Source organism: Leiobunum rupestre, chromosome 5 (assembly GCF_980474605.1).
Source record: "Leiobunum rupestre chromosome 5, qqLeiRupe1.1.hap1, whole genome shotgun sequence".
Taxonomy (NCBI): domain Eukaryota; kingdom Metazoa; phylum Arthropoda; class Arachnida; order Opiliones; family Sclerosomatidae; genus Leiobunum; species Leiobunum rupestre.
In genome coordinates, this window is record NC_143388.1 from 3651994 (window position 1) to 3724082 (window position 72089).

Here is a 72089-nt window from a genome sequence, read left to right on the forward strand (position 1 = left end):
CTCCCTTCATCTTCTTCCAGTGGAAGTGGCAGATGAATTACAGGAAACAGATAGCGGCATTGTCGTAGACGCAATTTTCTGAACTTGAACATGTGGTACCCGAACAGTTGTGGCTATAGTTGAGTCCACATCTCGCGTAGTTCTTACATTGGAATACGTTTACAGACATTCTTAACTACTTACATGAAACTATTCCACCTAATGAGGTTTTCTTCCTGATGGGAGACTTCAACCTGCATGTTGACTGAGCGAATCCGTCTTCTAACCCTGCAATGGTATATTTTTTTCGTTACTGTGATCGGATTGTGGCATTTCCAACTCGTAAAAGAAGTACATTAGACTTGGTTTTTATCAACTACCATTGTTTCCTCAAAGAGATTGACAGTAAATCCAACCTACCTAGCGATCATTTCGTTATTTCTGGCACCCTTGGTACTATACTCAACTACAAGGATCTGTCTGAGGGAGATATTGTTGAGACTGTGTCCTATGCTCCGTGGGATATAGTTTTTTCTTCAAGTAATGTCGATGAGACTTGGGAATTTTGGCTACTGAAGTGTATAGTTAAAAATGTTAGTTACACTCACTACCACTATAGGGCGCGTCAGGGGATTTAGAAATACTGAAAGTGCAAAAGGGCGTTTTTGGTTCAGTCCCTGACCGGGCAAGTAATGGAATTTACATTGTTAAAAAAAATCGTTCAAGGGCCCTTAAATTTAGAACAGTCTGTTCAAAAATTAACGATAGCGATCTAAAGGTATGTAACAGAGAACGGTGTGTTCAAGATATTTTACTTCGTTCAAATAAGAACGAATGCTCTTTTGCCCTCTGTAGGAAGGCTTGTAAACTACACAATAGAAAAGATTCGTTCCAATAGCTAGGAGATCGTTCCCCTTAGAACAGGTTTTACACACAATCCTATATGGATTTCTTTGTATGGGTTTCACGTACATGTACTAACATATAAGCGTATGACCAAAAGTAACAAATAGGTGTGACACTATTATGCGGAAAACTTCGTATGACCAAAAGTAACAAACAAGTATAACATCCATAAAGTTAGGCGTTAAGTTATGGCGTTAGGTCTGTAACGCTGTTCCTCAGAAACTACGCCACCCATTTAAAAGAAACTTCACACAAATAACGATATAAATAACCTCCGTGTGATAAAGAAATGGAAAACGAAAAGAGGTTGTGAAAGGTCCGAATTTATATGACACGCACCGTGTTATTTAAGGTATATTTTTATTTGATTGGCAAGGTAGACGAAATTCGTTCGGAAATGTAATTGCCCAAGTTTCAGAATTAAAATTTACAGAAAATATTTCGTAATATACTGCAATTTGGTTTGACGTTTTCAGCATAGAAATAAATTCTAAAATCGTTTGTTACCAGTTACCGGCCCTTCGGCTGAGAATAGAAAGTAATTACTTGTGCGCTATGAAAAGGTTTTATTATGTTACGCATATCACTTTCATTGTAGATATTTTAAGCGTAATAAGATGGTTGTAGTTGAGGTTGGAACTAAATTCAAATAATCTAGTATTAGGCCTGGTTTTCCTTTTTGGTGGGCAATGGGTTAGGTTAGGTTACTTTTATTAATTTAGCATGATGAACCGCTGGCAGGAGACATGAGCTATAATTTTTAAAGCAACAACTTTATGTACTCTTTGTATTCAATAACGATAAAGCATTCCAAGTCGAACGAGAAAATGATCCACGGTGAACGACAAAGCGTTTTAATTTGAACAAAGAAGGTTTGTTCAATATAGAACATGTAAGTTCAATATTGAACCATCAACCATCGTTCTTTATCGAACGAATATTTTTTGTTCATATTAGAACAAAATGGCGTTCTGTTACAGGGACAACCTTCTGAACGGCAATTTGTTCAAATTAGAACAATTTTTTTAACAGTGTAGTACCTAAATTTTAACCTTTTAATACTTAGAATAATAAAGTGTATTTTAATGATTCGTCGTACTATACTCAACTACAAGGATCTCTGTGAGGGATATGTTGTTGAGACTGTGTCCTATGCTCCGTGGGATACGGTTTTTACTTCAAGTAATGTCGATGAGACTTGGGAATTTTGGCTGGACAAAGCGTTCCTCCTGGATTATTGGTGACCATATCCGCTCAAAATCCAAGATACTACCGGCTTCGTCATTTGAAGTACAGAATTGTCAATTGTCATGTCCTTTGGCGATTTCTTTTACCGTAGTTTTACAAGTTGGAGCCTGACTTAACTCTGCCTTTCCTTAGATCTTCAGAGAATGGTTTCTCGTTTTCCTCAGTTGACGCAACAGGTGTACCTTTGGCCTAACAGCGATTAAAGAACGGCTCAGCCTGCGGACTCGATGGTATAACTCCTGGACTTCTCAAGATGATGACTTAAGCTATTATTGACCCCTTGTGAAGCTTTTTAACTTGTCGCTCTCGTCGTCTTCGTTTTCTCGAGTTGGAAGCTTACTAATATCATTCCAGTCTCTAAAGGGTCTGGAAAGCGTATTGATATTTCGACGTCTATCATTGGCAAGTTACCGGAATCCATAGTTTCCAAGAAGCTTTTAATACGTTCCTAGTTGTAATTCCGTTATACCGGCCTCGGAATTAGGATTCCGTCAGGGACGTTCTTGTACCCACCAGCTTCTACAATCCTTCCATGACACAAAAGTGGTTCTGCTGACTAATTGAAAAAGTAGGAGGACATGGGATATCAGCCTTATACCCTTGCGAATTCGAAATTTCGACGTTAACGTACCATTTAGCTTGCAATAATGAAAACCTGTATGGTATGCAACAACGGTTTCTTTTTAAACGGGTAGCTTTTTTGAGATCAAAAACACGACGTTCTGTTTCGTTTATTTCAAAAAGCACAAAAACAAAACAGTAACTGGCAGTTCGTGGCGATTTCCTTTACGATGTTTTATAGAATGGAATATTATTTACAATTCATTTGAATTGGAAGGTTCGGTAAGAAAATTTCCTGAAAAATGTGAAACAGTGTCATACTAATAGTTTTTAGGTTACTTATGATAAAACGTATTTCCAGAAATGCTTAGCGTATTTAATTTTCTGTGGTCAGTGTAATGAGTGCGCTTGGTATAAATTTAACTGTCTTTGGCATTGTCATTTTATACCTATTTAATTATTGAATTTAAAATCACTAAACTATTTCAAGTACTCTAAAAATAAGAATAAAGCGAAGATTGGAATTTCCCGACTCATTAAAGATATATTAAAATATTGAAATTCAAAATTCCTGCCCTTTAAAGATTGGAAAAATATTGAAATTTGAATTTCGCGCCTTTTTTAGCGCGCCAGAAGAACAATAAGAGTGGAATTTTGCAGAGTTCCGAGAGTGCCACTCTTTCGAAAGAGGGGAAAAAATCCCCTCTTCGCAGAGAGTGGTATATGCGAGAGGGAGAGGGAAAGAGGGAGGCATTCGTTTACTCTTTACACTTTCCCTGTACTGAGTACAAAATTTTCAATATGTATTTTCACTCTACCTTTATTAATTTTCATTATTAGATAATCATTGTTATTATTCTAGATTTCGAACTTAAAACTGCTTTTTCTCAAATAGGGGTTTTTAGACTTGCTTGACTCTTGCTCTAAGGTAGCGTAATTAAAAGTATAATTAAAGTTACGTAGTTTTTGCTTTCAGGCGACGAAATATTAAACCCACTTTCAAGTGTTGCCAGATAAAACTATAATACCGTAGAAATCAAAATTTCTAATCGGCGCGCGGGAAAATTTCCAAAATCGTTCAATTTAGTTATTCCGATTTCCATGATCGATACTGACTACATCCACTCCCCATAAATGAACGGCACACGAGAACAGTTTTCCGCATGTTTTGCAAGAAACACTTTAAATTATAAGTAATTAATACTAGTTTATATTGGTACCATAATTTCTTTTGTTGTGTTATAATTCTTTATCCTTCGTACAATAATTTGGTCAGAGAAATCTGGCAACGCCGACGCGCTCACGTGGTGCGTGCAGGGGGTCGTGACTCTCGTGACTCGATTGAGGCAAATACTGAAATGCCAACTAGCTAAGTTGGCCAACTTGGCCCACTAAATAGCTTAGGTATGTGGGAACTTGGCCAACTTTGGAAACTTTGTTTATACATGATTTTCACGCGACATTTAAATGTTTTTTTATTATAAATGAAATTTTATTATAATTTCATTTAAATTATCCGTATTTCAATAAGTTTTTATCGTTTGAAAAACGTTTTTTGTACCTTTTGAGGAAAAGACTACCTTCCAGTTGGCCTTTTAGTAGAGAAATGGCCCACCCGATGTTTACGTCCCTTTCGGACGTCCTAGGAAAAAGCCAACTGCGCAATACCGAGTAAATATCGCGAAATTAAGGTAAATAATTTATTACTAATTATATTTTATGCGGGTCGAATACGTTTTTAGTCCTTTTTCGACAATTGAAGAAATGGCCAACGCGGTGTTTACGAGTCTTTGAGGTGGGCAAACATTTTGAGCGTTCATTTTTGAAAATCCTCTCGAAACGAGTGAGCACTTTTTTTGTTATTTGCAAATTGTGGCATCAGGTCTCAGGTGACCCATAGATGCCAGTATTCTAGTTATTACATATATATAATTTTGTTTCCCAGAAAGATAAGGGTGCACGAGATATTCGAGTGTCCGTTCAACCGCATATTATTTTAAATTTAACAGGGTTTGCTATATGCAGCATTATAGTTTCCATACTTATGCTATAGACTTTTATATATATTTTCCTTTTTTTCTTTTAACAAAATTTAGTTACTTTTCTAAAAAACAAAAACAGAGTCCTATAGCTGGTGTAAAAATGACAAAATAAGGTATCTGTTCTATATTTTCTTATAAAGAAATAAACTCATAAATAGTTCAAAAATATCATATAATATTATATTCCAGAAGAGCCAAAGCCCATAGCACCACGACTGGTAGAATCGAGATCTGTTGACATGTACAGTTCGTAATGTTCGGGTAGTCGAGAAATTATTAGTTGGGCAATAGCATCCGATGTGTTGATGATAACCGGGTTATCCGATAAATTAAAAAGGAGCACTCCTATGTTCCCCCGAAAGTCCGCGTCCATGAAACCAGCTGCAACATAAATTCCTTTCACTAAAAGAGTAAAAGTGACTGCTTTCCCGATAAACGTCCATAGTGATTGGAAGATATTGCCAGTGCAATATCTAGGAGAAACAACTCCTTAGATTTTGATGGGATAGTTTCGGTACGAGGGCTGTATACATCAAAGCCGGCAGCAACCGGAGAACGTCTGCGAGGTAGCCTTGCGCTGTGAGATAGCAATTTGCATTGCATGATGGAGGTATGTCTCAAGAAGTCTACAAGAACTTTAAGTATACGTAAGTTAGCAGTTCAGGCTTTATCCTAAAAGGCCCCTATGCCGAATAAAGTCCCAACAATTAGTATAAGGTTAGTTATATACTGTCACACAGACGTCTAAGAAGGTGATAAGAGGTCGCGCAGACTGGGCCTATAAAGCAGAATAGCAAGCACGCGCAGGAGCGGCCTCTGAAGCCGCCTAGGGAGGCCGTTGTATGCTAAAACATGAGTCAAGGAGCGGTTCTCGATCAATAGGCGTCGCTGTAAGGATCCCCGAATGGAACCATAATTGGGACAGTGGAAAACGTAGTGTTCAAGGTCGCTAGTGACTCCACAATTCCGAGAAAGAGGGGAAGGAGACCGTTTGAAGCGGTGCAATACTGCCGGAGTGGGAAATCGATCAATTAATGCCAGAAACAAAGGGCGTTCCATGGGGTGGCGGAGGTGGAGGTGCCAAACAGCGGGATAGCAGGGCGATGGATGGACTGCATGGAGCCACCGACCTACCGGGAGCTAGTCCCAGTGTAGTTGCCAGGAATCGACCAGAGCTTTGAGTAGGACCCTCCGACACTGAGGGGCATCTACCGGGGAAAACACATACAAAGCAGTGCGCGATGTTATAGCCGCACGAGCAGCTTGGTCCGCCAATTCATTCCCGGGTACCCCTAAATGCGCAGGAACCCAGAGAAAAGAATAGTTTACAAAGGGGAAATTCCGTAGGCGATACCAAACTGCTAAAAGTAATGGGTCAGTTTGGTCAGGGCGACAGAGTCACGCTAAGGCAGAGCGAGAATCGCAACATATCACTGCCTCGTAGACTCGATGATCAATGAGCCATAACAAAGCTTGGACAATGGCGGTGAGTTCAACACGACATATCGAAAGCTCCGAAGAGGTGCGAAAGGATTGGGTAACTCCCAAACTGGGAATAGGAACTGCCAAACCAGCACAGTTGGCTAGATCGTCACGAGACCCATCGCCTCGCACTTGCATGTGAGTTCAACCTAAGCGTAAAGTCAGAGGCTAATTCAATGTTAGTACTATCCGCTTTAGCGGCACGACACCACTCAGAGTCGACCACAAACGGAACAGAGGACCACGGGGCCGGAGACTGTCGCAGCAGTGATAAGTACAAGTCATCCACCTTGTGGACGATACGCAAATGAGCCAAGGTGCCACGCTAGGAGGCAGACGTAACATTGGTAGGAGCCATCCACTCCGCGAGAAAATGGGTAACCGGACAAGTAAGACAGTGCACGCCATAACGCAGCAGATGAAAATCTCGATGTACGGATAAGGGAGGCACATACGTTATCAACTCCAGCACCCCTATTGCCGAAGATCGAGGTGCCCCAGCAATAGCGCGAAAACAGGCATTCTGTAGTGTATCCAGTAGAGAAAGAGTTGTAGCTGAAGCGGAGCGATAAACCACAGCTACGTTGCCAATCCGACAGCGAATTAAACCTAGATACAACATCCTGAGGTACTTGCTAGATAGACCCCATCTGGAGCTGACCATAGAACGCAGCAGGCTTAGGATACGTTGGCAACGTGTGCGCAACACAACAACAGAGGGCCGCCAAGTAAGACGGCTATCGAAAAGCACGCCCAGATAACGAGCCATGCGGGCTAGCGGTAGATCGTGGCCTTCCATACTGAGAGTAAAGTATGCTGGCGGATTATGTTTGCGGGTAAAACACAGCGCTACGCATTTGGCCGGAGACAGAGGGGGCCTCGGCGCCGGAGGTAGGCTGACGTCACCTGAATAGCCTCTTGCATATGGATATTTAGCAAACCCAAGGAGTGCCCAGTGAGAAATAATTCTATTTCATCCGCATTCATCGCCACTTGAATACCAGGAGGCAGGACCGCAGGTAAATCGTCGAGTAGCAGACTGAACAGCAACAGGCTGAGAACAGCGCCTTGGGGGACCCCCCGGAGAAGAGAGAAGGATGTGGACAGTGACGTGCGGACCCTAACACACGCTGTGCGACCCGCCAGATAGGACCGAAAGAAACGAATTACCCCAGCATCAAAACCCAACGTTGTCAATTGGCGGAGAAGAAAATCATGATTGACATTGCCGAACGCATCTTTAATGTCAAGAAAGACTTAGACAGCTATACACGAATTTTTGGTTATTAACGCATGTTGGGCAACACCATTCAGCAGAACCCGTTGTCGATACTCCGACGAGCTCGACGAAACCCACACTGGTAGGGGGAGCGCTTCCCTGACGATTCGAGCCACCAATCAAGGCGGCGAAATATTAAACGCTCAAACAGCTTGCCAAGCACTGACAATAGTGTGATTGGACGATACGAGGTAGGTGAATTTGGGTTTTTGCCTGGTTTTAGAAAGGCACAAATAATGCCGGATTTCCAGGACGACGGCATAAAGCCAGTGGTCCAACAATCATTATAAAGACTGAGCAGAATCGTAAGGGCTTTATGGGGGAGATTCTTTATAAGCAGTGTGGAAATACGATCAGCACCGTGCGCAGTATTTTTGGACCGGGAAATGCCATGGTGCAGCTCGTCCGTCAAGAATGGCCCCGAAAGAGCTGATGGGGAAGTAACAGGCTTAGGTGCTGTGAAGTTCGTTCCTGCTGTAGCAGCCGCCGAGAAATCGGAAGCAAGAACATAGTTGGAACCGTTTCGAACCAACGAACCTTACGCCAGAGGGAAGTAATCAGAGTAGACCCCGACAAGGTAGAACTGAAGCGTTGCCAGGAAGCTTTTCGGTTACGTTGAACAAGAGGTTTAGCACGGGCTGTTAGCCGGCGGGCAGAGAGAGCATCATCTGGTCGACGAGTGTGAGAGGCTCGACGCCGCGCGGCGGCTGCTGCCTTCAGAGCAATGGAACACGATGTAGCCCACCACGGTTGGGGAGATAGACGACCACCCACTGGACCCGTACCCCGAATAGGAATGGATGAATGAGCGGCCGTTATTAACATTTCAGAAAAGAGATCCACCATGTCATCAAGTGAATCACCTGAAACTCAGTGGTTGAAGGATCGATCGAAAAGAGCACGGTAGAGGGCCCAGTTTGCCTTAGCATAATCCCATTGCGGGGGCGAATCAACTGCTGTGTGAACCACAAGATTACAATGAATTCTTATAGGAAGGTGATCGCTACCATGATCGAAAAGTGTAGTCCAATGGCATACCGGGGCTAGATTCGTACTGAAAAAAGTTATATAAATAGCGGAGTCGATCTAAACCCTATTACCCTTCCGGGTAGGAGAGCCATCATTAAGTCCGTAACTGACTTAAATCGTCCACTGACCTTTCAAGAATACCCTAACACAAGGTTGATATTGGATTGTTCGGAGTTTAGGGTAGAACGGCCTTCTTCAATATCTGCTCATTGGGCCACTTTTTCTTCCTACAAGAACTACAATACTTTTAAAGTCCTTATTGGAATATCACCGGGAGGAATGGTAACCTATGTATCTAACTTATATGGTGGGGCCACTTCAGACAAATACATTGTAGAGGATTCCAAAGTTTTAGATTTATTGGAAAAAGGAGATGATGTAATGACAGATAAAGGTTTAGATATAACTGGTCTTCTGCCGGAAGGGGTGACACTCAACATACCTCCACAATACCGTCCCAGCAAAGCCCCCCAAATGCCCACGACTGATGTTTTGAAGACAAAAAGTATAGCGAAAGTGCGAGTGCAGGTTGAAAGAGCAATAAGGCGTATTAAAACATATCACATATTTGATGCACCCATTCCACTGTCCATGAGTGATGAAGCTGAAAACATTGTTACTGTGTGTGCGCTGTTTACCAACTTTTTTCCAGCTCTCATAAGAGAATATTCAGATTTAACAGTTCTCGATGATTTAAAAAAAAAATGTTTCATACTGTTTACATTTGTAAAAAGGAATTAAAATTATAGTTTATTGAAAAGGACCAATAAAAGTTTGGTATTGTTAAAACTTGTTTATAACTTCGTTGAGATAACGTTTTAACCTCGGAAAGTGTTATTCAGATGTCTAAAGACCTTGTGGGGTTGAAATGTTAAATCATGGCCATTTATAAATAAAGGTTTTATGTGCTAGTATTTCAATAGTCAACTTCATATCCCTTTACTGAAACTAGGTTGGTTGCATGGCAAGTGAGTCATCTAACCTACCTACATACAGTAAAGACAGTGAATAACTAAGTAGTCGGCTTTTAAACCATTCAATCTTTATCTTGCGAGTGTTAATATTTCAAACTAGAAATATATACTCAATCATAAATTTAAAAAAAATCATCTACTACATTTGGGTTTACTTGCTTAAATGGTTTATATTTACTGAACCATATAATTTTTCATTTTTCTTTACTTTTTTTAACATTTTTTCGGGAACAAAGGCATATAAGTTGTCCCTTTTTCGATCCCATGAACACAAAAAAATCACACCAAGAACGCTCTGTGATAAAAAGTTTTCCTTGTACCTTATTAATGAAAAATGAATTTTTTATAACTCATACTTTTACACATAAGTAACATAAATACTGTAAAGTATGACACTTTCGGAGGTGTTAATGCCAATTCTCTGACATAACCTTTTTTTGACACTGACACTCTCGCGTTGCTTTGACTTAGACATGTAAAAGACCTAAGTAGTATATTATCATCCTTGGTAGTAGTATATTTTGGCTTTGGCATGTTTTAGGTACCAGGTGTCTCTGTGCTGAACTAAACTTGGATTATGGAATAACTATAAAAATTAGAGGTGTGTAAAATCAACGGCGCACCCGGGATACTGGGAGGGGCCCGATGAGGTACAAATATTTTCGGCAACTTTAGTTGTAATGATAAGCAACAAACGTTTTAAGAGAGCTTCGGTCCTGCTTATTTTTCTTCTTTCTGGAGGGGGCCCGGGCCGCTTGGGCCCACCCCTGGGTGCTCCACTGTGCAAAATATTTGGTACTACCAAATTATTTGAACCAAATACCAAATCAAATAACCGATTACCAAATCAAATAGGGCTTAAAACTATTTATCTTGACCAAATAATTTGATATTTGAAAATAGCTATGAAACGTATTTGGTAATACGAAATAGTTTGGTATTTGGTCAAATAGTTCCAAAATCAAATAATTTGGTGTCTTCAAATATTTTATTAAATGGTCAAATAATCAGTCAACCGCTAGATGTTGTCTGGGTTTTTCTGCCAAAAATTTTAAAGCTTTGCGCTCTTTGGCTATATTCGAGAACCAAATAGTCAAATTATTTGATATTTGATCAAGTATTTGGTATTTGAATACTATTTGGTATTTGATCAAATAATTTTAACCAAATTATTTGACTTTACAAATATTTGATTCGGTATTTTATTATCTTAGAGAAATATTTGATATTTGAATTGGTCCCCAAAAAAATGGTATTTGCACACCTTTAATAAAAATCAGTGTTAATTTTGCTAATTGTCATACTTATTGTTATTATGTTACTTATGCTTCACACTGAATAAAATTAAAAGTAATGAGACTTTAGAATCACTTGGCCATTTTCAAGTTTCAAATAAAAAAGTTTACTTTTCAGTGCTTCCGTAATGGTCATGTTTTTTTTGGATGAAGGACTCTTGATTGCGAGTAATCCCAGGCTATTAGATTTATATTCCAGAACTAGTCCATCGGGAGATGCTCCCAGGAAATAAAATCTTTTATGAATGACTAATCCACTTTTTGTAACCCGAACTGGGTTTCCTCTGTCACTCTGGTAGTTTACAAAATGTAGAAGAGCGATACCTTCCATATTTTATTGCTGAGTAGAGGGAAAGTGATGACGAGACATCGATCCCGGGTTCGGGTTTGGGTTCGGGATCGGGTTCCGGGATTTAATGGGTGAAATAGGGTAAAATCGTCGAAAAGTTAATGTATTTATGATATTTCTCGCGACGATTTGTTTTCTCGTATATCAACATATTATGTCCAGGCCAACTTGTTCATTTATCTACGCTTATCTCGAAAGATACTTGAACGTATATCTTATCAAGCTTTATCGTACTGAATAAGTTGAAATGATGTAAAAATTGATAACCTAGGCGGCGCGTGCGCAGATTACCCCGGGGGACGCGGTTAATTTGAATTGAAGTGTTTTGACGTCATGGAATATTCGTTGTTAAAGTAGAATGGAAATATTTTTAAACTTCATTTTAATATCATTGTAGTACGCTTGACACTTGAACCAATCTCACGAGTATTTCTTAAAACGAATATCTCGATCGCGTTTTATCGTACGAAATAAGTGGAAATTATGTAAGTTGTATGATTGATAACCTAGGCAGGAAGATAGCGCGCGTGCGCGGATTACCTGGGAGGCGCGGATTGCCCGGGCGCGCGGTTAATTTGAATTTAAAACATGGACTCCCTCTCCGAAATAATTCATGTACCCAAAATTGGACCGCAAGTTTTTTTTCTTTTTAGGGGAATCTCTATGGGAGTTTAACATTACAATAAAGCTAATAGGTCCAGTTTGGGGTACTTTTGGTCCGAAATGGGGTACATAGGGCCGAAAATGGTGACTTTGGTCGTTTTTAAGGTACTTTTAGTCTAATTTGGTCCATTTTTGGGTACATCAGAAAAGCAGTTGGAAAAACGAAGAGCCTTTTTTTTCTTCCACCCATTTCCAAACCCCAAAAATTTATTGCTTTAATTTATTTATCGCTTCCGTAGGTATAAAATAAGATAAAAACCACTTACCTATATTTTAATTACGGTAAATTAAAAATACTTAATTAGTGTACTAAGTTACGTTTAAAAGAACCTTTTGTAACAATTCCAATATGTAAATATAGGTATGAGACAAGGCTACCATCTATAGAAGCGTTTTACAGTTCATTTAAAAATCTATTTTTTTTAAAATCATCATCTCGTTCGTAATTGCCTTTCTATCTCTTCAATTTTAAAAGTATCCTAATTAATTCTATATTTCTAACATTAACAAGTCTCCAAATTATACCAACTTTTAACCAATTTTCCCCAATTATACTAATTTTTAACAGAATTTCCTAAATTATTCTAATTTTACCATAAGCCAACTTAATTTCAAAACTATTGTCTATTTATGAAAATTGAGTTTTGTACGTATTTTGAATCGTTTCATTTTTATCCCTAAAATGGGTGATTTGTAGGAAATTTATATTATTTTTATTGGCTTTACGATATTTCAAGTTAATTTATAAAATTTATAAATGAGTTTAATTAAATTAATAATTAAGTTTCGTTCGTATATTGAATCGGTATTTATTTATTAATTTTTTTACCTAGATTAATTTTTTATCCCCCACACTCTCGATCTAGCTCCCTACTATACGTGACCATTTATAATATCAAAATTGAACCGTCATGAATAATCCATATAAACGTAAAAGACGCGGACGTCTTGAAGTCCAAGTTTCGTTTCCACTGAAATAGAAACAACAAGAGGAAAGGGTCTTTCTGGTGACCTAACATTTAACATTGCTGGACGTTTTATATTTATTGTGTTCTGTTACTTATAGTCATATGGATTTCCATTCATTCGAGGAAGTAAGTGAAATAGAGGAAGAGTATAATAGGACGTGGTTAGATATGCAAGAAATAAAAGAACATTTGGACGATATGGAAAAGCATTTAAAAAAGTGGGAATTGAAGTTAGAAGAAGCTTGTCAAAGGGAAATTGTACTGAGAAATAAAGTTAAAGATATAAAAACAAATACAATTGGATTGAAAATATTGCAAGATAGTTGGAAGGGAGCAGAGAAGTAAAGGGATAATATTGTATGTCATTGATTGGCTTAAGAACTGTTAAATAAAATATAAAATAAAATATGAAATAAAATAAAATATAAAATAAAATATGAAATAAAATAAAATGTAAGTAGGAATACTCGGTGATAATTCTTAACGAAAAATCAAAAAATTACTTACTTCAACCTTTCTCCCAGTTATTAGTTTCGTTTTAAACTTGGTTTACGTTTTAGTTTTACTTTGCTATTCTAGAAAATTCCAAAATTCCTTTAGAGTTTATCAGTAAAACCACTTACTTTAAGTATTTTTTTAATTAGTTCGGTCTAATAGTAGATTACGCACCTATAATCCATGATGTTTTCATTTAAATTCAAATTATAACGAATTGAAAGTTTGAAGAAAATATTAATTTAGTTTGTAAATGAAATCCTTTTATAGTACTCTGAAGGGCTCTTAATACGTTTTGAACTTCCAAAATAAATTAATGTACTAAGTTACGTTTAAAAGAACCTTTTGTAACAATTCCAATATATATATATATATATAAAAACCGTGATAAATAGTAAAACCCACTTATTTTTCAATTAATACATTTCAGATACACAAATTAATTAAATAAATAAAAGTATTTAAATAAGAATTGCTTCACTAAATTATGCATTTGCACTTTAAATAATACCTGATTTTGAAATTATATTAGAATAATTATATTGTTAAACTTCTTTCATTTTTAAAAATGTAGTACAAAATGAAAGATATTTTAATTAAAACATTTCTTAATTTCTTTATTACCTAAAAATATTTACAATATTTACAAATTTTTATATTGTTTAACTTCTTTCATTTTTAAAAATGTAATTGCTTGACTTAAATAAAGCGTGAAAATTATTAGTTTCAAATGATATTTACAAATCTTATCAACTCTAAAGTCCATTTTTCAGGTATTAGTAAGTATTTCATACAAACTAACTTCTAAAATATGGATTTAGTTCGTAAACAAAATTCTTTTAAATTACTTTGAAGGACTCTTTATACGTTTTGAACTTGAATAATATTAAAAACAATAATCTAAGATACCCTTTAAAGTTAAATTCCTTTAGTTTATCAGTAAAACCACTTACTTTAAGTATTTTTTTAATCCGTTCGGTCTAATAGTAGATTACGCACCTATAATCCATGATGTTTTCATTTACCTTTTATAGTACTCTGAAGGGCTCTTAATACGTTTTGAACTTCCAAAATAAATTAATGTACTAAGTTACGTTTAAAAGAACCTTTTGTAACAATTCCAATATATATATATATATATATATATATATATAAATATAAATAGTAAAACCCACTTATTTTTCAATAAATACATTTCAGATACACAAATTAATTAAATAAATACTTAATTAGTGTACTAAGTTACGTTTAAAAGAACCTTTTGTAACAATTCCAATATGTAAATATAGGTATAAGGATTGAAAAAATACTTAAAGTGGTTTTACTGATAAACTCTAAAGGAATTTAACTTTAAAGGGTATCTTAGATTATTGTTTTTAATTTTATTCAAGTTGAAAACATATTAAGAGTCCTTCAAAGTACTATAAAAGGATTTTATTTACGAACTTAATTCATATTTTCTTCAAACTTTCAATTCGCTTTTATTACTTTTTTAATACGGTAAAATATAATTCTTATACACAAATATAGTCAGAAAGATACTATAAAACACTAAAATTAAAATTAAATTAAATTTGTGTGGATAAGATTTGTAAATATCATTTTGAAACTAATAACTTTCACGCTTTATTTAAGTCAAGCCAATAAAAACAATTACCTATATTTTAAATACGGTAAAATATAAATACATTTCCGACATGTAAATAGGTAGAATAACACTATGAAAAGTTCCTTTTTCTTCTTTTAATACGACAACACACAACTCTGATACGCAAATATATAAAGAAAATATAAAAAAAAATTTACTCTACGTTCGATACGTTAAAATACATTTCCGATACACAAATATAGATAAAGAAATACTATAAAATGTAAAAAGGTAGAAAAATACTACACATTAACCATTATGAATTTAAGCTTACAACATCCTTCACGTATAGAGCATAACATATATGTTCAGAGTTAACTTGTTTCCTCGTTATCTTTATCGCATGTGTTTTAAATAGCGTATGGAATAAGTTAAGAATGTACTGAAATGGTGTATGTTTAAACCTCGTAGAATAAAGAGTAAAACATATGTTCAGAGTCGGCTTGATTACTAAAGCGAATAACACAGAGACGTTTCCGGTGTAGTCACGTAGGAAGAAAAATACTACAACACTCTCTATACTCTACATTCAACACGTTAAAATATACTTCCGAAATGCCAATATAGGTAGTAAAATACTACAAAATCTCTATACTTTACCTTCAATACGTTAAATTACATTCCAATATGTAAATATAGGAGGAAAAATACTACAAAAGCCTCTTTTCTTGGCGTTCTGAAATGCAAATGTAGGTAGTAAATACTACAAAATCTCTATACTCTACCTTCAATACGTTAAATTACATTCCAATATGTAAATATAGGTAGTAAATACTACAAAAGCCTCTTTTCTTGGCGCTCAATATGTTAAAATAGATTTCTGAAATGCAAATATAGGTAGTAAATACTACAAAAGCCTCTTTTCTTGGCGTTCAATATGTTAAAATAGATTTCTGAAATGCAAATATAGGTAGTAATTACTACAAAAGCCTCTTACTCTACGTTCAATACGTTAAATTAATGATATGCCTCCGATCGAATCGTTCATTTTTTCCTATTTAAATATACGCATTTAAATTAGAATTGCTTCTAGTGTTCGGCAGTTGATTAATTTTTATCCACAAATTTTCCGATTTATTTAAAAAACGTTGGTAAAAAAGAATATCATTTTAACTTATTTAATTGTGTTTTTTACCAAACCAAGCATTTATTTGAATAAAACAAACAGACTTAAGAGTTGATAAGATTTGAAAATATCATTTGAAACTAATAATTTTCACGCTTTATTTAAGTCAAGCAATTACATTTTTAAAAATGAAAGAAGTTAAACAATATAAAAATTTGTAAATATTGTAAATATTTTTAGGTAATAAAGAAATTAAGAAATGTTTTAATTAAAATATCTTTCATTTTCTACAACATTTTTATAAATGAAAGAAGTTTAACAATATAATTATTCTAATATAATTTCAAAATCAGGTATTATTTAAAGTACAAATGCATAATTTAGTGAAGCAATTCTTATTTAAATACTTTTATTTAATTAATTTGTGTATCTGAAGTGTATTTATTGAAAAATAAGTGGGTTTTACTATATATAAAACCGTGATAAATAGTAAAACCCACTTATTTTTCAATAAATACATTTCAGATACACAAATTAATTAAATAAAAGTATTTAAATAAGAATTGCTTCACTAAATTATGCATTTGTACTTTAAATACCTGATTTTGAAATTATATTAGAATAATTATATTGTTAAACTTCTTTCATTTTTAAAAATGTAGTAGAAAATGAAAGATATTTTAATTAAAACATTTCTTAATTTCTTTATTACCTAAAAATATTTACAATATTTACAAATTTTTATATTGTTTAACTTCTTTCATTTTTAAAAATGTAATTGCTTGACTTAAATAAAGCGTGAAAATTATTAGTTTCAAATGATATTTTCAAATCTTATCAACTCTAAAGTCTGTTTGTTTTATTTAAAAAAATAGGCTTGTTCACTTTCGATTATTTAAACATTTAACAATTTTTATTTAACTATTGGTTATTTAAATAAATACCACTTTTATTCAAATAAATGCTTGGTTGGGTAAAAAACACAATTAAATAAGTTAAAATGATATTCTTTTTTACCAACGTTTTTTAAATAAATCGGAAAATTTGTGGATAAAAATTAATCGACTGCCGAACACTAGAAGCAATTCTAATTTAAATGCGTATATTTAAATAGGAAAAAATGAACGATTCGATCGGAGGCATATCATTAATTTAACGTATTGAACGTAGAGTAAGAGGCTTTTGTAGTAATTACTACCTATATTTGCATTTCAGAAATCTATTTTAACATATTGAACGCCAAGAAAAGAGGCTTTTGTAGTATTTACTACCTATATTTGCATTTCAGAAATCTATTTTAACATATTGAACGCCAAGAAAAGAGGCTTTTGTAGTATTTACTACCTATATTCACATATTGGAATGTAATTTAACGTATTGAAGGTAGAGTATAGAGATTTTGTAGTATTTACTACCTACATTTGCATTTCAGAAATCTTTTTTAACATATTGAACGCCAAGAAAAGAGGCTTTTGTAGTATTTTTCCTCCTATATTTACATATTGGAATGTAATTTAACGTATTGAAGGTAAAGTATAGAGATTTTGTAGTATTTTACTACCTATATTGGCATTTCGGAAGTATATTTTAACGTGTTGAATGTAGAGTATAGAGAGTGTTGTAGTATTTTTCTTCCTACGTGACTACACCGGAAACGTCTCTGTGTGATTCGCTTTAGTAATCAAGCCGACTCTGAACATATGTTTTACTTTTTATTCTACGAGGTTTAAACATACACCATTTCAGTACATTCTTAACTTATTCCATACGCTATTTAAAACACATGCGATAAAGATAACGAGGAAACAAGTTAACTCTGAACATATATGTTATGCTCTATACGTGAAGGATGTTGTAAACTTAAATTCATAATGGTTAATGTGTAGTATTTTTCTACCTTTTTACATTTTATAGTATTTCTTTATCTATATTTGTGTATCGGAAATGTATTTTAACGTATCGAACGTAGAGTAAATTTTTTTTTATATTTTCTTTATATATTTGCGTATCAGAGTTGTGTGTTGTCGTATTAAAAGAAGAAAAAGGAACTTTTCATAGTGTTATTCTACTTATTTACATATCGGAAATGTATTTATATTTTACCGTATTTAAAATATAGGTAATTGTTTTTATTGGCTTGACTTAAATAAAGCGTGAAAGTTATTAGTTTCAAAATGATATTTACAAATCTTATCCACACAAATTTAATTTAATTTTAATTTTAGTGTTTTATACTATCTTTCTGACTATATTTGTGTATAAGAATTATATTTTACCGTATTTAAAAAGTAATAAAAGCGAATTGAAAGTTTGAAGAAAATATGAATTAAGTTTATCAGTAAAACCACTTTAAGTATTTTTTCAATCCTTATACCTATATTTACATATTGGAATTGTTACAAAAGGTTCTTTTAAACGTAACTTAGTACACTAATTAAGTATTTATTTAATTAATTTGTGTATCTGAAATGTATTTATTGAAAAATAAGTGGGTTTTACTATTTATATATATATATATATATATATATATATATATATATATATATATATATATATTGGAATTGTTACAAAAGGTTCTTTTAAACGTAACTTAGTACATTAATTTATTTTGGAAGTTCAAAACGTATTAAGAGCCCTTCAGAGTACTATAAAAGGTAAATGAAAACATCATGGATTATAGGTGCGTAATCTACTATTAGACCGAACGGATTAAAAAAATACTTAAAGTAAGTGGTTTTACTGATAAACTAAAGGAATTTAACTTTAAAGGGTATCTTAGATTATTGTTTTTAATATTATTCAAGTTCAAAACGTATAAAGAGTCCTTCAAAGTAATTTAAAAGAATTTTGTTTACGAACTAAATCCATATTTTAGAAGTTAGTTTGTATGAAATACTTACTAATACCTGAAAAATGGACTTTAGAGTTGATAAGATTTGTAAATATCATTTGAAACTAATAATTTTCACGCTTTATTTAAGTCAAGCAATTACATTTTTAAAAATGAAAGAAGTTAAACAATATAAAAATTTGTAAATATTGTAAATATTTTTAGGTAATAAAGAAATTAAGAAATGTTTTAATTAAAATATCTTTCATTTTCTACTACATTTTTAAAAATGAAAGAAGTTTAACAATATAATTATTCTAATATAATTTCAAAATCAGGTATTATTTAAAGTGCAAATGCGTAATTTAGTGAAGCAATTCTTATTTAAATACTTTTATTTAATTAATTTGTGTATCTGAAATGTATTAATTGAAAAATAAGTGGGTTTTACTATTTATCACGGTTTATATATATATATATATATATATATATATATATATATTGGAATTGTTACAAAAGGTTCTTTTAAACGTAACTTAGTACATCAATTTATTTTGGAAGTTCAAAACGTATTAAGAGCCCTTCAGAGTACTATAAAAGGATTTCATTTACAAACTAAATTAATATTTTCTTCAAACTTTCAATTCCTTATAATTTGAATTTAAATGAAAACATCATGGATTATAGGTGCGTAATCTACTATTAGACCGAACTAATTAAAAAAATACTTAAAGTAAGTGGTTTTACTGATAAACTCTAAAGGAATTTTGGAATTTTCTAGAATAGCAAAGTAAAACTAAAACGTAAACCAAGTTTAAAACGAAACTAATAACTGGGAGAAAGGTTGAAGTAAGTAATTTTTTGATTTTTCGTTAAGAATTATCACCGAGTATTCCTACTTACATTTTATTTTATTTCATATTTTATTTTATATTTTATTTTATTTCATATTTTATTTTATATTTTATTTTATTTCATATTTTATTTTATATTTTATTTTATTTCATATTTTATTTTATATTTTATTTAACAGTTCTTAAGCCAATCAATGACATACAATATTATCCCTTTACTTCTCTGCTCCCTTCCAACTATCTTGCAATATTTTCAATCCAATTGTATTTGTTTTTATATCTTTAACTTTATTTCTCAGTACAATTTCCCTTTGACAAGCTTCTTCTAACTTCAATTCCCACTTTTTTAAATGCTTTTCCATTTCGTCCAAATGTTCTTTTATTTCTTGCATATCTAACCACGTCCTATTATACTCTTCCACTATTTCACTAACTTCCTCGAATGAATGGAAATCCATATGACTATAAGTAACAGAAAACAATTAATATAAAACGTCCAGCAATGTTAAATGTTAGGTCACCAGAAAGACCCTTTCCTCTTGTTGTTTCTATTTCAGTGGAAACGAAACTTGGACTTCAAGACGTCCGCGTCTTTTACGTTTATATGGATTATTCATGACGGTTCAATTTTGATATTATAAATGGTCACGTATAGTAGGGAGCTAGATCGAGAGTGTGGGGGATAAAAAATTAATCTAGGTAAAAAAATTAATAAATAAATACCGATTCAATATACGAACGAAACTTAATTATTAATTTAATTAAACTCATTTATAAATTTTATAAATTAACTTGAAATATCGTAAAGCCAATAAAAATAATATAAATTTCCTACAAATCACCCATTTTAGGGATAAAAATGAAACGATTCAAAATACGTACAAAACTCAATTTTCATAAATAGACAATAGTTTTGAAATTAAGTTGGCTTATGGTAAAATTAGAATAATTTAGGAAATTCTGTTAAAAATTAGTATAATTGGGGAAAATTGGTTAAAAGTTGGTATAATTTGGAGACTTGTTAATGTTAAAAATATAGAATTAATTAGGATACTTTTAAAATTGAAGAGATAGAAAGGCAATTACGAACGAGATGATGATGATTTAAAAAAAATAGATTTTTAAATGAACTGTAAAACGCTTCTATAGATGGTAGCCTTGTCTCTTACCTATATTTACATATTGGAATTGTTACAAAAGGTTCTTTTAAACGTAACTTAGTACACTAATTAAGTATTTTTAATTTACCGTAATTAAAATATAGGTAAGTGGTTTTTATCTTATTTTATACCTACGGAAGCGATAAATAAATTAAAGCAATAAATTTTTGGGGTTTGGAGATGGGTGGAAGAAAAAAAAAGGCTCTTCGTTTTTCCAACTGCTTTTCTGATGTACCCAAAAATGGACCAAATTAGACTAAATGTACCTTAAAAACGACCTAGGTCACCATTTTCGGCCCTATGTACCCCATTTCGGACCAAAAGTACCCCAAACTGGACCTAATAGCTTTATTGTAATGTTAAACTCCCATAGAGATTCACCTAAAAAGAAAAAAAAAACTTGCGGTCCAATTTTGGGTACATGAATTATTTCGGAGAGGGAATCCATGTTTTAAATTCAAATTAACCGCGCGCCCGGGCAATCCGCGCCTCCCAGGTAATCCGCGCACGCGCGTGCTATCTTCCTGCCTAGGTTATCAATCATACAACTTACATAATTTCCACTTATTTCGTACGATAAAACGCGATCGAGATATTCGTTTTAAGAAATACTCGTGAGATTGGTTCAAGTGTCAAGCGTACTACAATGATATTAAAATGAAGTTTAAAAATATTTCCATTCTACTTTAACAACGAATATTCCATGACGTCAAAACACTTCAATTCAAATTAACCGCGTCCCCCGGGGTAATCTGCGCACGCGCCACCTAGGTTATCAATTTTTACATCATTTCAACTTATTTCGTACGATAAAGCTTGATAAGATATACGTTCAAGTATCTTTCGAGATAAGCGTAGATAAATGAACAAGTTGGCCTGGACATAATATGTTGATATACGAGAAAACAAATCGTCGCGAGAAATATCATAAATACATTAACTTTTCGACGATTTTACCCTTATTTCACCCATTAAATCCCGGAACCCGATCCCGAACCCAAACCCGAACCCGGGATCGATGTCTCGTCATCACTTTCCCTCTACTTTGCTGGAATGATTTTCAACTTTGTACCATTGTTTTCTGAACCATCATTATTATAAAGTAGTGTACGCAGTCTTTTATCTGGTTCAGTACTGCACTTTGAGAGAGGGCCAAAATTTGACGATGTCAATCTTTTTGTTCGTTCTTGAATCCAGTTTTCACTCCCCGATTATTCCCTTGTCATTTCTTCAATTTTAGACCTTTCCATTTCATTTAAAATGGGATATTGCTCTTTGACATGACTCATTGCAGCTAAATGAAAAGCTTCCGAATGCAATGAAATATCAGGACAGGCCGTAGGAACTATGTATCCAAAGCTTTTCTAGGACTTGACTGTAATGGTTGATATGTTTCTTTGCTTTGACTAGAACTGAGAGGAGGCAAAGAAATATCATTCGGACAGTTACCCGAAAAACTTGATATCACAGTTGAAGCCCCTGAATTCGGCTTTTCAATAGATGCTTGGCCACGGCTTATTAAGTTACTTTCAAAATGTGTAACGAAGCTTGCATCCGTTTATTAGATTGCAATCTCCGAAACAATTTCAACCTTTTATGTTCGTTAACCTCACGACGATCAACTGATATAGGATTGTACCTATCTTTCCTCTCGTTTTTAGGCTTTAGGATTTTACCCGGAAGCCTCTTTGCAATAACAATGTCAGCTAAAGCTCTTGGGAATGAAACCGAATTCCCCCTGGGTTGATCCATTTGCACAACTTATCCGTGCAGGTAGCATCATCGGGTAGTTCTTTTCTGTCTTGATACTCTAACAATGCATAGAACGCAGCTGCAACATGGTGGCACTGTCCCAGTAGTCTGAAAGTGAATAACGTAACTTTTTAATACTATTTAAAATTTAGTAAAATGCACTATTAAATCGTTTTTTAGTGGACACCCCGTATAACAATGGTCGATGCCCCGTAAGATGCTTGTTAAATAAAAAAAATTTCAAACAATTCCATCAAGATTTCAATTTGGTTCCAAACGTCACAAAGAAAAACGTTGCTCACGGTTTTACCTTCGATATTACTTAAATGCACAGCCAGAACTTGCCCCTGTTCAATTTCACAGCTGGGCACCACCCTAGTTAGCTACTTTTCTTCGGGCATATATTGGGCAAAGTTGTTGTTTACTCAGGGTTCGAAGTTTTTTACCGTAAATAATAGGTTTTTTACCATATTGTCCCAGACATCTTGTTTTTGCCCTGCTTTCGTAAAAACGTTGGCACGCGCCTGCTAATTACCCACCCGTGGAGGTTTGTACGGTTCTAGCCCGTGCCAAAAGTAACCCACGGGCGTAACACTGTATGCCAACATACCCTTGTTAGGGCTAGAAAAGTCAAAGAATGTACTGCATCAATAGCCTTCACAATTTTGGGATTCAGAGCCAAAGAAATTGAACATTGCGAAATTTACTGTGTTCGGTGGTTTCGCTTTGTGTGGTAGATATTTTGTAAAAATTAGGTCCGATAACGGCCAAAAAAATGAAAAGGTTAAGATTCAGCGAACCTATATTTTCCGTTATATCAGTTAATATTAATTTTAAGTATGGTTTTCGGGGTAATTTACGCGGTTTTATATTTTCGCCTAAAAGTTGAAATAACGTTCCTTAATTTATGTCCGATTTTCATGAAAGTTATATTTTTGAAAAGTTGTGGTTTCCATATAACCTATAACTTAGGTCGTTTGCCTCGGTTTCAACGTATGACCAGAATTAATAAATAAGCGTGAAGCTTGTTTTCCACTAGCGCGCGTCATAATGTTATTTTGAGACACTGATTTTAATCGGGTTTTCGACAGGATTGAGTGTATTCTGAGTGTCGTACGTCTTGTTTCAAAACGAAGGGCTTTGGAAATATCGGCCTGCATAAGCAATTAAGGGGTCGGCATTATTCGGCCCGCGGGCTTTGACGGATTTCGGGTGGCCAACCCCACTCATCTCTAAAAATACGCTTACGTGATATATTTAGTTATATAGAATTTGTTGGTCAGCGAGTGACGGTACCATGGACACATTAGGAGAACACGAACGTTCAGGACAAATAGTGGTTTTCCTTAGAGATGTAGACTGGCATGGTTTAATTTATTTTAGTTACTTGCAAAATGCTATTTCTTCAATTGTCTGATTTTTTTCTTTTCGTTGAATAAAGAATTGATATGAACTTGGTTCCCAATTCTATATCATTAGTCCTAAACCAGTGTCCATGCCTAAACACAGGGCCGTACTTAGAGGTCTCGCGGCCCCGGAACGAAATGCATGGGCGAAACCGAGTGTAGCGACCCTCCGGTATATACATCCTCATGGGGACATTTTAGCGGCCCTGGGCGAACGCCCGGCTCTCCCCCCCCCCCCTTTAGCACGGCCCTGCCTAAACAATTTCGTCTATATTTCCTCAAATAATAAAACCAGCTTTTTAGAGCATTGTGGGAGTGCTTAATAAGGCTCCATACACCGACAAAAAAATGTAAACAGAGCCACGCGAGTCCGTCCGTGTAAAGGTTTGATATACGTTTACGTTAAATTTCGCAAAAACAAAATTTACCAAATGACAATAAATTTTGAATTTAATTTTCATATATATTGCGATATCATTATTAATCGTTTCCAATCGACGTTAATCGCATTAATTTTAATTAGGCTTACGTTAAATTTAACACGTGGCAGCATTTTGATGAGGGGGTATGAGTCTACCAGGGGTTGAGGGATACACAATGTTGGACACGTGGGGGTTGAGTCCAAAGAATGGCTAGATCACGCGTAAAACATCTCACGCCCGTATTGGCTTCCCTCTGGATACACCATCCGCACTCGCGATAGCCGTTGCCCAACCCACAACGTACGATGATTTATTCTTGAAGTGATGACATGGATATTGGTCAAGCTGATTATTATTAATTAATTTATTTAATATTAATATTAATAATAAATATAAATATAAATATAAATTATGTATAATAAAATATATTTTTTTAAACGAATATATATTTGTTAATGTTATATATCATTTAATCTTTATTATTACATTTTATATGGATAAGTTTAATTCCATCTTTGCAGGCGACCTGCGCAAATGTATTATAATTCTTCAAAAATTTTGTATTTTATTAAGCAGTTAGTGTGTTTTTACGTACTTTAAAAATTATGTCCGTGGCCCATGGACTACTTTATTTTTTGTGTACATTACATTTTTGTTTCCAGAAATTTTTTATCGTATATTTTGCATTGTTAAAGCTTGGTTCCGATTCATTCCGAACAATGATAAAGAACAAGTTAACCATTGTAACGTTTCCGGGACGAATTTGGGGGGGGGGGCGACAAAAATCACAAAAAGAACCAATAATACCACTGTCTTCTAAGCCCAGTTCAAACTATACAATTAATTGGCCCACTTAATTGTATCAAACTAATTTTATGGAAGGAAATTGTATACAATGAACAGGACAATTGTAACAATTTTTCCCACTTTTTCCGTTCACACTATACAATTATCAGGCTTACAAATAGTTGGATACACTTAAGTGGCCCAATTAATTGTACGGTGTGAACTAGGCTTAACAATTATAAAGTGTGGAATATTTAGAGTATAACAGTAATGTTTCTGTTACCCCCTAGATATTTCCATTTTTAGACAAATCGATGAGAAAACCAAATATTTTCAATGAAGGTTCGCCTCCCGGTGAACGATATTCGAGGAAAAAACCATGCCATTGCTCAGCGTGATCAAGATTCGCCCTCTACTAGTTTTCAAAATTGAACATCCAATTCCGTCAATCGGGAAGATATTTCTCGACGCCCCGCTATTCGCTTTCAACTGAAAAACTGTCGCGCCGCTAGAGGGATTATCACTCAAAAGTGAAAAGATTAGCCCGTTGATCGCCAGATCTCGCTCACCGCGCCGTGATTTATCAGCCAGTGAAAAAAAAACATTCTGCGTTCGCTCTGAGCCTGCTCAGTTTATCTCTCTCTCTGAACAAGATCAGCCGACTTTCGAATTTTAAGTGCTCGTTCATCGAGGGGCTAACCACTCTTAGAACGTCTGTACACCGGATTACGCTTAGATTAGCACTGCCAAAGGCAGGGACTTCAAAGATTACGCGTAATCCCATTAGTACAGTCAAAGGTACGTCTCTGTACACCGATTACGCGGAGTGATCAGCCCCTCGTCGTTCATTACTAGGTTATTTTAAAATTTGAGCGCTCGCAATTTTCGCTCATCTCTAGACTCGATGCAAAGGGATAGTGAATAGGAGCGGAATAAGCCTAAAGAATAGCTTACCCTATATGACGAGGGAAACACAAAACTACGCAGTAATGATAACCCTAATCGGGAAATGCCAAATTACGTAGTAAAAAACTCACAAAAAAGTGAGAGGGAAAAAAAGGAAAAACTTCGGAGCAGACCGAAAGCTAACCGTCTCGTACAAAAGTTCAAGGCCGTCTCCACGAGTGAGCATTTAAATACGAGGGTCGGTTGGTCTTGTTAAGCGAGAAAGAGAAATTGAGCCAGCTCAGGGTGATCGCCGATTAGTTCGCTCAGTCAGTGATTTTTCACGACGCGGTGAGCGAGATCGTCCGATCGACGCGCTAGCCTGCTCAATTTAAGCGTCGCTTCCCCTAGCGGCGGGATAATTTGTTCAATAGAAAGTGCTGACGGAGTGAGATCGCGCCGAGAGAAGCGGTAGTTTTTTAACATTGGAATTTCGCATCCCACTGAACGACGGGGTAGAATTCGCTCAAAGCGCTGTGAGAAAAAAGTTTCATTTCTTATAAATTATTTCATAAAAAAATCGACAACAAAATATTATTTGTATAATTTTTTCTCACCGCGCTGTGAGCAAATTCCGGAAAAAAGACTTTCCCGTCGCTCAGTGGGTTGACAAATTCCAATGTTAAAAAACCACCGCTTCTCTCCGCGCGATCTCACTCAGCCCGCCGTCAGCGCTTTCTAGTGAACGAATTATCCCGCCGCTGGAGGACGTGGCTCTTCAAATTGAGCAGGCTAGCGTGGCGATCAGCCGATTTCGCTCAACACACCGTGAACGATCAGTGACTGAGAGAACTTCACGGCACTCAGCCTAAGGTGGTTCAGTTTAAGAGAGAGAAAATAGAATCGCCAGCATTGAGCATTAGCTTACTTGATCACTCAAATTAAAAAGGTCTGAGCGTTCATTTCAGACGTTTTAGGGAAAAGCCAACGACGTCCATTCGCCGAAATGGTTTACAACAGAGATATCTCTGAGATACTGTAGAACTCGCGACGGAGGAAATAAATAAGTTTAAAGTGTTGGACATAACTGTCCTTTATTAAATAGTTATAAATTGCAATAACGTCACCATGAAAATGTATTTAGCACAATGTTTTAGTAAAATTATATATTTCAATTATTATTAATATTAGAAATATTGTTGATTCACATTTAATTTGTTTTTAGAAATATTATTGATGCATTATGAATATTGTTTTAGCCAACCGAGTTTTGACATTTTAAGAAATGGCCAACCCGTTGTTTACGTCCCTTTCGGACGTTTTAGGAAAAAGCCAACCGCGCCATACCGAGTTAATAGGTGATAAACTGTTCAGTCCTGTGATAAACTGTTCAGGACTGAGCTCTGACCTAAAATTAAATAAAAAAATGGCGGCCGTAATGGGCATATCACTTAATTTATTAAATTCAGATATATCAAGCTCAGAATCCTCATCTGATGATGAAATGGAAGTAATCAGAAATGTTTTAAGTACGGCACGAAATTTCCGAATGGGTATAATGAATTATGATAGTTTAATTGTTATCATGATATTGAATTCAAGAGTATGTTTAGAGTTAGGCCTATCATTTACGAAGTCAGGAAATTTGGTAGCTCAGAGCATCGCAACAGGGATGTTTCATTACTTAATATTGTAACATAATTATATGGAGTGGAAGACAGGTATTGTCACCAGATAAACGTCTAGTAGTATTCCTCTGGTTTGTTAGACATTGGAGTGTATCATTCCATGAAACTTCAGACAGATTCAACATAACATAAAACAGTGTTAGAAACATCTGTCTGCAAGTATAATTCGATAGCCAGAAGATAAAGAAGGCTTAAAGGGACGGTTTGAACAGATATAAAATTTACCTAATTTCTGGGGGATTTCAGTGAACTCTTTAATCTAATTCAGGGCATATTTAAAAAAAAACCTTGAGCAAAGGAAAAACAATAAAACTGGTATAAACGTAAATTGTCCATTTTTATAGAAAATAAAGGATATTTACCATTGATCCATCAACCAATAATGTGTTAATTTGTTTTATGGTTGGCCTGTATACTTGTAGACTATTAAATATAGCGATAAAGTAAAAAGAAAATCCATTTGGAGGCAAACCAATTTTAGTTTTATTTTTACATTTTAATCCCCTCATAGTTGCTTATTTCTTTGCCTTATTTACAAGACACGGGTTTATCCAGTTGTTGAAAACATGTAGGGGATGTTCTAATTCAAAGTTGGTAAAATACTGCGTATAATAAGGTTAGCTCTTTCGACGGGGTCTGTAGAGAAGCGCTTCAGCGGGTACGTTGGGGGGCTTGGTAACTACCGGCCTACCTTCAGTGACGTCGCTGGTTGACAGGAAACCAGAAACAAGCCGCGCGGAGGGTAGTAGTCTAGTAGAGTGCGAAGATAGGAGAGACTAGAGAAATCAGTCGAATTCCTAATAAAAGAAACCAGAAAAAATACGGTATAGAAAATAAATACGTGAGGTCGTTTTCCCTTCAATTTTACACTTGTTTTTGGCACTTTATAAAAATTTCTGTAAGTATTATATTCTCTAAATTATTAAAACTTCCAGTATTAGCTGACATTAAACCCAGAACTTTTATAAGCTTATAGCATAGGGCCTAGGCCTAATATTATTATAAATTAATAGTGAAATTGTAAAAGTTATAGTTTTAAGGTAAAGTTGGAAAGGAAATTAAGATTTAAATTTTTATCAATAACCTAACTAATGAACGTATGCCATAATTTTCAAAATATCCAAGAAAGATAGTTTTTTGTTATTTAAAAATGAGAACTAGAATTAAATATTTAAATTCAAAAAGTATTACTGAGGCCCAAGACAGGAAAAAAGATAAGAAAACTAAAAAAATAAGTAGCTAAAATGTATAATTGACTAGCTGAGGAAGGACCACGGTCCGAAAGCTTCTAATATTTGTAAATAAATAAAATATTTTAAAACTCCATGAAGTATCAGTCTTTTTTAAAATTTTAACTATTCAAAATAACCATGGAACAAAATTTTAAAATTTATAATTATAAATAAGTAGTTAAGTTTAAAAAATAAGCTGCCTTTTTGTTCAGTTGACAGATTTAAACGGAACAATATAATAATTTTTTAATGAATTTTAAAATGTGCCTTTTCAATATTAAAATGTTCCTATTTTTTATTTTAATAAAAGTTTTATAATAATTGAAAATCCCAAAAATAATTCCAACGTATTTATATTCTTTCACATTCTCCCAACATTATGCAATTTCACCACATTTTTGCACAGATTTTTTTTACCCATGACAGACCAACTACACGGTACTTTTAAGACACCCTACTCTCCGTGTCTACGGGAAAACCGTCAACCAGCTACGTCACTCGCGCGGTAGAAAGAGAGCTAGTGAGTTTTCTCAAAAGGAACGCCGGGCAAAAACGCGAATGCGCTCCCCTTGGTTCTAATTGTTCCCGAATCTTCGTTGGGATTTCTGAAGGCAATAACTAAAAATTCAAAACCTTGTGGAGGATATATCTGTCTAGTTTTGAAAATAACACTGAATTTTTGGCATTTATTAATATCACAATGCTTGTTGCAGTAGATATACATAGAGTTTAGCCAGCTGTAGAAAACTTGTAAGAGTGTAGACTGTACGCGATAAAACTATCTTCACTCCTACAAGTTCGGTACACATATTGTACCAAAGGCTTAACCCATCTTATTTCTATAATAATACTTGTTAATTTCACAATGCTTATTATACGCAGTCAGTCAAGAATGAAATATTGTTATCTGAGATTTAACTGAGAATACGCCTGAGACTGCAAGGTGCCCACTGTCTCTCCCTATTAGCCGTGAAAAACAAAATGAAATATAATCGATTTAGTTTAAGGATAATGAATAAAAAACTATTAAATAATACTTACCGCGGCCTAAGAAAATACAATGGGCACACCATGTATGTAAATGTCGCTATGGAAGTTATCCGATGTTAAGTGTTAGCTGAGACTAGATTCTAAGCGGAGCCTCCTCTTTAGGAGGGTAAATTAACCGACCCTGGTCCGAAAGACTTTCTACGCCGGGTTAAACAAATGCTATTAAGTAGCAATAGCACCGCCAAAAATTTTGTTAGGTCTACTATACCTAACATGCTAAATGGGGATGCCCTTACGTGGTATAACGACAACTCCCCCTTTGTTTCTTGGGATCAGTTTGAGCGGGGCATTAAATCCAAGTTCGATCGCAGTACAAGCGACGAACATATTAAAGATCGTATTAACGATCAGCTGCCAAAAGCGCAAGAGACCGTTACAGAATTTTTGGATAAACTTCAAAAATTATTTAGTCAGTTGAGTGTACCCCTGTCTGAAAGTGAACAAATTAAAATAGTTTTGCGCAATTTAAGAGACGAGATTGCTATCCCAATTATGGTTAAGTCGTAAAATAATATTCGCGATTTAATTGACGACGCTATTATAGTGGAGAGGCGTATTAGAAAACAGAAAGTTATTGGCTCATCCAAGGGCGAAAACGATAAACCGTCTTCCGCTAGCACTAGTCACAGCGGTGGTCATTCAAACGTCCCGTCCAATATTTCTCGGCATTCCGGTAGTATGTACTATACCCCCAATACTGGAAACTCTAGTCAGATCCGTAGACAGCCTACCTGTCAAATTTGTAAAAGACAGGGCCACGTGGCTACTGAATGTTTTTCTCAGCGTCCTCGGACCACCGTAGGCCCTACGGGAGGTCCCTCATACTATAACCCTAACGTGACTTGTCACGGCTGAGGAGTAAAAGGGTACGATCGTCCAGACTGCCCGATTAGAACGCCGCCAGGTATTCCCCCACCCCCTATGACCCAAAATAATGGTCCGAGAGCGGGATCGCCGCTGCGGGCTCCTCGACCGCTCCGTACACGGTAACCGGGGGGAAGCCCGCGTCCATTCGGTAAACAGTGTTTTTGGCGGCACGGATGATTTTTCAGTTGGTCCAAAAATTTTGAATGGAGGTCAAGATTTTCTTGATATTTTTGTAGGTGGTATTCCGTGCCTTGCCTTAGTAGACCCCGGCTCGACTAACACCCTCCTTAACAGCGCTCTAAAACCTTTGTTAGAAAGTCAGGGCTACCCCACTTTCAATTCTAATCTTTCTTTAATGCAACCAGATCAGTCTTTGTTAGCTACTCAGGGTATCGTTACCGTTCCCTTTAATTTACCGCGTAAGGATTTTAAGGAAGCCGCTTATGTTTCCGGTCTAGCCTATTCGTGCATATTCGGAAGGGATATTTTAAGCCATGTTGGCATGCCAATTAATTATGGTACCAATAGTTTTAGTTTTTAGAAATTGTTTTCGATAAGTATTGTTTCAGTAACGTCCATAATTCAGATCAGTTATGTATTTTTAGTATTTATCCCTCCGACGATTTTATAGACTATGACGGAATTTATAATGCCCTAGTAGAAGCTCCCTTAGATGATGAGAGTAAAGCAGTTTTAGGTTCTTTAATTTATAAGTATACGTCCATTACTTTCCCTCCATATTGATATGCCCCCGCTAAGCGACAGGTGATGGATACTATGATTGAGGAAATGCTAGAACAAGACCTCATTGAGCCTTGTAGCTCTCCGTAGGCGGCTCCCGCCTTTCTAGTAGCCAAACAGGATGGCGGTTATAGAGTTTGTATGGATTTAGGTTTAAATAAATTAACGCATTTTTGTAGAAAAGAGACTCGTATTTTAGGGCATATTGTTTCCGAAAATGGAGTCACCGTGGATCCGGATAAAACGGCCACAATGAGGTATTTTCCAATCCCGCGAAATACGAAGCAGCTGAAGCGCTTCCTAGGTATGGCGTCTTACTATCGTCGCTTTATATAGAACTTTTCAAAAATTTCAAGTGCGTTAAATCATTTATTACATAAAGAAGTTACGTGGAATTGGTCGTCTGACCAAGAACACGCCTTTACTACTATCAAAAACAAATTGTCAACAGCTCCTATTCTTTCATCTCCCGATTATAATCGCCCGTTTGTAATTTATTGCGATGCTTCAAATTCTGGCCTTGCTATGGAGCAGTCTTGGCCCAAATTATAAATAAGAAAAGGCACGTTATTCAGTACGCTAGTCGCTCTCTAAGCGAGACCGAGCGCCGGTATTCAACCACTGAACGGGAATGCCTTGGCGTCGTATGGTCGGTTGAAAAGTTTAGACCAGATATTGAGGGGTCCCGGTTTGAAATCTTTACGGATCACAGTGCACTGCGCTGGCTTCTCACAGCTCCCGATCCGACTGGCAAATTCGCCCGTTGGAATGCCCGTCTCCAAGTATTTAATTTTAGTGTTAATCACATTGCTGGAAAAGATATTGTCGTAGCCGACGCACTTTCCCGTATTCCGCAAGAGTCTGATTTAAATAATGTCGGTTACTCCTGCGCCATTAGTAATATATAGCAGACCGCCCCGTCGGTCATTTTTGAAAACGAAGAGATGGTGCAGGCCCAGCGGACCGAACCTCAACTAGGTTCCCTTATTAATTTTTTAGAAAAAGATTTAGTTCCCTCTGACCCTGCTTTACAGAAATGGGTGGTAGACTTAGCGCCTATCTGTGAGTTTCTTAGTAAGAATTATCTCTCTTACGCTTCTCCCCCCTTAAGTTTCGTTTAAAATATTTTTCCTGAGTTTGAATGCTGGCCGTTCTTTCTGACGATTGTTATATTCTACAAGGCACTGTAGCAGAGTCGTCCCTAAATTGGTTTAGAAGACTAGTGCGCATAGTCTCTATTCCCGACCCTGTTTTTGTCCTTGGTCCGATAGCCCTTCCCCGGTTTTTCATTTTTATTGTCATAAGCCGCCCGTTCCCAAATGTTAGTCCCATAAAGTTTCTTAGTTTCATTATTCATTTCGAACTCTTATTCCAAGAATTGAGAATTGCCATAAAACCAGTAATGTGTGCATCGGTATCGATGCTTTCATGTTAAAGTATTTTTTTGTTATATTACTTTTAAAAATTGAATGTGTCAAAATTAAAGTGGTTTTTTTTTATTTATGGTCTTTGACCTTGGATCTTGCGCGAGGTGTGCGGGCCTTACCGACTTCCTGGGGGTAATCAAGACTAAGTGCCCCTTTGGTCATTTGACTTGGCACATCCCACCTCGGCCTATTGGGCAATTGAAATATGGATGCCAAGGGGTTATTGGGTCCAAGTGACACTATATCCGACCCGGATGAAATAGGTCACGGCCCCCTTTTGATTAAAACCAGAAATCAGTGATTTGGAGAAATATAACGAGAACGAACGAAAACCAGAAGTGTTCACCGGTGCTTCCCGGTAGCGGTTCCTCGACGCCAACTCTAACTATGTGCGGTCCACGATAACCGAAGCCAGCGATCCTCCATCTAGACGGACTACCTCGTTGGACGCTGCCTTTAAATTCACTTGAGTATAATTTTAACTCATAATGGCGATTCGTCGCTACTTCCGCGTTAACCACAAACTATGGTTAGCCGTGTGTAATCGGGTTATAAGCTGATAATACGACTCCCAAAAACTTTCAATGGCCTTCTGGCGTAGAACATTGTTAGTGTTGTGTTAATAATTATGCTATTTTAATATTTTGGTCAAGTTACCATTTTTATATGCCTCTGAAATTAACCCTACGGGTTAATTTGTTATGTATTCGAGTGTATAACCTTTTCACGGCCTTTGCGCCATTTCTTGTTTTGTTTAATGAAATTAATTTCTGGAGTCAACTATTAAATTTACCTATGGCAATTCTCAATGAATAGTTTTATTTCCTTCGTAGCTAAGCTGAAACACACCCCTAAGATTTTTGAGCCAAGTAAAAGTTATTATCTCGCTAACCTCAATAGTGTCAGTTATGTGAGTACCTGGAGCAACAATAAATTGTTAATGGGATAAAAAAAATCCCGTTACAAGACAGACACCCCGTAAGAACTCAATCACCCTCTTCGCTTGCCTCGAAAAAATTAGAAGTCGCGTGCTCTCTCCCTCTGACGCTCTCGCGTTTAGTAACATTCGTTATCTAGATTTATAAACCCCCGTACCGTAAATTGAATACATACTGTTTAGAAACAGTGTGTCAGAATTTATAGCCCGGTGTACCTAGTAACAGAGACCATACCACCGGAGGCCTATCATCATAGTGCCCTACGCCAGCGTCCCCCTAGCCCGGACAGGTGACAAATCCAGCATGGGTAGCAGAACCCTACTACTGATGGTCTCACCTTTGACGCAAGCCACTCAACCCAGCAGAAGGTGCAGCAATGGGTGGACCAATCCCCACTTCGCACACAGCAGTGGGAGTTAGAATGGATGCTATAGCAACTCCAGCCGACACCCTACCTATGAAGTTAAGGAGCCAAACCCTTTGGAAAGAGCTCCTAAAGGGGAACGACGAGCACACAGCAGCCCAAGTAACCGGCACAGCTGGCACCAGAGATCCCGGTGGGCTCCAAAAGGCCGGGAAACAGGACAGCCGTGCCCGCATATGGAGGCTCGCCGCCCCACCGCAGGCTACCCAATCCGCCGAGGAGGCCAGTTTGCCTGGACCCTCTCCGTTAGCCTGAACCGAAGTTCAGTATCCAGCCCAAACCTGACCGAAGTCGGAGGTGGAGATAGGACCATTTTATCAGAGCTAACATCTCCCAGCGCGCCACCGCCCTTATGGGTTACAAGAGCTGGACCCCGACTCCCCGGTAAAGCCACCAGATATGGCACACTCTAACCCATTTAGGGCCACCGTTTAGAAACAGAAGACATAAGTGGAACACAGCCGTATAACTGTGAAGGATCTCGTACGTGTTCGTCGGGTCAGGCAGAAAGACACACTAAACGTCGCCGATTGTAATATGGTTATACAACAAGTCGGCCCAGGCCGTAATATTAAATCCACATCGGCGTATTCGGGTGGGCAAACCCATACACCCTTAGTTGACACAGGTAGGCAAACTAAAACAAAAGCTGTTGAGGCCATGTGAGTTCCTATCGTTAGATATATAAATTGCCATCCTAAGTTAAAGAGTGGATGCCGTCCACCCTCAGGATACGCGGGTGGGCAAACCAATACGAAAGCTGTTGAGACTATGTGATTACTTATCGTTAGATATATAAAATACCATCCTAAAATTAAGGATTAAAACTTCGGCGCCACCCACTCTTAGGGTACGCGGGTGGGCAAAGCAATACAAAAGCTGTTGAGGTCATGTGATTTCCTATTGTTAGATAGACGGAAAGTATCAAAGGTGAAATAGGTAAGCAAAACACGACGAACATTATTCTTTTAAATTATTGAAATTAGTGTAAATATGATTTAAAGAAATTCTTAAGCTGGGATTCAAATGTGTTTATTTTAGGAAATTTATATCAAACAGTTGGGTTGTTTAGGCACCAAAAGTCAAATCCGCAAATTCATAAAAAATACCCATGAATTTATTTTGCGGAAAATAGGTAATCAGTTGAGGACATGTCAGTGCGATGATTTCATCGCAATTTTTAGGGCGTATTACAATTTTCGTGGTGAACGATATCGTACCACTCAGTGACTGTCCATTTAATGGGGTTGGTCGGAGGGGGCGGAAATTAATGGCACTGCGTGCGCGTCAAAGAGTTCTATCGAATGAGACCAACTTGTTTTTTAGGTCAGTCCCCCTTTAAGGAAGTTGGTCGGAGGGGGCGGAAATTAACGGCACTGCGTGCGCGTCAAAGAGTTCTATCGAATGAGACGAACTTTTTGGTCACTCTCCCTTTAAGGGGGTTGGTCGGAAGGGACAGAAATTAACGGCCGACGCCAAACAAACAAACAACATTTAAAGACATTCCGTCCATAGCAATAGTCCCACTTTTATATATATATATATATCGATGTGGAACTAAAAACCAGATCTTTGAACTGAAAAAAAAAACCCGTTGTTTATACTTTTATATAGTATTGCTATCAAGGAACGGATTATTTGGCAACACTTACTTCACAAATCAATAATCTCAATTAAATAATGTTTTTTTTGACGTCAGCTCACAGACACTTTATATTTAATTGATTTTACTTTTTTTTTTACTACTTTCTAAAGAGCATACCGGTGCTTAGAGGGGGCATACCTCCGCCAAAGGGACGTCAGGATAGATCTTGTTCCAGGTTGAAGCGGATTGTTCGATTAATAACTATTTTCGGCTATCTTTGATTCTAGTTAACGTTTCTTTACGCTACTTTTTGGTTGTCGTCGATTGTAGCTAAGCCTCGTGAGTTTAAAGTGATTCATATGCGTCATCAGTCTTCGAGATTCAAGATGCATTTTTTAACATATTTGCTGGTAGTCTAGTGGCATAGAAAATGAATCAACCAAATCATGCAACAAATTTCTTCGATAACTTTAAAAAAATCAATTTTTTTTTTTAAGTTTATCAATTGTGGTAGTCTTGTTGGATTTTCTAGAAGCATGATATTCATAAGGTATAAAAGTCCTATCGGTCCCATCTTTGGCGTTGTAAGTAGTTTTTCAAGTTTAACTATATCTCAATACCCAAAAATACCTTCCAACGGTCGTTAATCATTAAATTGGGCTTTTGTACATTTCCGTGGAAATGTGCCTGGGAAAGGGGTTTCTTTAAGGTCAAATTATTTTTGTTGTCGTGATTTTCTTACCCCATTCCATTTATTGTGTGAATTATCTGGGTCACGTAAACCACTTCGTTTCCCAACGTTGAACATTCTAGAAAGTGTCAGTTGCTGCTTGTGATATTTGATTAACAGCCAATACTTTTAAAGAGATAGTGACCAACATGTTGGGGTCACGTGGTAAAAACCCGGTGACAGGGTGGAAGAAGAGAAGAGAACGATAAAAGTCTCTAGGAAGCATGAACTCAACGTAAAAATCCTAGCAACTTCTGGAGGTGCCACTGTGATATGATACGGAATCTCCTAGGGTAAAATATAAATAGGAGTTCTTCGTATCTCGTGTTGTTCTTCTTGTGCGCACTGAGGCCCCAATTAACATGGTGATGTATCCCTAACAATTGTGCACTTTGTATCTGGTCATGGCGTAGACACTTAATGTAAAAAACCATGTATAGTAAAGAAGTAATTGGAATTGTCATCCATTTGAAATGTAGGGTTGTAATGGGAAGGGGGGTTATTGTATTTGAAATGGTTTTGTTTTTGTTGGTGGTTGAGTTCATTATTACTTGTCGGGGTAATTAATTTGCTTTATGGGGTTGGTAGGGTTGATAATTTGTAGTGTCGAGTAATTTTGAGTATTATTGTTGTTTTTCAATTATCCGCGTAGTTGTAATTTATAGGATTTGGATAGTTGATTGTTGTTTGAATTTCGTTGATTTGAATTTAATAGCCCAATATTAACATTCTAAAAAATATGAACCTTGGCATGGTAGCTCCGAGTGTTTATTTCCATCCCTTTGACCATAATTTAAATGGGAGCACTTGGCACAGCGAATCCGATTTTTTCAACTATTCAATTAACTTTAATACTCCATTTATAGCATCTAATAACATCTGCATGGTAGTAGTGATAGAACAAGTTGGCAAGCCAAAATATACCTCTCCTCGGTAGAATTGTCCCTAGTGGTATTAATTTCTCGAGATAACCCTTAAAGATATATCTCCGCAATTTAGAGTTATTTGTTAAAAATATTAACCCATTTCTATCCCGCCCGGTATAAAATTTTAATTATAATTAAAATAATTGAGACGAAACGACCAATTTTAATTTATTCAGAATATCATAAGTTAAGTAGTTACAACAGTAAGTTAGACGTACTATAACAATGCACAATTGAATTAAACCCTTTTACAGAACAAGTTTATCAGTTAAATATAATACGAAGCAAATTTTAATGAAAGAAATATCTACAGAGGCTTTTTGGAATTACTCGCTTACGAAATACTTGCCGCATCTTTAACGCTCATTTTATTTCAACACTCGCCCTTGATGAAGATACCGTAGATATCTGGTAGTGGACGACTCGTTCACTTCCTGTTGACGTTGTGACGCATACCACATGAAAAAGACCAATGCCGTCCAATTTCCAATATCATATAATGACTCGCACACCCAAGAAATCATTGACTGCGTTAGAAATCGTAGATATCCAAATATCCACACCAAATGTATTTACAAGAAGCAAAAACCTTACCATCAACAAAGCACAGAGAGCCACTTGACTAACCGCCACCTCTTAAAGCAATTAACGTTAAATTATCTCCTTTGAATTAACAGAACTATATATAGGTCGTTAAGAAAGTGGACCACCCACAGGGTCTACCCTTTAACCCTCTAATCTCGGCTGACTGCGCTAAAACAAGATTTAACCTTTAAAAAATACCAGATTAGGCCTTCATAAATTCATTAATAAAAAAAGACTTTATTACCTATTATGCTTACGATGCCTGTCTTAATTTCAGTGAATCTAAGCAGCTATCGGTGGTTCTGTGGTAGAGCGCTCGACTGCCAAGCCGAATGGTCTGGGTTCGAAACTTGGGTGGCGCATTTGTTTTTAATCAATAGAGAAACGCTAAATTAGAATTTCTTCGATGCAATAATTTCAATTTCAATTCTATTTCAATTAAACCAAAATTTCGTACTCTATTAAATACGCTTCCGATAAAGCTGAAGGTCTAATTTTCAATAAAGCGTAACAAGTGTCGGTGGTTCTGTGGTAGAACGTCCGCCTGTCAATCAGGAGGTCTCGGGTTCAAATCCCGCCCGATGCGATCGCAAATTGATGCTAAGACGAATACCGTGTACAACTGGTGGAAACCCTGCCATTGGACGTTGAGAGGTAGCATTACACTCAGCACTCGGTCCGTCCCAAAGTCATTAAGAAGAAGTTGGAGAGAAAACGCTCATATAAACACAACAGACTCAACATGCACATCCATCAGAACACAAACACAACAAATTCAACACTCACAACCTACGTATAAACACTACAAAAACGTAATACACCAAACCGTCACGACGGTGAGCGAAAAAACACCATCCAAACCAAACCGCAAATGCATCCGTTAACGCTCACCGTCACACGGTGGTTTTGCCAACCTTTTGAGAAACTGCGTACGCAGTGATTACACTTTGCACCGAAAATGCGAACGCGTTCGCAGTCCTGACAGACAGACACACCCACAGACCCACCCACAGACAGACACGGTCGTTGTATAACCCCTCCTAGGGGACTTTGTCCCCTCGGAGAGGTAAAAATGTCAACGTTGACTACTATTCGTTTGGCCGTGGCCTAAGCTCGTAGAAAGGGTCGTTTCAAGCATGGATTAAATAGTAGAGGATGTTGCATTGGCGAAAAAACACAAAAATACCTAGTAACGTAGCCAACTGGCGGCCTCTGCTTGCAAACCGGTGTGCTTGTGAAATTCCCACGCGGTATTCAAATTACTTGAATATATTAATAATGAATTCGGCATTTTTTCTCAAACATATGGGACATTAAGAATATCTTAACCAAGCTTTTCCAGTTTTCCAAAGCTGATATCGAATTCTTCCAATGAGTGCTTTATTTAACAATTGAAAATATAACTAAGGCTTAAGTCAAGTTGGTCTCTTTAATAGTCTTTAGTACTGCTTTTATGGGTTTTTTTTATTAATTAATATTATGTTTAAATAGAGGACGATCAGAGAAAGGAAGATGTTTAAGACGAAAACAGTGGTAGTGATTTGGATAATTATTTTGAAATAAAAAGAGCTCCAGCATTCCACAACGTTCACAAGTCTGTACTATCATTACGAACTACTTATGATCTGGAAGTATCAATTTGAAATAAAGTTTTCAATAAGAAATTCTAATTAACGATTTCAAACCCCAGCAATATTTGCAAGACTAGTCTACATAAAAAGAAATTAAAGAAACGTCCATTGTGAAACGTTAAAGGAATAGTTTCCGAAGGTAAATTAATAGAAAACTATGAAAGTATGTTTGAAAGCACTTGGAACATGGCAACTAATCTTGTGGCAAAACTTATAGAATTTCCATGTAAAGAAAACTTGATCAAAAGCGTTGAATGGACTTCTAAATTAAAAGCCGGTGGTGCAATATATGAGGAATTAAAAATTAAGTTAAAAACCCTTTTTACAAAGACTAGTCAAGATAAAGTGTATGCATCTTTCAAGGACACTTTAGCTGTACAGGACTTCAAACAAATATTGTCACTCACTGTTTTAGAATGAAGCAATATCTCAAGATGAAGTGGTTATGGGGTTGAATTAATTGTTACCGGAACCTTTTACCTGCGGAAGCAATTACACAGAAGAAATATTACTAAATAGCAATACTGTTCAGCCAACTATTGAAGAGAATGAAATAATGTACTATAGGATTTATACTGCATAAGTTGCAAATTCATAAAAACACAAGCTACAACAAACTAGGAAAGTTTCTCCCTGAAACAAATTTGGCAAATGTTCCCATTGGTTTTAAAAAATGGATTGATTTACAAGACAGGGGAGCCTTAAAGTACTTACAACAGAATGAAAGTGTAAAACAAATTAATGATTTAATATTATTGATTAATATCAAATCATCAATTTAGTGAGAAAACGTTTGTGATTGTACTATATCAAATTTCTTTAAAACAATTACCAATGGAATATTTTCGCACGTTACTTTAAGTTAGTGTTGCCACCCGTTATTTTAAGTTTTATTTAACCCTCTTCTAGTCGCTTTAATTTCCTACTATTTCTAGCATATTGGTTTAAGTTCGGATTTGAGCCAGCCATACATGCTTGTCGATGCCTTGAGAATAGTTGTTCCAGAGGATCCTGATTGAAGTGGTCGCTTAATACGAATTTGGATTTTCTTTTCCAGCAAAAACGGGATCAATTCCAAGATACACTTTGTTAATTCGAACCAAAAAAAAACATTTCAAATAATACTCCTTTTAAATGTTAAAATAGTTCTCACTAGTTAGGCGCAAGCCGGACAAAGTCTCTTGGCTAAGCATCAGTTTTTTTCTGCTCTGAGAGTTTGCCTAGTTGGGATAGAGCGTAGGTTTCCAAAAACACTTCTTCAAGCCACTGCAAGTAAACATGTTAAGAAAATTATACCTATTCGTCAGCAGTGCCGTATTTTCACTTAGGCCAACCTAGGCCGTGGCCTAGGGGCCCATCCTTGGATGGGGTCCTCCAGTAACCGTAATTACTGTATTCGAAGGCATAAATCTCTAATATCAAACATAATTTATTTTGGAGGAATTCCTAGGTAGAAGATTTGTTTTAAAATAACCAAAATTTCTGCCTGGCAGTTTACGGACGCAGCCTTAAATCGCAATGTTGCATAATTATCGCATATTTAGTCGACGATTGTTTAGAGCTTTTATTTAGTAATATAACCGTAGAGCTCAGACGTCTACGCTGAATCAGGAACAGCCTAGTTCCAGGGATAATAGTAAATGCAGCGCGTGAAAAGGGGGCCCAGACTCCTTATATGCCTATGGGCCCACGATCTCTAAGTCCGGCCCTGTTCGTCAGGGTGGTTTTAGTTAAAAATTACCTTCAAATGAGAATCATTCTAGAATCGAAATGGTTTAAGATTTGGATTTGTTTTGTGGGACCCATCCATACAATTTCCCACGTTCAATAAATCGCACCAGTTCTGGACATTTACCAACAGATTCGATTTTTAATGCATTTGCAACACTCTGGGACCAAACTTGTGCGGCGTATTTCATCTTCATTCGATTTCTCAAAGAAATATGGTCGTCCGTCAATTTGTATAACTTCTTTAAGTTACCAATCTTCTTCTGCTCAGCCTGGTAAAGTTTATTAATTGTGTCCCACTCCAGTTTTTCACCATTATTCTCCATTTGACGGCATGTACCATTTGCCCTGCTATTTCCTAAGCAATTTCGAACTGTTTTTAACAGGTACGGTACATAAAATAAAAAGTATATAGAGAAGAGATTTTTGCATTTATATGAAAATTCACCAGCATTCATATTGAAACACTTCCTATTTGTGGCCGGCCCATCACCTACCACACATAGAATTTTAAAGACAAATAGTTCCAGTTTGCGAATCCCTTCCCATAGATGTTTATCCAACTGTTAATGCATTTGTCGGAAAATATGCCAAAGGCATTTGGTATCCAGAAGTTAAATCTCTCAACATTAACTGTAGCACATGAGATGCTAGAGGTGTTCCTCTATACAAGCCGTTATTAAGTTGAGATATTTTCTCATCGACATTAGACGGCTCGACATTTCCAATAATGTATCCACTCTCCTGACGATACACAAGATCTTCTTGTATTTTAATTTCGTTTAAAACTAAACCGAAGTAATCATTGTGATTCAATTTTCTGATCATTTTAACATAATCTTTCATTTTCCTAAAGACATCTGGGTCGAAGCCAGGCTTTTCACCAATATTAGAAGCATGCCTGCGTAAAGTTGATCTTGACGGTACTTGTAACACACCAGATTCTTCAATCACATTATACAACGCTGGTGATTTTTCGTACATGAATAGGCACCATTGAATAACCAATGGGTGCCAATGTCTATTTTTCCCGTTTTTTTCCCACAATTTTAGTTGAGTTGTTAAAAATTAATGCCCAAAATGTTGATTAGTTTTATTCCGTGACTCTCCTAGATTGGTTGTTGGTGTGCTGAATCCAGTCCTATTTTCTTTGACAACATTTCTTTCTAGAATGTCTAGGAAATAATTGTGAGGGTTCACGTCATCCAAAGAAGTTCCCTTTTTACTGACTTTTTTTTCACATTTCCTTCTAAGCCTTCTAATTTTGGCATTTAATTTATATTCTGTATTCTTTGAATTTCTCAGTCACTCTACTAGTTGTGTTCTTGATAGCTTTTTAAATGGGGTCAAACTTGTATTATTTTTTCGCTTCTTTCTATGTGCGGCAACTCTTAGATTCCCTCTTAACTTTAAGCAATAAAAACATCTTGTTTTAGTCTTATCCAGCAGAAAAAGGGTACACCTCTCAGCATGGACTGCCCCCAAGGAGCTTAAAAATCCAGATGGTTTAATGCTGTGTTTGAAAATATTAACATATTGTTCCTCTGTATTTCCCGAACACACCTTCATATGTAACAACATTTGCACAGCGTCCCTGAGCTCGTGATGAGTTCTAATAAATATTGGGAGTTTGGACAGTTCTATATAGAGTCGCTTATTATACCACTATACACCCTCTATTAGGCTTAACAATTATTTTCAACGCTTAAACAGTACAACCCCTATTTCTTCCTCTAACAGTCTAACTTTGAAAGAGTCTGAATGCATTGTTACCGACCACCCCAAAGGACATGCACACTTTTGGAAAATTTCCATTACATTCAAGTTAAATGGCAAACAAACTTCGATTTATAAAAAACGTGGATGGTAATATAAATAACTTGGTTTTGGTTGCCTTTCATTCCAATTTGTATCGTATGCTTTGCAGCTTAATTTCTAATAAGTAGATTTTAGTTTATTTTCAATAAAATATAGTAACACGTCGATAATCTGTGATATTTTGTAGTTCTTTGCCAAAGATGGTAACTCAAGTCTAAAATTCATTTAAAATAGCTTTTTATTTTTTCAAACAAAAATTCTTATACAAAATAGATTATAATTTGCACGATAAATATTTCTTGTTGTCTTGAATTCGTCAATACCATGAAAATCGTTAAGCAAGCTTTCATAAAATGTCTAAAAAATATTTTTCTTCCTGGACCATAGACGAAAATGGGTGTCTTCTTAATTATTTGTACATTGTCTTATCAAAATACTACGAAACTATAACCAAACCTCTTCTCGGCCAAAATATTTGTACATTACGCGATAAGTAAATTAGTCCATAATTAAAATTGATAAAATAGCTAAACCCTAAACAAATTTGAAGAAATTAATAAACTTACAAATAACTCGTACCAATAGGTCTTCGAGCGAACAAAAAGACGCGAATCTTCGATCAAATAGATATTCGAGTAAAAAACTACATAAAATCTAAATAAAATAGCCAGAAATTCCAACGGTAGACCGGTTTCGTTCTATTTGGAACTCATCAGTACCGTGCGGGAAATCTGGCTGGCGACTGTTATATCGAAAAGAGAAACTAGGGTCAATGGAGGTAAGTGTGATCAAAATATTTTTTTGGCGTTTACCTGAAATTACTCTTAAACTAAAAATAGCACCCTCTTAAGAATTGGTACAATTAATACGGCCACTTTATCCTACACAACTATGCAATCAAATATAATATCAATTAAATAGTGATATAAATATTTATTATTTAATTTAACTCCGTTACTGATCACACTTACCCCCAAAATGCGGGGCAAGTGTGATAGGGGGGTGCGGTAACTGTGATCACTTGAAATCCTTGACCAATCGCAATAAATTTGCATACAGAGGTTAAAAATGGTGTCCCAGTAAAGCTTTATTTTTTTCGTAGATCTAAAATAATATCTTCGTGTGGTCACACTTACCCCCAAAATGCGGGGCAAGTGTGATAGGAAGGTTGGTTAATTGTGATCTTGTGAAATCCTTGATCAATCGCAATGAAATTGCATACAGCGGATAAATATGGTGTCCCAATAAAGCTCAATTTTTTTCATAGCTGTAAAATAATATCTTCGTGTGGTCACACTTACCCCGCACCACAAATTTTGAAAGACATTTTTCAGATTAAATTTTGAAAACCTCAAAATGTTAGCAAAACCACCAAATTTTCCTAGCAGGTAAAAGGTTAAGCAGACTACAAAATACCAAAATGTAAAATCGGTTTGTCAGTTAGAAAAAATATTACAGAACTTTTATTTTGGGCATAAAATCTCTAAACACGAGTAGAAGAGTATAACATTTTTTCAACTAAAATTTTTAAAAACTAAATTTTATTCAAATTAATATTGAAAATATACAAAATGTGAACAATTAAGTATATTTCAATATACATTCATCAAATATGATGTTATAATGTTATTTGGGGAAATAATAAGGGGTGAATCCACTTACCCCCTGATCACACTTACCTCCATTGACCCTAAGCCTAAACATTAAAAATTTCAAAACGCGTAGCATCGGAAAGCCGAAAAGGGGGAGTGTGGTGGAGAATAGTATATACGAATAGTTAAGTTAGAAGAAACCACCTATGGACTGTGCAAAGGATGATAAAATACGCGAATACGTAGATTAGTCCTTAATTTAATTTGAAACGAGATCGTGATGAAATTTTGTTAAACTTAGTGCAATTTTTTATGCTGCTCATAAATAATATAATTTTTTGGGGAAAAATAAAAATCTTAAAACTCAATTTTAGTGGTAATTCCATGGCTTTAATTGTAAATTAACGTTCACAATCCATTCTCAATTCTCACCCTGTTGCTTACTTGTATCTATGCAGAGAGAGAGAGAATGTGGTCAAACCAGATTGTGTTTTTCATTTAGGAGGAGTAAGGGGAAAATTATACGTGGAATTATTGGGGGATATGGTGAATAGAAATACCTAACATTGATACTACGTCAAAAGTGTGGAGATGATTTCAACAAACATTATTCAACTAGAGTGAAATTTTTCGTAGTAATCTTTGTTGTCTGCATGGTATGCCTCTAAGAAACATATTCATGTTATTGATGTGAAGTGTATTTGTTAATTTGGAAATCTGAGATTCCAATAAAAATGTTTGAACGATTACGTGGCTCCCAATCCAGTTCATGCTCTAACAGAAAGCTTCTTCCCCCTGAATAGAAACTTGAATTAATTTGTAGGTCGGTTACTTGGGGGCTGGATATTAAGTAATCCCCCTTGTTGGTTCTTGATGTAACTTTGAAACTACTGCAAAAGTGTGGAGATTATTTCAACAAAAGTGTATTCAACTAGAGTGAAATTTCGTAATAATCTTTGTTGTCTGCATGGAATGCCTCTATAAACATATTGATAAAGCGGTGCACAGGGCCGTCTTAATAATTTACTGGGCAGAAAGAAGAAAAAAGAGAAAAACATCCCTATAACCCCGGACACTGTAAATGACTTTTTAAAAACTTCTGCTACTGCTAATCCAATCAGGTCTAATCCTTCGACGGTCAAAAACAATCCCAATACAATGGGCCTCTTCCCTATTTACTTTACTGAGTTAAAAAATATCTCTTCAAATCTGTCTAACTCCTCCGCCCCCGGCTAGTAAGACCTACACCCTAAAGTCTTAAAATATGCTTTTAATTATTTACTTATTCCTTTAACCTTCCTAATTAACCTATCGTTCAGGACGGGGACGTATCCCGATAAATTAAAAAATACGTTTATCTTCCCTATTTTTTAAAAAGGTGATAAACTTGACCCACGTAATTACCGGCCCATTTATCTTCTCTTTTTTTTGCGAAATACTTTGATAAAGCTTTTAATATTAGACTCTCCTCCTTAACTGAAAAACATTCCCTCTCCTGTTCAATGATCAATTTGGTTTCCGTAAGGGCCAAAATACGTTAAATGCTATTGCCAGAGTCTACCACATTATTCTAAAGGCGTTCGAAGATAGGAAGGTCTGCTTGGGAGTATTTCTAAACTTATGTAAAGTGTTTGACTAGGTTAACCACGCTTGCTTACTACATAAAGTTCGATACATGGGTATCCGTGACAGGGTGGGTGATTGGTTTGACAGTAACTTAGAAATAGGCCCTGTGTGTCCAAAGTGAATGATATTCTTTCCGCCACTAAATTCCTTCCCTCTGGAGTCCACCAAGGATCAGTACTCTCCCCATTGCTCTTCAACTTGTTTATCAATGACTTATTCAATATAATCTCTAAGGGTCTTACATGTATTTATTTGCTGACGATATTCCATCTCTATCAAATACAATCAACGACCTTTTATCGAAAATTAATATGTCTCCCAATATCGCTAAATCAGAATATATTGTTTTTTCCTGTAAAGGACTTACGGTTTTTCGAACTAAAATTGAAGTTGATGGTTTTGAATTAAAGAGTGTAACTACTTATAAGTTTTTTGGATGGATAACCGCTGAATTTAGAAGTCCCATATAGACTTAATTTGTAAAACCTTGGTGAAAGTCTGTGGTATTTTATATTGTAACAATCATACGATCGAGTATACTTCTGAAATTTGCCATGCTTTATTTCAATCCATTCTATCCTATTGGATTGAAATTTGGGGGAACACCTCTAGACATAATATGAATCGACTTTTAATCTTACACAAAAGAGCCATCCGTACTATTTTAATGCCCCGTATTTCGCGCATACTAAGTACTTATTTAAAAAAAGCCGTCTCTTAAAAATCGAACAATTATACAACTCAAAATATCTGTTATTTATATATAAAAATGTTTACTCGCCAGAACCATTGTTTCAAAATAATCAAATAGATGTTAATTTAAGATGCCCTAAAATTTTGGCTTTGTCACAATGTGAACTCGATTTTCTATTGCGGTGCTAAACTATTCAAGAATCTCGATTTAAGCATCTCTAAAACGAAGAAATTTAATACCTTTAAATATATTTAAAATTTTACTAGCTACTTGTGCAAATACAATTATTAAAATAGGAAGAAAACAAGTTGGCAAGCCAAAATATACCTCTCCTCGGAAGAATGGTCCCTAGTGGTTTTAATTTCTCGACACGACCCCAAAGATATCTCCGCAATTCAGAGTTATTTACGAAAAACGTATTCTCGGTTCTAACCCCGCCCGGTATAAAATTTTAATTTTAATTTTAATAATTGAGACGAAACAATCGAGTTTAATTTATTCAGAATATTATAAATTAAGTAGTTACAACAGCGAGTTAAACTTACTAAAACAATGCACAATTGAATTTAACCCTTTTTACAGTACATGTTTATCAGTTGAACATAATACTAAGCAAATTTTAATGAAAGAAACATCTACAGATGGTATTTGTATTTTTCTCGCTTACGAAATACTTGCCGCATCTTTAACGCTCATTTTATTTCAACACTCGTATACTTCCAGTTGACGTTGTGACACATACCGCATGAAAAAGACCAATGCCGTCCAATTTTCAATATCACATAATGACTCGCACACCCAGGAAATCATTGACTGCGTTAGAAATCGTAGATATCCAAATATCCACACCAAATATATTTACAAGAAGCAAAAACCTTACCATCAACAAAGCACAGAGATCCACTTGACTAACCGCCAGCTCTTAAAGCAATAAACGTTAAATTATCAACTTTGAATTAACACAACTATATATAGGTCGTTAAGAATACCCGTAAATAAATAACAAAAAGTAACAAAGTGGACCACCCACAGGGTCTACCCTTTAACCCTCTTATCTCGGCTGACTGCACTAAAACAAGATTTAACCTTTAAAATTTCATTCGTAAAAAAACCAGATTAGGCCTTCATAAATTCATTAATAAAAAAAGACTTTATTACCTATTATGCTTACGATGAGTGTCTTAATTTCAGTGAACCTAAGCAGCTATCGGTGGTTCTGTGGTAGAGCGCTCGACTGCCAAGCCGAATGGCCAGGGTTCGAAACCTGGGTGGCGCATTTGTTTTTAATCAATAGAGAAACGCTAAATTAGAATTTCTTCGATGCAAAAATTTCAATTTCAATTCTATTTCAATTAAACCAAAATTTCGTAATATTAAATACGCTTCCGATAAAGCTGAAGGTCTAATTTTCAATAAAGCGTAACAAGTGTCGGTGGTTCTGTGGTAGAACGTCCGCCTGTCAAGCAGGAGGTCTTGGGTTCAAATCCCGCCCGATGCGATCGCAAATTGATACTAAGACGAATACCGTGTACAACTGGTGGAAACCCTGCCATTGGACGTTGAGAGGTAGCATTACACTCAGCACTCGGTCCGTCCCAAAGTCATTAAGAAGAAGTTGGAGAGAAAACGCCCATACAAACACAACAGACTCAACATGCACAACCATCAGAACACAAACTCAACACTCACAACCTACGCATAAACATTACAAAAACGTAATACACCAAACCGTCATGACGGTGAGCGAAAAAACACCATAAAACCAAACCGCAAATTAATCCGTTAACGCTCACCGTCGCACGGTGGTTTTGCCAACCCTTCGAGAAACTGCGTACGCAGTGATTACACTTTGCACCGAAAATGCGAACGCATTCGCAGGCCTGACAGACAGACACGGTGGTTGTATAACACCTCCTAGGGGACTTTGTCCCCTCGGAGAGGTATAAACAACGATTTTTAAAAGTACACAAGAATGTTTATTTAAAATAATTGACCCGACTAGTTTCGGTCGCGTTAGTGCACCGTCATCAGGGGTATGACCCGTTTACATTAGTACCGTTTAATTTATAACCTAGTTTTTTTAATTTTTTAAGATAACAATTTTTTCCAATTATTCAACCTATCAATTCCTGGTCCGTAATCGCGATTTAAACATTTATTTTCGTTCATGGATTTTTTAATAAAGTAAGCTTCTGAAATATCTAATTCTATTGAATTTTTAGAATGTTTTTTAAGTGTGGCATTCTCAAAATTAATTACATGATTGGTTTGTGATACATGGGTAGCCTATGCGGATTTTTCAAATCGCTTATGTTTAACGTCAGCGTAATGTTCTTTTATACGTTTTTTTATACTGCGTTCAGTCTGGCCTATATATTGCTTAATTACAGTCACATTTAATAATATATATACCTGATTTATCTTCTGTTTTTATCGGGTCTTTCAGTGATTTTAAACGATTAGTTAATTTGTTCAGAGGTTTAAAAGTAATATTACAGTGTAGCTTGCTTTTTAAATTATTAGAAATTTTTGAAGATAACCCAGGGTAATATGGTATACAAATGATCGGAGATTCCTTGTCAAATGGTTTCAAAGTAGTACGCTTAGCTATATCATTATGGTTAACAAATTTATTAACCGCTAAATCGACGATGGAGGGAGAATAAACTCTGTCAACGGCTACAAGTCTAAGGAATTCCAATTCTTGACTTAAATTGGTTTCATTCGAACAAATGTGTAAAGCTCTGTACACTAATGTATAAAAAGATAACATTTTTTGAGAGGTGGGGTGTAGAGATCGATTGTGAGGAATAGTGCAGACTGAAAAAGGTTTTCTATAAACAGTAGTTTCAATGTAATTGTCCACTTTTTTAACAAGGACGTCAAGATAAGGCAAAACATTACTACGGTTACGTTCTAAAGTAAATTTAATGTTAGGGTGAAGGTTATCAAGATAATTATGAAATTTGTTAAGAGTGTCTAAACCATGCTGCCAAATTCTGAAGATATCGTCAACATAGCGAATCCATGTTCGGGGTTTCAGTCGGTAACCAGATATTGCTTAATTTTCAAAATGGTCAAGAAAAATATCCGCCAATAGCGGGCTTAAAGGAGAACCCATCGGTAAAGCTTCACTCTGAACATAGAATTCCCCATTGAACAAGAAGAAGGGCTCCTCTACACACAATTTGGTCAAAACTAAAATATCATTAATCTCAATAGGGGTTAATTTAGCCTGAATTAGTCTGTTTGCAAAACATTCTATAGCTTCTTTAACTGGAATTTTCGTAAATAAAGATACAACATCAAAAGAGGCAATTATGTCATTATCATTTATATTAAGTGTTTTAGATGTCTACAAACTCTTTTGAGTTGGAGACAGTGTAAGTGTTGGATTTCATAAAGTAGGAAAATTTTAACTTTAGTGTGATAAGATTCTAAGGGGTTTTTCTTTAGTTTTTTTATAACAGTCATCTTTTAATAAATTTAGAGTTTCATTTTGGTAATTTTGTTTGTCTAATATAACTACTTGTCCACCTTTATCAGATTTAGTTATGTAGATGCTATAATTTTTTTTCCAAATTGTCCAATGCTTGTTGTTCTTGAACAGTCAAATTATTCTTAATTGATTTATATTTTATTTGGTTAACATTATTGGCGGTAAATTTTCTAATTTCATTGGCAGTATCCACATTCGCCGCAAAGCGGTGCAGGGAGTTATCAATAGAACTGGCTAGACCTAGCTTATCTAAAAATTTGGGTTTGATGGCAAAGTTAAGTCCTAATGATAGGACTTCGATTTCCACGTTGGTTAATTCTATTGATGAAAGGTTCACCACTTTTTTGTTGTAAATCCAAGTTTGAGAATATTCACTTTGGTCAATTCTCTGTCTTGGGGTGGGATGTAGAGTTGGTTTCCTATTCTGTTAAGTAGTTTTCACCAGTCGTAGAATTTTTGTATTCAAATGAAGGGAGAGCTTCTTAGTTCCTCTTGGCCGAAAGCATACGTGCAATTATCAAGGTGAGTCCATTCTACCGGCGTAACACAGTTCGATAAATTTAGATGAAGTTCATAGAGTTCAGCTTCGTGAGGAGCGATGACGGATCTTTTTTCTTTTATTACCGAACACAAAACACTTCGTTCAGCACGTTCGCTAATTTTCCGAGTAAAACGATTATAAGGTTGGATTTTTACGTTGATAAACGTAGGTTTGATTTGGCGATTTTTACAAGATACGAGATAATTTAATTGGCATTGGTTACGTTGTAAACGAATACGAAGGGTTGTAAACCGGGAAGCTAGTTGCCTCGTTGAAGGATACATATTTAAAATTTTACTAGCTACTTGTGCAAATACAATTATTAAAATACACAAGAATATTTATTTAAACATAATTGCCTCTTTTGATGTTGTATCTTTATTTACGAAAATTCCAGTTAAAGAAGCTATAGAATGTTTTGCAAACAGACTAATTCAGGCTAAATTAACCCCTATTGAGATTAATGATATTTTAGTTTTGACCAAATTGTGTGTAGAGGAGCCCTTCTTCTTGTTCAATGGGGAATTCTATGTTCAGAGTGAAGCTTTACCGATGGGTTCTCCTTTAAGCCCGCTATTGGCGGATATTTTTCTTGACCATTTTGAAAATTAAGCAATATCTGGTTACCGACTGAAACCCCGAACATGGATTCGCTATGTTGACGATATCTTCAGAATTTGGCAGCATGGTTTAGACACTCTTAACAAATTTCATAATTATCTTGATAACCTTCACCCTAACATTAAATTTACTTTAGAACGTAACTGTAGTAATGTTTTGCCTTATCTTGACGTCCTTGTTAAAAAAGTGGACAATTACATTGAAACTACTGTTTATAGAAAACGCTTTTCAGTCTGCACTATTCCTCACAATCGGTATCTACACCCCACCTCTCAAAAATGTCATCTTTTATATATACAGTATATAAATATATATATTACTAAATGTAACTGTAATAAAGAATATATAGGCCAGACTGAACGCAGTATAAAAGAACATTACGCTGACGTTAAACATAAGCGATTTGAAAAATCCGCCTTAGCTACCCATGTATCACAAACCAATCATGTAATTAATTTTGAGAATGCCACACTTAAAAAACATTGTAAAAATTCAATAGAATTAGATATTTCAGAAGCTTACTTTATTAAAAAATCCATGAACGAAAATAAATGTTTAAATCGCGATTACGGACCAGGAATTGATAGGTTGAATAATTGGAAAAAATTGTTACCCTAAAAAACTAGGTTATAAATTAAACGGTACTAATGTAAACGGGTCATACCCCTGATGACGGTGCACTAACGCGACCGAAACTAGTCGGGTCAATTATTTTAAATAAACATTATCGTGTACTTTTAAAAATCGTTGTTTTTTTCTTCCTATTTTAATAACCTTTAAATATGTCACTAAAATCTTATTCTAGCAGACTTATAATAGTTTACTATAATTGTGTAAATTTTCTTTTCTTTTGCTCCTCTTTATAATTATATAAAGTCATGGTTGTTTTATCACTACTTTTAGTTTTTGTAATCCTTTTTGTTCTGACTGTTATTTTATTTTGGAATTAAGTTATTTAGGTATTGTTGAAATTCATTGAAAGAGTCAAGACCATGTTGGCATGTGAGAGATATATCATCAACGTACAGAATCAAAATCATTCAAAAACCTTTGGACAATCAATTTGTTCATAGAATTCATTATTGTATTTGAAAAACGGTTATGTTTCACATTATTTTGTTAAATTTATGATTACATGTATTTTAACATTTTTAAACGTTAGCGTATTTTAAAACATGCTATGGCATCGTCTATTGGCATTCTCGTTTAAAGCTACACTACGTTTAAGGAGGCTAGAATATATGTTTTAGTTATTTTCACTAACTAAAGGCTCTTAATGGAGATAATCAAATTGCCCGAGTGAGTCGACTCCAATATTAGCGACTGTTATACCTTGCTTTGCTCTATTGTATATGTTTTATGTAAGGCTCATTTTGAAAGATTCTAAAATATTTATATACACAAAGGTTTCTCTATATCTTAATAGATGACTTCCCTTCTAATGATTTGGTTTTTTCAGTTTTAGTCTGAGAGTAAATTTAGTCTTTTCGCTTCAGTCATTTCAATATATTTTCCGAGCTTAAATCGTTTCCTGCAACTTCATTAGACGGATTTTCATTCATAATGATGTTTCAAATATCGTTATCTATATTTTAATGCCCTTTTATCATTAGCTCCTTGCCGTGTTTTCTCTCAGCTAATAATTCATAGTTCCATTAAGGAAATTTTTATACTAACCGTGTAGTTCTAGTTTGCTATTAAATAATAAAGTCAACATTAAACTCCATTTTTATAAAAATTGGGACCTTGTTTGCTGGCAAATACTGCTCGGATATTATATATCAAATGAATTTTGTAAACTAGTCTTTATTAGAAAAACGTGGTGCCATTAAATGCAAATACAACTTTTTTTTCTACAAAGCTAAATTTTGTTCTTTTCTTAATTAATGTTGCTAAACACAAGTGGCGTTTTAGTAAGAGGAAAAATAATTCGGAAAATGTTAAGATGGAATTCGAGATACTCTACTACAAGGGCTTAGACGCCAAACAGTCATCGATAGAACAGATCGCTTGTAAAAGGATGATTAAGTATGTATTTCAAAGAAAAATACAAAAGCTCGTATAGAGTAATATAATTTTACAAATTAATAGTTTCTGTAACCGCCTTCAATTAATTTTCCGGTCTGTTTTTGGCAGAAAACCTATTGCATGAAATAGGTCTAAAAAAAACAATAATCGAAAATATTTTGTCGATCCTGGCCTAAATCCGATTTCATTCTCAGAGCTATAAAATGTGATCTAAAATCTTCCTAACAATCTTTGCACGTAGCCGTTATATCAACTCCTTGAAGGTTGATTAAATGGAATAAAATAAACAGTATTTCGTTAAAAATAATTGTTTCCTTAATACAATACCGGTTTTTCCATTACTCAGTGATTTGGAAACTTAAAAAAGTCTGATTATTTTCGCAAGAAGTGTTACCGCGGACTAGCGAGAAATTGAAATGCTATATGCAAGTTTATTTTATGTTTAATTATTTGAATTTAAATATTTGTTTGGGACGAGTATATTAAATTCAACAATTTTGGTCATAAACAACGAGATGCTAATCCACTGCCTTGTTTAATACTAGGCATGGGGGTGACAATACCGATTTCAAAACTATCTCTAGATGGCGCTCTTCTAAATTCAAAAATGTGTAATTTATACGTAAATTTTAAGTTATGGAAAACGAAGTGTGTAAATATAGTTTATATTAAATTACATATATTTTGTAATATGAAATACTCAAACTTTGAAGAAAAATAACTCAATAGCATACTTAAACATTTTTATTTAAAAAACTATAAAATCAGGTCACTTTGTCTTTATACAGATCTCACTAAAAGCAAGTAATTGAATTACATTTTCACATGTTTTCTTGATAAGGGTTTGTTGTATATTTTTTTTACCCCTGCTTTAAATCGGTTAAATCTTTAGAGAAATTGACTACCAGAGGCCTAAGAAATTTAACATAATTATCACAGTCACACTTGATAGCCTTTTCAAAATAAGGCTGAATTATTTTTACAAATATCTTTAAGGTTTCATTTTTGGCGATGTAAGGCGTTGCTTCTCTAACAAAATCAGCTATGGCACTTAAAATGTTGATTAAGTATTGACTTGGGTATCTCCACCCACCTCTATTCTGGAAAAGAATTAAACCAGTGGTTGACTGGGTCTAATATTATTGGTTGCCAGGAGACAAAGGGCCCTAGTCTTAACAACTATAAAGCTACTTCACTCTATGGCCAGTCCGCCACTGAATTAAACTAAAACTAAACTCTCACAATATAACCCCCTACCAGGACAACAATAGTGTTTCGAATTGACAGCATACATGAATCTCTTGGAGTGACAATACTAAGTCTATTAAGCATTTTCATAACCATATTAGAAAGTAATTTTATTCCCACACCCATTTCAGTTGCGGTCATAGATTTTCTTGATGGGACCATTGATTTGAAAGCGTTAATAGTTGTTGAAACTTGCTCATAGGTTTCCGGGGATGTATATGCATTTCCAAATTTTGAAGATTTTATGATACCAATTTTGTGGTTTTCAATAGCTGTAGAGTCTTCCGTAGTTGGCCAAATGAATGTCTTCTAAGCGCCCGCGACTTCATTCTGTAATAAAGCTGAGTAAGTCTGCCCATACAGACGGTTTAGCAGCAAAAATGTGCCGATGGCTCGATCTCCGCCCTAATCTGACCCCACGTTTAACCGATAATGTTGGTGGTGGTGCTGGGTAAATCGCCATTGAGGATTAACAGCACTTGACAAGTAATTGTTTTGGTGGTTAAATGGTCCGCCTCTCCCAAATAAACACTCATCGGTCAACAAGAGCAGATTTAAAAAATCCGGATTGACATACCTACGAACCCTATCTTGATGAAGTGTTGCACACCAAATGCTTGCTTGAGGATATGCCGCGAAGAACGCTTAACCTAGCCCTTCTTCGTCGAGGTTCTGACGACCAGCTCCTCGGTATCTTGGATTGATATACATGTATTCATGGTTCTGGAAATCTCGAACAGATCACTGAACGGTAATGTGACTGTGAAATCTGTCGGGATACCGCATACTGAAAAGTTTACAAACCCTACGAGCGTTTCGATAGGCTTCACAAAAACATATTCCAACATTAAAGCCTGCTGTTCAGCGGAATGCACAGGCATTGAATTCTGCAAACTTGCAAGACTCAGAATGCGCTTCAATTGGGGTTATTTTGGTTTAAATAATAAAACTTAATCAATCCTTTGTACAAATCGACTAAAAAATGTTATGTATATTCAGAAAGACTAATAATACAAAATTATCTTTAATTCACTGGTTTTTTGACATATTACTTTCAAAAATAGTTTAACTAAGTTTTTGTAAAAGAAAGCTTCGGCCTGCTATATAGTGCAGGCGTTGTTGTCAAAAAAAAAAGGGTTCCGCTTTGATGCTCTGTAAAAAGCGATTTAATTCTAGATTATAGTAAACGGGTCATGAACAAAAAATAAAACCAATGTTCCCACTTTGGCAGGTCCGTTTAAGGGGGTGAAAATGGGGGACGAAATTTCACTTTTCGGAAAATTGTTTTAATTTATTTTAAAGCAACTAATTAACTAAAAAATTTGTTCTAAATGACATTTGCTTACTAAAGGTGTGGCGCATTGATGTTAATTTTTGGAAATCGCTCAGTGGCGTAGTTTAGGAGGGGCGCGTCATAACTCTCATTCCCCCTTTTCTTAAATCTCATTCATGGCCGGTGGTAACAATTATATATATTTTTAAAAATTAAATGCTTGTAATATTTACTAAAAAAGTTTTCGGGGCTTCCAAAAACATATGGAATTACTCTTTAGGCTTATTAATAACGTTTCTAGAATTTTTGAAGATACCCCCTCAAATCATAAATCTCGCCACTCATGAGAAACAATTTATTTTGTTTTAGGTTTTTTATTACTATTGATTTATATTATTGCAGTATCAAATAAATATAGTTAATTACCAATACTACTCGAGATGTAGAAATTAATAAAAATAATTAACATCACAAAAAGTATTTTTTAATTTTTATCAGGTACGTAACGCGATTGACTATTTACATATATTGTGATCATTTTGGGGAAAAAGACACTTTAAAAAAAGGAAATTTGTTTAAGTCGAAGAACATCCAGAAAATATCTATTCTTCTTCGTCGTCATTTATCTCAAAATTCAATATTGGAACATTTTGGCAATTATCAGCACAAATACAGGCATATGTGCAACGCAGGCCATTTTTTCGACAAGAACAGTTGCCTTTACAGCCGCTTTTACACCCGCATTTTATAAGCTCTAAGAAAGCTTCGGGTGCCGGAAACTCGAAGCTTGTAACCGCCCTGTAGCTTCCCGGGTTGTTATTATTATTTAGTTTCCATTCTGAGCTTTCTGAAAGTGGTAAGCGCGGGTGATTTTCTCGCAAACCTTTCCAAATGCAGCACAGGTAATGCGCTTCTAATATATGGGGTTTCATTGCGCCCATGGTAGGGGGAAGGTTTTCACCGTGAAAACTACACGAAGAGTAAAACTGCCAACGTAGCATTTCGTGGGTCTCAGCCTGCTTCTTCGGGCGGTTCAGTGAGCATACATATTTCAAAAGATTGTCCTCGATTGCTTGGTTCGGTAGCGTTGCCGGCTCTCCCAAAGAAGAAAAGGCATTCAAGATGGAATCATTGCTGTTCAGAAATACTTTGGAATATCCAAAAACATTTCCCGTTATATCCGATCCAGTAAATGCGTGGTAACCAAGTAATGCCCGTGCCCGATCTTCACCTAGGGTGCTGTACGTGGAAGCGACATTTAGTTTGGGGTCACCCTTTTTTAAGAAAAATGGGGTCTTAGGTAATAACGGGAAAAAATTAATAAGTAGAAGCAAAACATCGGTGTCCGGAGATTCGACAAAGAGATTGCCTGATTTCTTAACATGGAAAGCGTGTAAAATTAGAAGAGTGTTGGCTTCTTCGTGCGAGTGTTCTTCGATATGTGGGTCGACAGGGACATTGGCCTTGGTAACAGAGCCATAAGTAACAAAAAACATTTTTAATTTATTCGAATGACTACGACTGTGTGCTAATATATATTCTACCAAGAATCTTGTTAGCTCTGATTTCGTTTTAATTGAAGACAACAACTCTTTGAGAGGAACGTGAGCGTTATTTGTCCTGCCGTTGATGTGATAATAGGTCGAGCTATTATTTGCGCGTTTATTTCTTGTTTGTGTTTTGAGGGACCCATCCTTGTAAGTATCAAAAACCAAGAAATGGCCCTCTTCTGAATTGTGAGAGTAAATAAGTTTCCTAAATCTTCGCGGGTTTTAATTTGTTCATTTTTTCTCTTGTTCGGCCTCTTTTCAGAGTGGCTTCCCTCTTCTGAAAAATATTATATAATTGAATTTACAAACTGATGAATTGAACCACTTATAAATATCTTGACATTTGGTATCCATAAACTCCTCTAAAAATTAGTGAAAAAACTTAATTGGAATATATGGATTTATTTAAAACAGGGATGCTGCTTTTACGAACAGATTGAATAATTAAGTTGATATAACGCGTCGTAATCATGCCATTGACTTGGTATTTTTTTGACAAAAATCCTTTGTACACCTTACACGAATCGAAGGTTATTGCTTACGTTCTTTGTATGCAATATTTAAAAGATATACGCAAGTCTAATGCGTAGTAAAATTGAGTATGGTTCCATTGTATGTGCATGCTGTAGCAATAACTTACTTAGAGTAATTCAAAGAGTTCAATGAAAAGTCATTGTATTATTTTGAAAATATTTCCTAAATATATAAACTAATAATTATTTTGCAATATTAAGCCAAGTACAACTCCTAACGGTCCAAAATCGATTCCAAGGAGATGAACTATTGTTTATAAATAAGCTTTACACAAATAAAATACTGATTCTTAAATGCTAAAAACAAAGTTATCCAAAAGTTATTGCGAAAGATTTAAGGAACAACGAGTCATTCTATAAAATTCCAATTTTATTACTAAGTGCATTATAAGTAAGTTTAAAATTTACTGTTCATTTGAATTACAATTTTTCCAATACAGTGAGTTTTAACATTTTTCAGGTTTCACATCCATATATACGTAAATTTACTTAAATGAGACTAGCTTTCAAAATTTTCTTGATACAAAAAAATTCCACATAACTAAGTACTAAAAATAACCATTTTATAAATTTTTCAGGTTTCAAATTTAAAACGACAATGAATAAATCAAAATCATCACCATTAGGTGGACTGCGCCGGATGTGAGTATTTATGCTTTGCCAATATTTTAAAAATGTTTTTTTTTCGTTAAAACAAAATATTCTAATAACTTTCAATTGTCGTTAATTCTTTGTACTGGTGTACATGTGCTTTAACTTAAATATGTATGTTAATATTGTTTTCCATTTTAGTATTTATTTAAGTAATGATTCAATCTCTAACTTTATCGTTACTTTTATTTGTCGCCTTATACCCTTGTTAAATCAAAATAATAATTCGTTTCCCTTTAAAAATTAAGGTTTAAACTCCAAAAAACTTGTTACAATGTTTTTTACACCATACAATAATTTACTATAAACAGCTTTAAACAGTCTTTGTTTTTTAAAGAATTTCGTTATTGATGTCGATGAATTTACCAAAAAGTTTGTTCCGTATTTCACAAACTCCTACGTTGCCCTTCAGTTTATTCTCAACAATCTGCCGAACACGAGGTTTGTTTTATTTTTTAATGCCACCTTGTTCTAAAGTCCTATCACCGTCCATAATTTAAATTTTTCAATTCTTCCCCATAAATATCTTATGTGAAGTTCTCTAGAATGTTTTATTTTAAGTAAATTTAGAAACCAATAGTAACTATAATGTCCGTAAATACGATAGTAGGGGAAGAATGACAGTCATATACCAATTATATACCACATGATGGTATAATCGTATTTCATTAATTTGGTGGTATATTTTTATTCAATTTCGGCTATGGAGGTACAAATATTTGAACGGGTTATCAAATTTCAAATCTTTAAAACACCTCTATAAATCTTAAGTAAACAATCTATACGTATATAAAGGGACGTCGCGAACGGCGACAGTTTATTATAAGTATCATCAAGCTAATATCTAAAATGTTATTGAACAATTATAATATATTATTTTGTTATAGCAACGAGAGTAACACATGCTTTGTTGAAGCTAGTTTCCTTAGAGCTCGTGGAGAATATTACGTTAAAGAATAAGCCTTCATAGTTCCAAACAATGGAGAAAAGGGGATATTTACATTTAAGGGACCGTACCCTTATAATGATTTATCCTTAAAAAATAAACAGCTGTGTTCATGGGTCACACGAAACATATGTAACATTCATTGGAATGACGGAGATATGGATTTTATCAATTTACAAGATGTATGCTCCGATATATCAAAAAAGGGGACGGTGTTTTATACAAAAGGGTTAGAAAAATCTAAAATTTTGTCAAATTTATTTAAAAAAGAAGTTATTAATGTGGAAAATTTTGGATGTCCCAAACTTTCCAATGCCATTCGGGGTTTGTAAATACCATCTATACAATGAAATGAATTGTTTTTTTTATAAAACATATCAAATTGTAAAGTGGGTAAATGATCAATGATAAATAAAATTGTCTCGGAAAATAGCCGCATTAGTATTTCATTTGTTGATTTTACTCTACAGACAATTAACGTCATTCGAGTGGAATGTCAGAATTTTTTCTTTATGGAAAATAACCACTTTTCATCGATACTTGTTAACTATTCACTCAATTCAATTAACTGACGTTAATGCGAAGATAGTTGTTTTCACATTCATTCACCCTTCAAATTGATAGTCTATCGTGCCATCAAGTGAATTCATGGAAATAGATAGCGTTGTAGATAGCTTTCAAAATGATGCCGAACACCTCGCGGCTTTAGGGGGTGCCGTGATAACAACTACATACGCCCCAAAAGAAAAACAAGCTGATGCCGATGTATTTGTAAAGTCGATAAAAAATGGCTTAGTTAAATATCTGGAGACCAAGTTGCGTGAAAAGAAAGGTATGAAATGGTACATTTGCATAGTTGTGAAATACACACGCCCCCTTAATGGTGGTGAAGAAGAAATTGAGACGTTAGCCTACTTCCGTTCCAAAACATTCACACCCCTTCTCCCCGAAGTTATACCAGGTCAAATCGATATTTGCATTCCTCATATAGCAAAAGCAATGCAAGAATTTGAAGCTACCGGTAGTGGATGGGTTATTAACGAATTTCAGCACGTTCAAGTTGATATCATCAATTACTTTCCACTGGTGGGGGGCACCTTTGTAGAAATACCCACCGATATTAAAAATTGTAAAGGTGTTTTGAACATTGAAAATAAAGATGACAAATGTTTCCTCTGGTGCATTCTCGCGAAACTTCACCCTTCGAAACATATGTAACATTCATTGGAATGACGGAGATATGGATTTTATCAATTTACAAGATGTATGCTCCGATATATCAAAAAAGGGGACGGTGTTTTATACAAAAGGGTTAGAAAAATCTAAAATTTTGTCAAATTTATTTAAAAAAGAAGTTATTAATGTGGAAAATTTTGGATGTCCCAAACTTTCCAATGCCATTCGGGGTTTGTAAATACCATCTATACAATGAAATGAATTGTTTTTTTTATAAAACATATCAAATTGTAAAGTGGGTAAATGATCAATAAAATTGTCTCGGAAAATAGCCGCATTAGTATTTCATTTGTTGATTTTACTCTACAGACAATTAACGTCATTCGAGTGGAATGTCAGAATTTTTTCTTTATGGAAAATAACCACTTTTCATCGATACTTGTTAACTATTCACTCAATTCAATTAACTGACGTTAATGCGAAGATAGTTGTTTTCACATTCATTCACCCTTCAAATTGATAGTCTATCGTGCCATCAAGTGAATTCATGGAAATAGATAGCGTTGTAGATAGCTTTCAAAATGATGCCGAACACCTCGCGGCTTTAGGGGGTGCCGTGATAACAACTACATACGCCCCAAAAGAAAAACAAGCTGATGCCGATGTATTTGTAAAGTCGATAAAAAATGGCTTAGTTAAATATCTGGAGACCAAGTTGCGTGAAAAGAAAGGTATGAAATGGTACATTTGCATAGTTGTGAAATACACACGCCCCCTTAATGGTGGTGAAGAAGAAATTGAGACGTTAGCCTACTTCCGTTCCAAAACATTCACACCCCTTCTCCCCGAAGTTATACCAGGTCAAATCGATATTTGCATTCCTCATATAGCAAAAGCAATGCAAGAATTTGAAGCTACCGGTAGTGGATGGGTTATTAACGAATTTCAGCACGTTCAAGTTGATATCATCAATTACTTTCCACTGGTGGGGGGCACCTTTGTAGAAATACCCACCGATATTAAAAATTGTAAAGGTGTTTTGAACATTGAAAATAAAGATGACAAATGTTTCCTCTGGTGCATTCTCGCGAAACTTCACCCTTCGAATAACCACCAAAATTTTGTTCGTAATTATTATCGTTACAAATCGCTATTAGACTGCTCAACTATTACTTTTCCTTTTACGCTGAATTTCATGAAGCTCTAAAACTTCAAGAAAACAAATTCTTTATCAATAAACATTTACGGCTATGAGGGTACTACATTTCCACTTTATGTCAGCGAAAATAAAGTGTGTGAAGATAGCCAAATTGATATGCTGTTAATCAGTAAAAATAATTTACATCATTTTTGTTTGATTACCGATTTAAGTAAATTAGTTAGTAAATTCACCAAACATGACGGGAAAGTCTACATATGTAGATATTGTTTGCAATGATTTAGTGGAACTCGTGCGGAAATTAATTACAAAGAACATATAAATGACTGTAGTATTTACGACGCCCAAAGAATAAAAATTCAATTGACTTAATGATAATTTTATTTCTAGACGCCCTTCTTAATTTATTTAAGACGCTGAATGGCGTCGGACATATTTTCATAACGTCTAAAACATATATAATGTCACTGCAACATCCCAGCTCTCAACACAGCATTAGTTCAGAACTTGACCTGTTCGTTGTCCCGTATACACAAATTGGGATAGTGGGGAGTCAATGGGTGGAATACAATCCAACGTCGAATGTTAATGAAAATCAAGCAATTATATTAAATATCACCGGCAACTCGGAAACGTACATTGATTTAAAAAACACGCTTCTTCAAGTGCAGGTGAAAATAACTAAACCGGATGGAACTTTACCAAATGGCGAGTCTTATAACGAAACAACTAAAACCACTACACCCGCGGATAAAATCTCACCGGAGAACCTATTGCTTCATAGTATCTTTGGAGAGGTGCACGTTTCGTTAGGGGACAGATCAGTTACATCATGTCCGCAACAATACCCGTACCAGAGCATGATTCAAACCCTTTTGACATTTGGTGGGGAAGCCAAAAAGAGTTTTTTGACAGCTTCGCTATTCTACAAAGATCAATCTGGAAAGTTCGACGAATATTTCGAAAACGACGGATTCAAGAAGCGTGCTAAATTCGCTCAGAGTGGTGTTATAGACCTAATTGGGGTTGTTCACGCGGACATTTGCCAACAAAATCGCTTTATTCCTAATCTCATCGACGTCAAGTTCAAATTAATTAAGAGTCCAAACGAATTCTGTATACACACCAACGGTACGAAATGTAAAGTTGTGTTTACACACGCATCAATGTTCGTGAGAAAAGTTAGATTAACACTCGAGATAATGATATCTCACGCAAAAACCTTGGAATTATCAACAATGAAGTATCCTATTACTCGTACGGAATGTAATTCGTTTTCAATTTCCGCTGGAAACAAGATTTGCGTCAAAGACAAATTAATCAGTGGTCAACTCCCTAATAAGGTCGTTATCGGGTTTGTGGATCAGAATGCGTATTTGGGAGATTACAAGCTGTCACCTTTCAACTTTAAAAATTACGCGCTAAACCAAATCGCTTTATACGTTGACGGAAATAGTGTACCCCATAAACTGAATCCAAACTTCAAAGACAAGTTGTTTATGCGTTCGTACGCTAACCTCTTTCTACAAACGGAGCAATGGAACATTGATCAGGGTAATTTGATCTGCCGGGATGAATTTTCCGATGGGAACTCCCTTTTCGTATTTGACCTAACGCCAGACCTCAACCGTAGCTCTACTCATAGCTTTAACCTTATAAAGAATGGAAATGTTCGACTAGAGTTAATTTTTGCCGATTCGTTGCCAACCACGGTTAGCGTTATTTTTTATTCGGAATACCAGTCGTTAGTTGAAATCGACGAAAACAGGGGAGTGTTATTCGATCATAACACACAATGAATTCTCAACAACTCGATAAGATTATAAGACGTGATAAGTACACAAAACCATTGTTCAGGAGGGGTCTTTGCCGCCGATAAGCTACCTAAGATCGTGAAGACGTTTCCTACCCTGTATATTGTCAATACGGACACGTCGGAGGGTGGGGGATTCACTGGTGCCTTATCTATATTTTAAGAAGGAAAATAAACTATTTTTTTCGACAGCTTCTGACATCCGCCAGATTTTTTAAATTTAACTATTTTGTAGAAAGAAACAGTTTTACTGTTATCTATAATTCATATCAATTACAAGGAAACTCTTCCGTGACGTGTGGCGGGTATTGTGTTTATTTTGCTATTAATCTGTGTAGGGGTATACAACTGTTTAAAATATTACAAAGATTTACTAAAAATAAACGTGTAAATGATCTCATGATTTCTGAATTTATGTATAAGAAGTATTCAATAAACTTGTCCAAAAAATATTTTCTCGTAATTATTTATAAATCAATTTTATTTTCACGAAATAACATTTTCTTAGCGTTACATAAAATATGTGATAACATTTTTTCGCAAAACGATCCTCCTAAAATTGCTGTTATTTCATTATATTTCAAATTATTTATATACGGTATCATTGTTTATTTAAGATTTCATTCTAAGATAATTCAAGTGTAAGCTTTAAGTATTTTTATAAAAGATAAACTTTATATTCTTCAATAATTTAAATATACCACCGAAAACCGGAAGCAATGGAAATACGATCATACCACCAAATTAATGAAATACGATTATACCATTATACCACCAAATTAATGAAATACGATTATACCATCATACCAACAAATTAATGAAATACGATTATACCATCATACCACCGAAAATACCATCATATGGTATATAATTGGTTATGACTGTCATTCTTGCCCTACTTACGATATTTCTAGTTACCCCAAGTTTTATGTTTCGAGTTGAATAGCGAGTCTTGAAAAATTGTTTCTAGTCCGGAACGAATTTTAAGATTTTCAATTCGAGTCGATTTGAAAGTTAAACCCATTCTTTTTAATTTTAAAATAAAATAATTTACATCTTTTTAGTGGTAGCACTGCATAACGTAGAATGGGAAAACCATATAAATCAGATAAGTACCTAGAACGTTTATTCGAATTACTGACAGCACTCCGATTAGAAATGATAGACTTGAGAACGATTTTCAAACAGAGGAACGCAAAGGTACTTCTCTGATTTAAACGGATTAAACAGATATTATGTTGATATACGTATGCTTCCCAATAAAAGCTTATTGGTGCCGGACTTGTTATAATAACTGGAATTTGTTCGAAAAAGGTTTATCGTTAAAAAATATTGGTACTTGTCACGTATATTTTATAACATTTTTAAGTCAAGTCCTCTACGAGTAATTTACAAAGCCTTGGCCATCGAATCCGAGTACTTGCAAATTTAAAATACCCGCACATCAAAATTTGTATCCTTGTTTGTTGAGATACTACAACGTCTTTCCCACTTAGTCATAAGTTTAAAAATTCTTACTTATTATTCGTTAGGGATTTTTAATATTTCTCAGTTCATTTTAAATTTGAATAAACTGAAATCTCAAAGCTCGTTTTGATAACATATTCGACATACTTAGCCTTATTTCGTTCCTTTATTGTAGATATATTTATTGGGCTGAAAATTGCATTACTTTTAATTGGAAAATCATTTTTATTTAAATCTATGCTAAAAGAGTTAATCTTCCCAAAGTAATAGTTCATTAACTCCCTGCCTCTATTTCATTGGTTTCACTATGAAATACCTGATTAGAAGAATTTAAAACCACTTTTGCATAGTAAAAACGGTTTTTATTTTGTTTATTCTAAAATAAATACCGTTTTTACTATGCAAAAGTGGTTTTAAATTCTTCTAATCAGATATTTTAATGCATAGGGTTGGACTAACCAAATCGATCACTATGAAATACATTGAGTGACACACTAATTTTAATATAACATTTGGGTGTATGTTCTCTTTTGGGATTAATCTCGAATGAACTTTCCTGCTTTAAAATAACCCTGAATGGCTTATTTTGTAGACTGAAATATATAAGCGAGGACGTTTTAAAATCGAAGCGAAAATTTCACCCAAATCAATTACTATATTCACAAGCACTTATATTTGATGTGAGTATATTTATCCTATTTTACAATATAAGACCAGTTAGGCCTATCTGAAAAATTGTCTAGAGCCGTAGTACGACCCGGGGAAGAGTTTTCGGACGTCCAACGGCTATTATGGCGGTCGTCCCCTGAATGTCTTTCTATAAAACCTAGAGATGTCTTAAGGCCTTTAATTTGGTTCAATCATGGCTCAATAGGGATGAAACTAGGACGTTCATTGGATATCGTATTCTGAACAAATAATTTAAAAAGCCAAACTTGATATTAAAATTTTATTTAAAACATTAAAATACAAGATAATCAAAAAATCCAGCAACAAGTGTACAATTTGATTGTAATAACACGAACTCTGCATAAAAAATAAGAATTTAAATTTATTATATAAGGTTATTAAATTTTTACTATAAGTTTTCGAAAGTTGGAAACTTAAGTATTAGCAGTAAACATATAAATTACAAAACTTATATAGTTATTCCATTTTGGGTGAAGTGCACTACAGCGGCCTCATCGAATTTTATATTAATTTTGGTTGCGCCTGATAGACCTTGTCACGTATATGACGAGGGAATTTTTTATTTTGGCCGCAAATGAGTATTTAATTGTTTAATTTAATTTTTTTAATTGTAAAAATTTCTCATTTTCATTGAATTTTATATTAATTTTGGTTGCGCCTGATAGACCTTGTCACGTAGTTGCCGAGGGTAGTTTTATTTTGGCTGCAAATGGTTATTTAATTTTTTAATGGAATTTTAAATTTCTAATTTTTGGGCATTTTCACGTGTTTCGTTGTACTTATTTCCGTCGCGTGTTCGCCGACACCACAGTTTCGGTGTCCTAATGAATTCCACGTGATATTCCCTTTTTTTAAAAAATCAATTACAGTTTTTGTTCATTTTCTAGGTGTTTTCTATTTTTGGGCCACTTTTTTTCTGGTTGAGATTAAAAGTATATACTTGATGCGTAAGGCTTCGTACTGTCCTCTAGGTCGCGTTATAGATGGCCCATCGCTCTTATTAGTATGGGGTTGGACCGTTGGGGAGGCGCTGTGCGCCCCCAGCGCTTGAGCGAAGAGAGTTCGCGGCGCCGTCAGGCGCCAATACGGGGAATCACAAAGCGCGTCAGGCGCCAATACGGGGAGTTTTGGAAGTAATTATCTTCGTCGGGTTGTCGAACATCACGGAAAACACGTGTTTTTGGAATTTGTGAAAGCTGCGGCTTCAGTGCATTCACCCAACCCTTGAAACTCTTGTACCTTTTCCTGTCAATTAAATGCTTCAAACCTGTGCTCATTTTTGTTCCTTTTTAAGTTGATATGATTTCACTAGGTACGATTACAGCAGGCTCACCGTCAATGCGCGGAATGGGGCTGGGGCGTGTCAAAAAAGTGGTGTCGACGGATACACGACGAAAATAGTTTTTAGAAAAACGTTACTAAACTCCTAAAATGACGCCTTTTTTAAAAGTTAAGTTGATTAAAAAGTTATCATTTGCGGCTGCAAAAAAATTGGTTTAGTAATCTACGCGTCAAGTGATACATTATCCGCCACAAAAAAATACAAAAACACGGTAATTCCCTAAAATTACTAAATTTTAAAATCAAGTTAATTAATTAAATTATAATTTGCGGCCCAAAAAAATTAGTTTCGTAATCTACGCGTCAAGTGCTACATTCTCCGCCACAAAAAAAATACAAAAACACGGTAATTCCTTAAAATTACTAAATTTTAAAATCAAGTTAATTAATTTAATTATCATTTGCGGCCCAAAAAAATAGTTTCGTAATCTACGCGTCAAGTGCTGCATTCTCCACCAAAAAAAAAACGAAATTACATGAGGCCGCTGTAGTGCAATTTTGCCTTAATTTTTATATAACAAAATAAATTTCGTCCTAAACTATTAAAAAATTAAATAACCTTCCTTATACAAATGTAAAAAAAATAAAATAAAATTTTTAAATCAGAAGCAAAATAAAACTAAGCCATTTAATACTATTCCTTAAAAAAATTAAGACTATCGGATGAAAAATGTACTCTAGTAATTGCTGTTTCTCGAAGCTTAATTTTAATATCTAACCAAATCTTACTTTTGGAATTACAATTTAACTATATAGAATATAAAAGTATGAAATAAAGCTTTAGGCGAACCGTTCAGTGAGAGTCGAGCGGTGAGAGTAATGAATAATAAACTTAAAAAGTTAAATTGAAATATGTACAGGTCCAAAATGAACTTTAAAAACAGCGAACCTTCCGTAACTTTCGGAGAATTCAACGCAAATCTTACTTTTGGAATTCCAAATTCAATATATAAAATAAACCAGTATGAAATAAAGCTTTAGGCGAACCATTCAGTGAGAGTAATGAATAATAAACTTAAAAAGTTAAATTGAAACATGTGCAGGTCCAAAATGAACTTTAAAAACAGCGAACCTTCCCTAATTTCGGAGAATACACCCAACATCTTACTTTTGGAAATACAAATTCAATATACAAAATATAACATTATGAAATAAAGCTTTAGGTGAACCATTCAGTGAGAGTAATGAATAATAAACTTAAAAAGTTGAATTCAAACATGTACAGGTCCAAAATGAACTCTAAAAACAGCGAACCTTCCCTAACTTTCGGAGAATACACCCAACATCTTACTTTTGGAAATACAAATTCACTAAACTATTCATGGAACACATTTGAGCTATAAGTCCACCATTCAGTGAGAGTGAAGATGAATACTCCATAAATGTAACGAGTCAAAATAGACTTTGATCAAACATATTGATTAAAAAATCGAATTAAAATCATTAAAAAAATCAAACAGTTTTTTAATAAAATACTTACTCTTATGATATATTATCAGCGATACTAGAGATTACTATGTTATAATATTTAACGTTTGTGTAGAACGCATTATGGACTTTATGGTGACCTATTCCAAGGTTTTAAAGTGTTGGTTGCACGAAAAACCGATAGTAATAAAAACGAATGAATGCGGGCTTGTTTTGAAGCCCAGGACGTTCTCTTTCCAAAAATGTCATTGTCGAAACAAATTTCCAAGCCTAAGTGTATTAACTTTAAGTCCGAAACTGACCTTTTCGCTCCTCAAAATCCTGAAATTTTCGGCGAATTTCTCTCCTCCGTAGCACGAGCAATTTGGGGCAAATCAAAGCTTTAGTTTTATTCCTAAAATAGAAGGAACTGAAGTGGAGGGATTCTGTTTACTTGTAGAAGTTTTCAAACCAGAGGTTTTTAATGATAATATTAGGCTTATTATCGTAATAAAAATATTTTTGTTATGCGCGCGCGACCCGACGTTTTACAAAAAATTTACGATGAGCCTTCGGTTTCATATCGTTTTTCTACTACGTAGGCTTGTGTATGCCTATTTCAATTACTACTGCGTAGGACTTTATCCTGGGTATTAAATCAACCTGCTTTTAATCCCAGATGTAAAGAAATGTATTACAGACAATTAGCCAATGATACGCTTCGCAGTTTCTGACGTCCTGGGTGCCGAGAAAGTCTGGAAATTCGCCGAAAAACTCGATTTCCACCATTTCGAGTTCTTTTTATAATAATTCAAAGACCACTTAACCGATTTTGATGAAATTTACTGTGCTTGCTATAAAATGTTTGCTCTTTCTAATGAATCATTAATTAGCCATAGCTAAAATTTCGTGCAACCAACAATTTAATCGTTGCCGTCTTCGACACCCTTTTGTAACAGGGCGGCTCACAAAGAGCACAGCAAAAACAAATTTAAAAATACATGGAAGAGTATCATTTAAAACAGATTTGGTAAAAAATACAAAGGTAAACTAGGTTAATTGCAAAGGATGGAGAAACAGACAGACTTATATTAGCAAAGTTATATAGTAGTTAAATATAATGCAAATAATAATCAAGTATGATAATGAAATATAATAATGAAATACAATAGTAATGAAGTGAAATACAATGCAATAGTTATAGGCAGGGGGATATCGAGTACAAAAACTAGTGAAATACTGAAGTGCATCCGAATTAAACGCTATATCACAGGATTAAACGCAATATTACAGATACCTGCTATATTACAAAGCAAATCTTAATATCACAGGGTTAAATGCAGTATTACAAATATATATTATATCACAGAGGTAATCTTAATATCCCAGAGTAGCCCGCAGTATCACAGAAATTAAATGTAGTGTCACTGAATCATTCGCAGTAACATAGAAACAATCGCAGAGTCACAGATATTCTTTATGACAAGGTCATTTACAATTATAGGGATTACTTTTGTAGTCGAAACTCTTTCTTTTTTAATTGCCAGAAGGTGAGAATGTCTTATCAGTCCAGGTTCCCAACCGACCATTGGATTTAGCCCTAATAGGACCTGCAATGGCGTAGAAATGTTCTTTACTCTCCATTCTCTGAAGTCGTCTTTATATGTTCCCGGACATTCTAGTAGTATATGTCGTGTATCTTCCACATTAGTTACACACAAGCGACACTGAGGGGAGAGACCCACTAATTCAGCCTGTCTAGCACTGGTCAAGAGAGAGCCTGTCCTTGCTTGAAAGAGAAGACCTCCGTTCCATGTCCCTCTGTAACAGTCTTCATACTTTGGCTTAGTTTTGTTTCTAAAAAACAGACTCTTTTTCTTTTTGGCCTCAGTGTGGGTATTTGCCTCACTGGTAACCATTTTTGCCCATTCTTTATAAGTAGTGCTTTTAGCTTTCTCCGTCCTAACGCCATACTCTCTATCCAATTGGGAAATTCTCTTGGTCCAAGTTGTATTATAACCATTCATCCGGATATATTCAAAGATCTTTCTGGGTAGGCTTGTAGTAGGTAGAAATTTCAGCCGTCCCAGATAACATAACTTGCTACGTGCTTCTCTCTGGACCAATAGAGACCATCCCAACTCCCCCTGGACGGCCACCTTTGCCGCGAAGGGACCTGCATTTATGGCACTTTTGCCCACCTCGTATTGCGTCCTTTCCAATACCTCAAGGGTCCGTGAGGAGAAGCATAAAACCTCATTGCCATAGGTTAATGCTGGGATAGCTATAAATTTCCACAACAGGCGTCCAACTGAATATGAATTATATGACCGGTTAGCAAGGTTTCTTACCGCCCACCGTAGCTTATTGCACCGTTGGAGTACTAATGATTCCATGTCCAACAGATTGTGCCTGGAAGACGTAAATGTAACACCTAAATATTCGAAACTTGTGACTAATGCCATGGGAGCTTGTTGGAGAGTCAGTGTAGTAGATGTTTCTCCGCCATTCAGTGTCATACGAATCGATTTTTCAGCACTAAATGATAGTTCAGATTTTTTTTAATATGTTGTACATACATCTAACATCTTTTGAATATTGTGTTCAGTATTTGCAAACAGCGCGATATCATCCGCATAGAATAAACATGAGACAGAGATATGTACTCCATGCCCATAGATTTTGGAGTCCAAATTCGCCCCAACTCCTAGTTCAGTGAGGTCTCTTGCTAGATCGTCGAGAAATATTATAAAAAGAACTGGAGATAAGGGACATCCTTGCCTTA

The 72089-nt window shown here is 35.2% G+C and overlaps 2 protein-coding genes across 2 annotated transcripts; both read left to right on the forward strand.

Moving 5' to 3' along the window:
* The first annotated feature begins 8341 nt into the window (after positions 1 to 8341).
* Positions 8342 to 40922, forward strand: LOC149943362 (uncharacterized). Its single transcript, XM_090176053.1, has 3 exons — positions 8342 to 8400; positions 8610 to 9147; positions 40839 to 40922. The coding sequence occupies exons 1-3, from the start codon at positions 8342 to 8344 to the stop codon at positions 40920 to 40922; spliced, it is 681 nt and encodes a 226-aa protein (XP_090032179.1).
* Positions 40923 to 63047: 22125 nt separating this feature from the next.
* LOC149943363 (uncharacterized protein F54H12.2-like) lies at positions 63048 to 64385 on the forward strand. The gene has a single exon (XM_090176054.1). The coding sequence runs from the start codon at positions 63048 to 63050 to the stop codon at positions 64383 to 64385; it is 1338 nt and encodes a 445-aa protein (XP_090032180.1).
* Positions 64386 to 72089: the final 7704 nt, after the last annotated feature.

Coding starts and splice junctions, on each gene's coding strand:
- LOC149943362 (XM_090176053.1), top strand. CDS start 8,342: ATGTCATCAAGTGAATCACCTGAAACTCAGTGGTTGAAGGATCGATCG. Junction 8,401..8,609: donor GATCGATCGAAAAGAGCACG/GTAGAGGGCCCA, acceptor CCTTCCGGGTAG/GAGAGCCATCATTAAGTCCG. Junction 9,148..40,838: donor AAGCTGAAAACATTGTTACT/GTGTGTGCGCTG, acceptor TACTATTTCTAG/CATATTGGTTTAAGTTCGGA.
- LOC149943363 (XM_090176054.1), top strand. CDS start 63,048: ATGTCACTGCAACATCCCAGCTCTCAACACAGCATTAGTTCAGAACTT.